The sequence below is a fragment of the Ambystoma mexicanum genome, chromosome 2p (genome assembly GCF_040938575.1).
Source record: "Ambystoma mexicanum isolate Mex_15411 chromosome 2p, UKY_AmexF1_1, whole genome shotgun sequence".
NCBI lineage: Eukaryota > Metazoa > Chordata > Amphibia > Caudata > Ambystomatidae > Ambystoma > Ambystoma mexicanum.
Window position 1 is genome coordinate 992,066,569 of NC_090923.1, and position 72,089 is coordinate 992,138,657.

The window sequence follows — 72,089 nt, forward strand, 5'->3', positions numbered from 1 at the left end:
GTTTTGTAGATGAGGTGCTATGATTGACCTTGGCTCTGAGAGATGTCAGCAGGGCACCAGTAAACCTATTTGCTGCATGCTATACAGACCCAAATTGAATCTCTTTAATATTCTGACTGTCCCGGTTTCTTTGTGGGAACGGTTCCATTGCTAATAGAAACACCAGGGGGCAGAGGTTGCTTTTTGTCTCATGCCCCCTGCCCAAGCTGAACATCAGAGTTATACACTTATATTTTACCTCTAGGGCACACATTGTTCGCAAACCAGAGTCTAATATATTAAAGGTAACATTTAAACTATTAAAAAATTAAAGGTAGCACCAATAGACCCCATCAAGTCTTATAAGCATCCAAAAATGTAAAGCAAGCTTATATAACTTGCTTGACCCTATATCCGGTTCAACTATGGAGGTTAGTGGATTCTCCAACTTTGGCACTTATCATTTTGTAAAGACCACCTCCTTCAAGTTAGTGTGACAGGAAGTGGTTTATTAAGGGCCCTTTCCTAGCCTAGGGATGGCTGAGATGACTGGTTCTATCATCAATTGTGATATCCCTACAGGGATTTTGGAAAGAGTTTACCAAATTATGTAAACGGGCCAAAATGAGACTAATTAACTATTTGTAAAACTGAGCTGTTACCCCATTGGTTGTGGGTCCTTATTTGCTTTAAGGTTGGCGATAACCACCACACACTCCCCCTTGCTTCTGCACTATTTCCTAAAAGTGTTGATTTGTTGTTAATAGAGCAAACTTTGCTGTGTGTAGGAGATTCAGCAGGCATCAAATGCTAGGCGATTTCTTAACTTTTTTCTCGTCCCTGTGTCCTTTGATGTTTTTCAGGAGCCTATTTCTGGGCCTTTAGGGACTATTTGTTCTTCAATATGTATTGCTTTATCCAGAAAGCTAAATGTACTATCTGATGACCTTTTTAATGTTTCCCTACTGAGGCAGAGTTCTACCTAATTCTCTGTGAGCTCACCTTCCGACACAGCTCCTTGGACATTAAAACAGTCCTGACTGGAGCATGATCAGAGGTGATACAATATTGTATCATGGGAGTCCTTTTCTTTGATAATGGGGGGTTTGTGGATGAGGACAGGAACTTGAGGGAACAAACAGATTCCACAGGAAGCTACCCCGCTTTTACACACACTGACCGTGGGCACTCAGTCAGTACAATGTAGGGCAGAATCACAAGGTCAGGAACAGTTTATTAACACATTTTATTCAAATACAAAGTTAAAACACTAAGAAATAAGAAAATACACCGATTCAATATGGTGTCCGCGATGCACATATGCAAACCACTTTCAAAAACAAGTTATGATGTCACCTGTCTTTTACTACAAAACAGTTTTGTTTAATGTGGTGTTAGTAGCACACGTGAGGGGACTATTAGCAATAGTCAATATGAAATAGCTCTATCTGTTGAGTGTCCACACAGTTTTGTGTTTCTGTGATTCGGCTTAGCAATGCCAAGCAGCCCTACATTGTACTGACTTTGAGTGCCCACGGTCAGTGTGTGTAAAAGCGGGTTAGCTTCCTGTGGAATCAGTTTGTTCCCACATGATCAGAGGTGGCAACGTTCATGCTAAAGGATACATTTGAGAGTGGCACTAACCTAATGCTTCTTGAAAAGAAAACAAATGCCAATGTGGAAGTAAGCCCTATGGGAATGAGGAAAAGTGATCTACCCCTTTGGGTTTTACCTTCCTCTAATTGTTTAGAAGCTCTAAATCCTGCAAGGCAAACTTTACGTTCCCCACTTCACCCTTGATTGTCTCTGTTCCATCTTCCATAACCAAATTAAAGTCCCTCTTTCCGTGACCCTTCATTGGGAGATATCTCCCCTTAGAATCTCTTTTGACAGTATATACATGGAACTGAAAGATTTTAGTAGTGCCTATCACAACCCCATTTGTTTTCGTATTTTTTGAGGCCAGGTTCTGGGACATTAAATATCTGCACATCACTTGCTTGTATGCATTTCCATTAAACAGCAAACATCAGGGTCTGCGTTCTTTAAAAATCTTCAGCACTTGCAATCAGTTGTAGGGAGTGTTGAGGCCCCTACATTTGATGTAACAAACTTAATGATTTATAATTAATACACAACTTGTTGATTTTCCTCCTTGTGTTTCCGACCCTTTATTGGAAAGTGGGAAGAGATCTGTAATCCTTTAATTACTGCAAAATGCCATGACTTAAAATGTATGTTGTGATACTTCCCTTTCCTGCCCTGCTCCCTGTATCTTGCTTACCCCACCTGCTAAAGAAACCCAGCGGGGCTCCGAACTTCATCTCCTCAACCCGATGTGAGATTGTGAGATGGAACCTCTCTGCCCCATTTGAACCAACATGATTTGCACCTTTTTGGTATTGTATTTTTGAGTTGTATAATGCGTCATCTGGCATGGATGCTGCTTCAGAGGTCTTGAGGAAAAACAAAGCGTGACAAAGTACAGTTCAAAGGGAGGACACACATGCAAGGTATAGGAAGCATGGGATGAGTTTACATGCCCAAGTCGCCTGCTTAGTGTCTGTGGGATCTGAGTGGACAGCTGTTACATAATTTGCTTGATGCTTATGCTGAGGGACCATTGGTTATAGAAATTCTGGCGCTTATAAGTTATTCATGTTAGAAGAAACATAAAACAAGTGCACATACAAACAAGTCGGATATCCTTTCTCAGGGCCAAGGCAAGCAAATTTCGAGCTCATTAGGTAATGGCCAAATGTGGCAATGGCGCTGAAGTGCAAGTCATAAAGTAGACGTACGGTAGAGTAAATGATAGGCGTGCCAGGGACTATTTGGTTAAAATAGTCTGGCATACTGGAGTTGGTCCTTCTCCACTTGGAGCCAGATATTTATATTCCTTTTGAACCTCTCGAGTATATTTTCTATTTTTTGTGTGTAGGTTGTTTCAGAATTTCTGACCTAATGCAACGCAAGGATGTTCTTCTGTTTGTCTTTTGAGTCCGGGTGTAGTTAATGTGTTTCCTGTGTTGACTGACTTTGTCTTGTAGGTACATATTTATGATTAAGGTCAGGTATTTAAAAGGAGCAATTGTATTGCAGATTTGTAAAGTGATAGTTGATTTTGTGTGTTATTCTCTTTGCAACAGGGAACTAATTGAGGTTTTTCAGGCCCGGTGAGACATGGTGCTACGGTTTTTGAGCCCTGAAATATGTCTAGGTGCTTAATTTGAGTAAAGTCTGTTGTTTTTATTTTGTTGTTTAGCCCTAGATGGAGACTATTTCAACAGCAGGGTTCGAAATTGACAGGAGCCATTTATCTGCTGGTGACAGCCAAGGGGAGCCTGGCTGGCTAGCTTGACACCAAAAGCTACAAGGAGCCACACTTACCTCCTCTGGCAAATAGTGCCAAACACGCATAGCAATGTGATGTTAACTGTAGTTTAGGAATGTGTTTACAGGAGAAAAAGGTACCCGCCTAAGGGACATTTAAAGAATGTTGTATTAAATGCAAATTGACAACAAGTTAAGGTTTGCATCTTGTGCTCACGTTACATGTCCTGCACTGCACGCTATGGGTTTACTCCGGATTCCATAGAGGTAGCTCCTGCCCAACAGGTGATGCCTGATACTGAAGTGAAAGCACACAGGAGCCAGGCGCAGGCAGGATGCTCCAAAACAGGACATCTGAATGTATGCAATAAAACTATACCAATAGGTAGAGATGATTAGAAACGCAATGCAGTGATTTTTGTGCCACCAGACAGTAATCCATTACACAATCACATTTTGAGGCAATTGAGGACTTCAAGAAAAAGACATTGAACACTCCTATGAGGAGGAGTAATGGTGTTTTAGTTATGTTGATGGCTATTGTGCCAAATTGTAGATTGTAGCAAGGACATTTCAGCCAATGGTTTGCCATGACAAAAACCTCACAGGTCGAAACAAATGTTGGCAGAGGCACTCTTTGTATTATTGATTTGCTTTGGAAAATAAATATTGTATTAGTTTTGCGTAATACCTGAATTCTGGAATTGAATATGTGGACTTGATGTCCGAATTCTACAATTAAAGTTGCTGCACACTAACATCAATTTGGATAAGTGCAATTTTTCTGGTTTACAACACTTATAACTTTAATATTAGGCTGGGGCATAGTCTAAACAAGCCAGAATCTGCAGCTATCCTATCTGCAATGTTAATCAAAATAGTGGAATTACAATCTTATTAATAAGGTATTAGCCTATTTGACCTAAAACATTTGACCTAATGACCAAATTGATCTTTTTTCAATGGTCCAAATTGACCTTTCTTTATTATTTGAACATCACTTACCTGGATTTTTTTTTGTACTTACCCAGATTGCATTATTTTCTTTGCTTCTTTTATTCAAAATGAGTGACCTCTGAAACAGTGTTTTTTTTAGTTTCATTTTAATCTGCAATTTGTCCTCTCATAACTGCTTTCACATGTAAATCAACCATCAGTTCTTTCACATTGCAACAAAGTTCACTGAGAAGGACATGCTTGACAGGTCTGAAAGAGTCAATGTTTCATACTTTTCAGCTATTTCAGTCTTTTTATATTTTGTATGCTTTTGGTTTTGTTTTTCTGAACATTTTGACCACTAGATTTTTGAATAATCGAGTTTTCTTGCAACCCTTGTTCTGTTTGCAGTACGGTTAAAAATGTCCACATCATTGGTTTACTTTGATTCATGGCCACATTTAGGCCATGATGCCAACCCTCCAGTTTATTGTTCACTTTTAAGGATCAAGTTAATATTGCGAAAAAAACTATTCCAATATTCAATTTAAATTTGTGGCTATTTTCTGCCAAAACGTGTCTGTCCACCAATCCAAGTTTCCACATAGTAATTCACAATTGGCTAATTTCAGTCTCATTTCCCAGCTAATATGGTTCTTTAACGATGGACATATATGCTTCTACCACATTCTCTGTAGGAATAAAGGATAATGCACATCGATTTTTTATGTGATGCTGAAATTCACTATCCTCACTGTATCTATTTTGCAGCCCATATTTTTGTAGATTTCGCCACAGGGCTTGACTATAGTGAAAGTAGCAACCTTGGATCGTATTCAAAGGAAATATGTTTCATCGCCTTAATTGCGCCAGTTCGTAGTCCATTGAGCATATTTTACTTTCTGTGTTTAGCATACCTTCTCTCATTTTGCTAAATACTACTTTGTAGTTTTTTTCACGCTTTGCACACATTAATATTTACACTTGCGGAAAAAAATCATTATCAATCTCACCATGCACAATGTAAATTTGTATGAAAGGTTTTGGGCAGCATTTGAATGTTCCGTCCAGCATCCAGTTTTTGCTTGGCGTTGAACGAGACAAATTTTGGTTGGTTGCAAAAAATAATGAATCTGTTTTCTAATGTTTTGCTGTCATAGTACAAGAACTTTTCTCCCTGCAGAGCTATTTGGTGGTGTTCTGGTATTTCCACTTCAGCAGCCGTTTTGGGACAATTGGCAACTTACATTCTAAATTTCTATGGTATAGTACTCTTTTAAGCACGTTTTTGCAGGGCATTTCACCAGCCAGATGTGGAGGGATCTCTCCTAAAATACGTCTTACTAATTGTCCACTTGTACATTCCTCAGATTTCGCCTGAAATCTGGGATGGTTGGTAACTGGTATGGTTGGTAGGGACAGAAGAGAGCAGCGGGGTATACCCTGACCCAGCCAAACTGGGGAAGAGAAGAAGCTCAGGGAAGCAAAGTAACCTTCTCGAGCCCCCAAGAAAGAATCCAAGGAAGACGGGTCTGGGACCCGCCCCCAATGAAGATTACCATTGTCATGTCATCTTCATAGTCACAGTACTTGGCAGGCTAGTAAACCAGGTCTAATACACTATCACGAGAGAACCTTACAGGTTTGGGACCCGTACCCCAGAGACTTGAAAGCAAGGTGAAAATAAGGTTTTGTGAAGAGGAGGCCTCGGGAAGGGAAGCATCCTCCCTGATGTTGTGAGAACAGCAGGAGAGAAGTCATGAGAAGGAAGTCTCTCTTGACATTGTAAGAAGCCTAAAGAAAGCCTGGGGAAGGGAGACCTTTCCCCTGGTGTATTTAACGACAGTGAGAAGCCGAGTGAGACCAGGAGAAGGGAGCCAGTCTCTTGGCGTCAACATTTTGAGTTGGAACATTGCTTTCTTTTGAGCCAGAGAACTTTGCTACTGTGCAACTTTGTTTATTTTTGCACCATTTGGAGCTTTGCATTTCGAACTCTGAGAAGAAGAACTTGCTGAGCATACAATCCCTTTGCATTGTGTATTTAGTTATTATTGATAGTTAGGGTTGGAACACAACAGTGGATTTACCTTTATTCTGACATCCTAACAGCCCCTTTAAGATATGGGTTGAGGCAGGGAAACCCCTCTTAGTGTTAGGGCTAGCAAGGACCACCCCATCTGCATTTTTCCTTTAATAAAAGGCTCTATCCAGAAAAATGACACCATTTTATCAGTCTTACTCCTACCCCCTACACCCTCACACGTCTCATGGACTATCTTTCTTTTTCTTACATTTTTCCAGACCCTCTTGTTCTGCCTTTCACATGGGTGCAGGTCCCAGTATCGCAATGTAGGGTTGTACTTGCTTGGTTTACTCCCCTGCCAAGCATACAACTCTTCCTTGTTTACTACTCCTTCTTCAATTAGGCTCCCAAACCCTCTTATTCTTGGTTTCTCATAGGGGTGCAGGTCACAGACTCGCAATTCATTGTCATATATTTAGGGTTCACTCTCCTGCCAAATATATACAATGCCTCACTCTTGGTTATTCTCGGGGTCCCAGTCCCTCTTATTCTTTGACTTTCAAAGACTTTCAATGTCTTTTCAGGGTCCCAGACCCACTTATACTTTCAGTTCCAGACCCTCTTGTTCCAACTTCTCTTATCACCCCCTTGCTTCTCTGGACCTCCAACGCCTTTCGAGTAACACATGTACATGTTATCTTCTTCGATGTAGGTACCAGTGTTTACTGAGCAGCTGCATTGCTTCTCAAGGCTTCGATAGCGTTCAGGTGCGGCGGGGTCTACAGTGGCTCTGTGGACATCACTCTGGTCAGGTCGGCATTACGCCTTGCAGGTGCTTTGCCAGGCCCTGGGGTGCCCAGAGGTTTGTTTTGGAAGCAGCAGAAGCGGGCCTTCCAGCATGGACCCGGTTTGTGGTCTCTTCCTCCGTTCACAGCTTCCTGTTCGGCCATCATTCGCTTGCCCAGTGCCTGGCGTCTGCAGTTCCTCATCGGAGGATCGTTCTCCTTCTGTATCCCAGCTGAGCTCATTTTGAGCTCCTGCGCTGGTTTGTTGCTTTCGTTTGGGCAAATACAATTCTGTGACCAGCTAGATCACTCGCGTTGATCCTTCAAAATGATCCTCGGACTCTCTTCTTCACAGTACTTCTTTTAAAACCAGATGCAAAGTTCTTAGTTGGTATTTCCATCCTGTCAAGTCTATTAGTCTGACTTCTTTGACTATATTTGACTATAGAACATATTGGCTCTGGTTAGAGGGGTGGGTGGTGGGGTTGGGTTGAGGACTTGCTACTGGAGAAGGGTTTGGCGGTACTGAAGCAGGGACATATACCTGCTCTCCTGAGAATAGTCGTCCACAATCCCGTAGTAGGCTCCCTTCCCCATGTGATCCTCCCTCAGTGCACCCACCCACATGGAGATCATTGCACTGTGCATGCACCGTCCTGACCCCATGTGAAAGGTCTCTCATAGGGGAGAAGGACCAACATCCTCAGATTCGTCATACATCCCATAGAAGATTGTTTGAGGTGTTGAGGCAGAGATTATGATCTACTGTCCAATCCTGCCTTTTGTCTCAGTTAGTTCATATGCAGATTATCAGGTTTCAGGTTTATATGCAGATTATCAGGTTCCAGGTTTGAGTGCTTGATAATCATCCGTAATTTGATAGATTTTGAGAAATTCGATAACATCTGCTAGATGTTGCATTTAAACATTAAATAGCCGTTGGGCAAAGATGGAGGACGGGGCAAAACATTACTTTAACTGTTGAGTTGAAGTCTTCCTTTTAAACACTTTATCATCAACAGCAGATACGCTGGTATTAGGGCTGGTGGTGTAATGTTGTCAAGTGCTGTCCGAATTTTCAATTCATGAAAAGGAGACTTGTTTCTTTATTCCTGAATAAGCAAAAATCTGATGAATTCCTCTAAAATAGGATGTTCTCTTCACTATGAGGACCATTTGGAAAGTACTGCTCTTTCGCCAGCATTTTAGCAAACAAATGTTAAATATGGGTATGCAGTTTTCAGGTACCTCTGGGTCTGCACTCAACTTTTTTAGTATGGGTGTTATGAAGACAGCCTATAGTGATGCCGGAATATTGCCAAATGTTAGCGATGCATTACATAATTGTTTCACCAGGTCAACTATGCTTTCCTGATCAGAGGAGGCTAGGCCTGGGCCAGATTGTTCAGCTGAGGCATTAGGTTTCTTGGTGTTATTAATCAGTTCTTCGGTTGTAATGGAGTTGAATTCCATAAACGTAGACTGATGGCCCCGGTTTCTGGTGGGTGCTCCTTCTGTTTTTAGTGATCAATGTTGGCTTTGGTTTGGCAGTTGTATCATTGAAAGTCCTTCGCAAGGTAGGTGTTCAGTTAATCTGATGTTTTTGGCTGATTACTGATTTCTTGTGGCTGGGTTAGTTTCTTGAGCAAACATTGAGGCACTTTGTAAACTATCTTCGATCCCCAAGCCCAACCAGTTGTAATGTCTTGACATCAAACTTTGTTGCAAAGACTTTCAGGACCTTTCTCTAAAAGAGCAGATCCAAAAGGTTTTCTTCAATAGTAATTCCAAAGTGATGCTATATAGCAAAACAAATACAAATGAAATCTCCACAATCACTTCAGGCAAAACAAAAAAGCCAGGCATTTATCTATTGCATATTTAATTAGATACATACCTCCTCTGTTGAGTATAAGAGAGAATGCAGTGGCTGCGGAGGGCCATCTAATCCTGTGGCATTTTGCACCAGTGCCTCCTCTATAGTGAAAAGAGCATGCAGCGGCATGTAGACAAGAGTGTGATCCCTTGATGTATATAGTTTGTGTGGCATATCCTTGAATGTTGTCCCTTCTCCCATGCGGAGAACCCTTCTCCTGTGGCCAGGGCGGTGCACCTCGGGAGAATCACAGGGAGGCAAAACACTCATGGGGATGATGGATGACATCCTAGGAGAGATGCTGTATATTTCCACCACTGTCCCAGCTCCCCCACCCTCTCCAGAATTCTGCAATCCCCTAATACTTCTATGTATGGGAGCAAAGTAGAAGTTTGTCCTCCCTTAAAAAGTACTGAGACAAAAAAGAACAGTCATGACATCTTTAAAAAATGTACTGAGATGAAAAAGATGCACGGAGTGTGGAAGAGCAGCCTGGAAAACCACAGTGTGCAGACCAGCCTATTCAATCTAGTCGAACCCGGCTATAGAATAAAACGGAAAGGACTTCCACCGCACCGAGGACCAGTCCTCCCTGGAGGAGCCACGAGGAAAGGCACTGTGTCTGCCGTACACGAAGAGAAAGCCGGGACGCCCAAGAAGAAGCAGAGCTTCGCCCCTGGTCCTGAGATGCAGGAAGGGATGGCAGGTTGGCGGTCCCGAGGCGTTGGAAGTGCAAAGGCTTCCTGAAGGGCGGTTGGTGTGCTGCAGAGCCTTCCCAAGCACGAAGAGTCCTGAGGAAACTGGGAGAAGGCAGATGCCCGTGCAAACCCAGACAATGGGTGTGTGAAGGGGCAGGGAGATGCTGGGAACCTGAGAAAGTGGCGGCAAGCAGAAAAAGGGGGAGAAACACTCCGAACCTGGGGCCTGGGACCCTGACAAGCAGAGGAGATGGTGGCAAGTAGAAGAGGGGAAGAAAGATCCCGATCCTAGGGCCTGGGACCTTGAAAGTAACATTGAAGAAACTTTTGCATCATATATGGTAGTGCTTGGCAGGAGAGTAAACCAAGCCTAAAAAGAAAGAGAAGTGCTGAAGACAAGCGATTCGGGGACTCGAACCCATAACAAAAATACATCAGTTGCTCATCTTCATAGTCTCAGTACCTGGAGGAAGGTGAAACAGGTTGGCTGTGCAATAGGTAGTACTTGGCAGGAGAGTACACCAGGTTTACCTAGAAAGAGAATCGTTGAAACTGAACGTGTCTGGGACTCACACCCACATAAAAAGGACAGTTGTTGCTCCTCTTCATAGTCATAGTACCGGGGAGAAGAGGAAACCCGGTTGGCTGTGTAAAGGAAGAGAACCTAGGGAAAGAGAGGTAGCCCTCGGGATTGTGAACATTGTGGAAAAGCTAAGGGGAGGGGAGACATTCTCTTAGCTCTTCAAGGAAGTGGAAAAAGAACCAAGGGAAAGAAGTCAATCCCCCTGGGACTTAATAACACTGTGAGAAGTCCAGAAAAGGGAGACGGTCTCTTCACCTCTGTGGAACTTTGTTTTTGCACCATTTGGGACTTTGTGCTTTGAACAAAATCTGGCACTTCCTTGTAGCTCCTCAATAGCACTACACCTGATAGATTGCAAAATGAGTAGCCACTGCACAGCGTTTTCCCTTCACTTTCACTCAATGTATGTTGGAATCCCCCAAAACCTACATGCTGTGCCTCGTGAAACACACAGCCATAACTGCACCCTCTGCATTTCTGTCGACCAATACACAGTCTGTCCCTACACACCACACCCACAAACTTTTTTGCCCAATCCAGTAGCCTATGGCCGTCATTTGCAAAAGGGGCAAAAGGGGCGGATGTAACACGTGCCACCCTGCAACTATTGCGATATTCGCAGACTTTTCTTGCTGGGCGCACGCAGGACTGGGGGAATAACTTTCAACCAGGGGAGCGGACGTTGGTTGTGGTGACTCTTAAAAGAACCTTTTTTTTTTTTTTTTTTTGTAAAGGTGCTTCCATAGCAACACTTTTTTGCAGTCTTCATACGTAAATGTGTGTTTTTAATGTCAGCTCACATTTTTATAATGGGGTCTTCACTGCAGTGTGTAGATTGTGAAACATTTCATTGCCACTGTGCGACAAAGACATGCCATTTGCCTTGAAAAGGTGTATATATCGCGAACCAATGTTCTCATTCTCACATGAGAACATCCCAGCAGCACTCAAGAAGTGTCACATGCTTCTGTTGATGAGACCCCTTCTGACCTCTGGCTGGCGGCAGAAATCATTGGAATAATTCCACACTATTCAAGGGGGTATACATGAGAAAAGCACCATGGCAGTAGGAAAAAATGCACTGCACTGCTTTCATCCTAATATTCAGTTGACTAAACACACGGGAAGAAGGCATGTAACCCAAAATGAAGGATTCAAAGTGCACGATCACAAAATGTACAGTTGCTGAAGATGCCACGTGTCAACATTATAAAAGCAATCTGCCGAAAGTGCACGATTCAACACTGCACCACAAAGCGTTCACTTCCTCCAAACTGAAATTGCCAGACAAGTCTTCTTGGAGGGCATACACGCACAGATCTTCCACAAAGCCATCACCCACAACGTAAAATGTGCATCTTTCCATGTTTGCCAGCCGCAGTACACAAAGTAATGGGGAAACTGAATGCCTCCCTTTCCTGTGACGCACACCCAGAGCACCTGATTGGCCAAAATCCATAGTCCCATTTCCATTGGCCACCATGGTGAAAAGCGCAAAATGTGCCATATGCATTTCCCCAATGAGTGGCAGGGCCGCGCCCCGGTGAGGCAGGACTCCTTGTTAGAGCTCTTTCCTGTGACGTACACCCTGAGCACCTGATTCGCCAAAGGCCATAGTCCCATTTCCATTGGCCAGCATGCTGAGAAGTGCAGATTGTGGCATGTGCCTTTTTCCAAGTACCGCGCGGGCCACGCCCCTGTACAGCAGGAGTCATCATCCTTCCTATTGATTTGCTTTCCTGTGACTCACACCCTGAGAACCACCTGATGGGACAATCCCTGCAGTCCCATTTCCATAGACCAGCATGGGGAGAAGTGCCGAATGTGGCACGTGTGGGTCCCCAAGTACGTCGAGGGCCAAGTACTTCCTACTAGCGCACACCCGTAGCATGTGATTGGACAATCCCCACAGTTCCATTTTTGTGGCCGCCACTCGCAAAATCCCTGGATGTGGTTTTCGTGCTGCGTGCGGGCATGTGGGAATAACTTGCAACCAGGGTAGGGGTAGTTTGTGGTAAGAGGCGAATCTAAAAGAGCCGGTTGTCTTTTTTTTGTTTAGATGCTTGTGAGTTCTTCTGCTCACATTAGTACAGCAAACTCTTCACCGCAGCCTGTAGACGAGCAAACAAAACTGCATTGCCAATGGGTGACAACAAAATGCCATTTTCTTGGAAACACTCCGTATTTCCACAACCAATGAGGTCATTGTTGCAGAAGAACATTCCACAAGCGGCCAAAAAAGTATACATGCTTCTGTTGATGAGACACCTTCCTGCATCTGGCCTGGAGCAACATCCATGAGCAGTAGGCCACACTCTTTGTGAAATTATGGATGAGAAAAGCACCTTGGCGGTGGGAAAAAGCATCCTCACGACATTCAGCAATCTCCTCAGTCTACGGAACAAATCTAAGCAAGGCAGGCAACCCAAATGCATGCCGCTGTAGTGGATGACGATGACATCTACTATTGGAAAAGTGGTGAGGTCTTTGCAAAGTGCATGCATATCGGCGAAATTGCACTCATACACAGCGTTCCACGATATGTCCACTCCTTCCAAACCAAAATTTCCGTCAAAGTGTCTTTGTAGGGCATAGTTGTGCAGATCTAAAACAAAGGGATCACCTACAGTCAACACAATGTGTTTTGCCATGTCAGCCACCCTCAGTGCACAGAATATAATGTACAACAGTTACACCTCCCCTTCCTGTTAACCACACCCACACTACCTGATTGGCTAATCCCCACACTGCCATGGCAATTGAGCAAGGTGGTGTAAAGGGCTGATTTTGGCAGGTGCGCCTCCCACAGTAGTGCGAGGGCCGCACCCCTGTAAAGCTGGCGCAATCCTTCTTCCCTTTGCACTCTTCTCTGCAGCTCTACTTCATTGGGTTATGTGTAAATGGGCACAGGCACATCCACCAGTTGCATCGAAGCCGCCATCATCCAACACTGTCACTCCTGTACAACACTTGAAATGTACCGTTACACATTTACAGTACAAATGTCGTGCCATTCCAAAGTACGTCCACTACAAAGTTGAATGAAAGTATGTATGATTTCTCCATCCGCATACATCCACATAGCCACCATGGATGTGGCACGTGTAACCCTGAAAGTACTGTGTAATGTACTACCTTTTCGTGATAGTGTCGGGGGGCGGTAAACAGTATCAAACTGGGTAGGGGATTCAGTTTTCCATTGTAGATGTATAAAGTTGTGTTTTATTTTTATTTTGTTTGTGACGTGCGTGCCAGCAACTTTTTTTGTATTTTCTCTTTATATGCGTTTCTGTTTGCCTCTCGTCACTCTGGTCAATGCTTCTTGCACAGTGTAAAAGAAAACGGCATTGCCAATGGTGCTCAAATAAATGCCATTTCTATGGAACCACTGCGTATTTTGTGACCTCATGATCTCATAGTGGGTGGAGAACATGCCAGCAGTCTGCATAAACCCACGCACAATTCTGTTTATAGCACACCTTCCGACCTCGGGCTGCGGACAAATTACACCGTCATGAACCCAAACTCCTCTTGGTGTTATGCATGAGAAAACGACCTTCGCAGTAGGAAAAATACGCATCACAGCGGTCAGCAGCCTTTTCGGGTGACGGATTAATCGTCCACGAGACATGTAACCCAAATGTAGACTTCCATAGTGCAGCACGACAAAGTCCATGTTCGTGATAGATGCCACATATCTGCAAAGGCGAATCATCCCGCAGAAACTGCAGTCACCCTGACAGGCCCAGAGAGGGTCCACTCCTTTCAACCCGAAATTACCAGCAACGCCTCTTTGCACATAACACCTGTGTAGATGTCGCACAAAGGTATCACCGACGATAAGCACTGTGCGTCTCTCCATCTTGAGTACCCTCATGACACAGTATTGGGACTAAATGGTACCGCCCCTTCCTGTGAACCATGCCCTAAACTCCTACTTGCCTATTTCCCACAATTCCATTTCCCTTTCCACCCTGCTCATAATGGCAGGATGTGCATGTGCGCTTTCCCATCTACAGTGAGGGCCACGGACCAGTAAAGCTGAGAAAATACTTCTTCCCTTTGCACGGTCACTTTTTGCAACACTCCCCCATTGGGTGCTGTCAAATGTTTAAACACGCATGCAGCAATTACATACAAAACCTCTGCATTGCACACTGTCATTTCTATATACCACTCCATATTCACTGTTAAACACTCTCAGTACACGTAACGTTTCATTGCAAAGCCACTCCACCAGAAACTTCTGCTAAATAATGCACCATTGCAGCATGCACAAATATCCTAAGACACACCCAGCACACCTTTGGCCATGCACACAACATTGCAGCCCTTTCCACACCCACCACAACACTATACATCCAAGCAAGCGACCATGTGGGCACTTAACATTATGCACAAACGTAACATACGTAGCAGCACTTCTACCACACTCCCCCAAACCATAAAACACCCATTCACGAAAACGTGTCACACTTAGCAGAATTCACAAACATACCACAGCCTGCATCACCCCTACGCACTGTCATTTACAAAGTATTGTGCCACTTCCAACCTACCCACAATATGTTTGCAACACTGGCCTATAACGGCTGAAATGTGCTCCACAAACATTCCTTACATGTCACCACCCTCTAATTGATGCACATTAAAAAATGCATTACTGCCATGGGTGCCCTCAAGGCCTAGGCTCTTGAGTGCATGGCCTGCGACCTTCGGCCATGCACCCAATAGTGTAGGCCTTGAACACACCCACAGCTCTGCCATACTGACAGTATGCAAACACTGCACCCAGAGCCCACACTGCGTGACTTTTCACTGCAGTATCTCCAAACACAGCGCACCGCCATGGAGGTATGCAGCAACAAAATCTGTTTGCAAGACTGGCCTGTAACAGCTGAAATGTGCTCCACAACCATTCCTTACATGTCATCACCCTCTAATTGATGCACATTAAAAAATGCATTACTGCCATGGGTGTCCTCAAGGCCTAGGCTCTTGAGTGAATGCACCCAATAGTCTAGGCCTTGAACACACCCACAGCAACGTCATGTCACCATGTGAGCAACTATGACAATCCACATAGACACCACTGCCACCAGCACTCCTACCCAACCTGTACAGCGCCATGGCGCTATGCAACAACACATTGCACCAGTTAACATAACACCCATGTGGGCAGCTAACATTAAGCACAAACAAAACACCCATGCATGAAAACAGGTCACAATTACCAGAATCCATAAACACACTACAGCCTCCACCACCACTACCCACAGCCATTCACAAAGTATTGTGTCACTAACCACAACATTTTCACAACATTGGGCCTACTTGATCAGATCTGCACACAGCATAGGCTGTGAACACACCCACAGCAACGTAATGCCACCATGCATGTCACCATGTCACCCACTTCGACCATCCACATACACACCACTGCCACCAGCACTCCTACCGAACCTGTGCACTGCCATGCAGCTATGCAGCAACAAATTGCAACAGTGAACATAATCTACAAATACTCTCTCCTGCACCCCTTTTCACTTTCATTCACTTACTATGGGCGTACCCACTTCCATTCACAAAGTACTGTGTCACTGCCAACCTACCCACATTCTGGTCGCAACATTGGCCCTACTGCAACCAATCTGCACATACCACACTATACAAGCACCACCCTGTACCGAGTGCAGAGTCAAACATGCGTTCCTGTGGTGGTTATATTGCAGCCCTACGCTCTTGAGTGCATGCCCTACACCCTACTGCCTTCGCCCATGCACCCAATAGTCTAATCCTTGCACAGACCCACCGCACCTTCATTCACCCATGCATGCCACCAAGTGTCCAACTACCACATTCCATCCGCAGCGCACAGCCACCCGTGCTCCCACACGCTCCCACCCACCCTATGTCATGTGCAATTCACTCCCCTTCTGCAGTACACCTAGCACCACTAACCACGAAAAGAGATCGCCGCAAACAGGTTGTGGAAGAAGCTATGCGGCCGTTACGACAGCTGCCTCCAACCACCACACACAGTACTTGCCTACATATGTCACATAAACCTCTTCTCACTCCCCCACCCATTCCCTCCTTATTGCTGCCAACGCATTCCGTATGGTACATTTTCCAGACCTTTCCGCCGCCACACTGTCCCCAGATACACCATGGCAGCTTTCCCAAAAAATGAAGATGCACACCACGCTTCCCTCCAGACAACCACCGGCCGTGTCCAAACATCTCCGACAGCACACCGTACCGTGCGGACCCAGATATCACAATTTATTTGGGACGTACATTTCAGTTCTTTGAAACAAAACTACTGGTCAGATTTCTACCAAACACACAAAAGCACGCTTTCTGAACCAAAAATCCGTCCAGCCGTTCAGCCTGTAGCTGTGTGCAAAGTTCTTCCCCAGTCAGTCTATGGAAAAAAAGAAAATGTGGGACCCTCCCTATAACTTTGCCCCTCCCGCACAAAACATCCCCCAACTTGCCGACAACAATCAGAGCCGACCATATACTTTTTTGCAAAGTTTGGTGAGAATTCCTCCAGGGGGAGCGAAGTTATAAACCACCGAAAAAGGGCTCGTCCTACGAATTTAGCAACTTAACCATAACTATATATATATTTTTAAACTCTGGTAACTTTGAGCATGATTTCCATTATTTAGGTTCCTAAAATGTGTTTTTTTGTTTTCACATTTAGGAAACTGATGAAAAATTACAAGTGCTTTTCCACATGCGATCACCAATAGGGAGTATTCTCTAGAGGAGCTACATGTGTATGTATTCTTCTTTAAATAGATAATATTGCACCAGCACACTTTCTAAAATAATTGTGTATTTGATCGCACAGCAGGTATATGTGACCTTTTTAAACACAAATTGATTGTACAAAACTGTCTCGTCCTGATGACGGTCCCCCATTAGCAATATGACAACAAGCTCAAAGTGGACCGAAACGCAAAGTGTCAATAACAGATTATATATTTGTCACATTCCGTTATTTTGGACAGGGTGATGATGAACTCTATTGAGCCATAGGTTAATATCACCAATTACATTGGCAAGAGGGAGCCCAATGTCCCTTTATTATCAAACCCACCCAGCTCTGTAACAGGAACCCTCTTCTAAAGATGACTTCAGAAAGTTATTTGCTCCTTCTCTGCAGATAGGGTATTTCTATTGGCATTTGCACCAAGGATACTTGTGATTTCAGGACATGACCTTAGTTTCTACTGAACCTTGCTCCTCTGTAATGCATGGTTCTCCATTCCCACGTCTATGCATTGGAAGTTTGTCCCATGTCCACAGGTGAAACACTTATCAATGTTTTGTTATTGGGCTATGTTTTTGGGAAGTGGGATATTTCAGGTCACTGAGAGCCATCACGAAAGGTTCACCTTCAAAGGAAAATGTCTGTCCATATGGAAAAGTCCACCTGTATCTAGTATAGATTCTTAAGCGGTGTGGTGGGTCGGAAGGAGGAATTGGACAAATATTGTATATTTCTTCTGTTTTTTTCAAAATAATAAAGGAAAGGCTTACCTTTCCATATTGATACAAGGATGTTCCCTACCTAACTAAACTAACTAAAGGTGCTGTCTTTGGAAGTTAAAATCCCAAAAATGTCCTCTATCCAAAATCTATTCTACCTGAACCCTACCACTTATGTTAATAACTAAGGTTTGCCAGTTTGCCAAAAGAATGTCTTTCTCCAGGATGCTTTCTTCGGCCGTCTGTCTCGAGGTTTTACTTCAGGGTCCCTTAATTTATATATATATATATATATATATATATATATATATATATACTGTCCCCAGTCACGCATTGCTGTGGCTCAGTCTGGTTAAATGGAAAAGAAAGAATAGAGAAAGCGCACGTTTCTAATATGTTTAATTTGACAATGCTGTGGGTAGTTTTTAATGGTTCTGGCGGTTCTCCAAGTTGAGGCAGATTAATTTTCCCGGTGGCGCACACATTCCTTTAGTTTCTCTATTAAATTTCAGAGCCTTGCAATAAGGACACACTTCAGTCATGGTGCCGATGAGAACATGCCGGCTCAAACTCTAATCATCAGCTGGGTTGTTCCGGAGTGCAAGGCGATTGTAATTGCGTGATTGCTGAGCACGGAGTTGTGCTTGACGGAGATCTGCTGTTTCTCTCTTTTAGCCACTCTCAGCCTGTTGCGTTCATTCTGTTGAGAACAAAGCAGATCTGAAGCTGCAGAACGCGATCGCCGTGCTCGCAACCGTGCATCCTAAAGTCTGGCTTCACGTCGCTCTGCTGCTCCCTCGGCACGTATTTGAGCCGGAATTGTAAAATAGCGTGTGTTGCTATTACATCCAACAGATGGTTCTGTTTTGCAGTACAATGTTCAGTATAGCGTGTGTTGCTTTTACGTCCAACAGATGGCGCTGTTTTTCAGAAATAGCATGTTTTTACTGGTCACAGGTGTGACATCTATGTATAGTAGGTATATAAAAACATGTGCCTATTCGAATGTAACATTGTGTCAGAAATTCAAAGCAATCGGTAAAGAAATCGGAGATTTAAGATTTTTAACAAACAAACATTTACATTTTTATTTATATAGAAGATATTGCATATGAAAATGTCATTCTCTATAAACAAGTTCATTAAGATGGTCTGTTCTTCTGGTCTTATTAATGAGCTCCTGTAGCTCCTGCCAAATGTTCATTGGTCTAGTGTGCCAGACGGTGCAATGCTTATCAGTATTTTCAGTAGTTTTCTCAATAGCTTTCGTAAGATTGTCTTTTACAGACCTTCCTCTTAGTTTGAATAGCTCACTCTCTTTCCACTAGACCCTCTTGGGGTTTGATATATCTTTATCATGGGTGAAGCACCACCACTCCTTGGGTCTCTTTATTAGGCTCTTTCTCTGACCCCTTTGCACAATATGTAATCTTAACTCATAGTACTTTTCAAAGTCCCTCAATAATATATTTTTCCCACACTTCAACAATTTCACTTTCTCTGACCTTGAATATTTCACTTGCTTCCCCTTTGGCCTGTGTGGGGTTTGGTGCACTTTTATCACAGGTGGTATACCACCATTCGGGGGCTTCTCTATTGGACCTTTTCTCTGATCCCTTGTCTCAATACATCATTTTGCCTTATAGTACTTTTCAAAGTGAGTCTCTCATTATGCGATTTCCCCACTATTTAGCAGTTAAGTTTGGGAGCTTCTGCCACCCTGCCAAGCATATTCTCCCAGTTTTCTCAAAGCCTCATGCTTAATATCTCCACTCACCATCCATGGTATCTTGCGATATATGCACTTCTGCTTTTTCAATATGCCCACATCAGTATCGTAGTTTTCACAACTTTCTTCATTTGAGGTATGTTCCCTCGGCACCCCCCCCTTCTTCGTTCCACTGCGGTACCTTAATTCATCGTGGGTGGCATTTCCAGTTTTGGCAGTCGCATGGGTCTGTGTTTTCAGTTCCTTGTCTCCCTGTTCCGGGCTTCACAGTAGCCCCGCTCTTGGGGTCCCCATAGGTTACCACACTCAGCAAATGTCTGCTGATGGGAGGTTTCAGGACTCCTGCTCCCACTGGTGTCTGCGTAGTTAGATGGGCCTAGACCCACCACAGTACTTCCGTGGTCACGCAACATGTCGCGCGATCCTCCAAACTCCGTCCTGACAGCAGCCTTTCCACTGTTTGGGTTGCTGGGTCTCCGGCATCTCGCTTTGACATTCTCTGCTTCTCGGATTGATGTGGGCTCCATGGCTCCTCTCTGCTCCACCCCACCAGGGTATAGCTACATCAGAAAGCTTCCTCGGTGTATGGCTCCCTCTCCTCCTCCTCTCCGATCCACTCGTCCTTCTTACATACAAGTTTGCTCTTAAAAGGATATTCCCTTTTCCTTTAGGCATCATGGTTGACCCAGCATTCCTGGAGCAAAACAAAAGGAGGGCATGTTATTCATTACTGGAGGCAGTACCATATATGTAGATACATTGGAATGCATAGTGAGTTCCTTGTGGGAATGAGTCCTTGTCCCCTAAAGGAATTACTCTCAGTGAGGTCCAACTTGCCCAGACCTCAGGGGAGGGTCTTGCGGATTGGGCTCACCTCCATGGCCTCCAAGGCCCTCCCCAACCCCATGGGAGAAGGGGCAGATACTCCTGATTACTCACACCGGGTAGTGCAATATTTTATAAAAAGGGTATTTGGAGAGATACATTTAAAAGATGTATATGTACGTCCATCAAAGGTAATGTTTCCATAGCTTGTGCTTTAGTCAACACTGCTACTTTCAATGTATAGCCATAGTTTGAAGTCATGTCATGATTTTCATCATATTCTGCTTGCCACAGCCTACCCTGCACCCAAATCCGATCAAAATGCCTACTTGGGGATTTGGCAGGTTTTGCAGCAGGGAGGAGTGCTGTATTCGAGGCAAGGCCCTGGGGGAAGAGTTCAATCTCTGTGCAGGATAAATTGCTTCCCATGCGTACCTGACGGGGTTAACAATGGGTTGTGGGTCTAACTCAGCGTATCTAGGAACCAATTGCTCTTATGTAGAGGTCATAAATAGCTTCCCTACAAAGAATTATCACTACAACAAGCATTTTCACATGCAATATAATGCCTCTGGCAAACTCCTAAATAGAAACACACCAAGGATGCTCTTGCTCTTTTGTTTAGCACTTGTGTATATTCTCTTGTGGAGATATGAGCATTAAAAATAGTATCGTCAAACAATCTAAAGCCATAAGTTTAAAAATAGATTAGACCATTGTATTCACCTGCAGGATTTTTCCTTTCCATCTTGGCTAGAGAGCTGCAAGTAGGAGCAGCGGCTTTTAGATGTGCTTTGTCCAGCCTTTCCATATCCTGGACTATGACTAGACATACCCAAAGTACCGAAATATGCTAAATAATTCAAAATGGCAAAACAATTATTGTCAAAGTGCCAATATTGGCCCGAAAGCAGGTTTACTCTTCTATGGTGAATGCATAAGAATAGCTGATTGCTTCTTACCAAAGTTAGTGAGGACTTGATTAAGCTCTCTGGTTCAGCTCTGAATTTCACCTCAGCTCTACCTGTCAACGCTTTGATTCCACTCAGCCTCCCAGCTTTGTGTTTCAGCTATACCCTGCATGGAAACTGCTACCGCCAAACCCGTAATGAGGCCCCGTGTGTTAGGTCTACAACGTGCTTTATAGTATGTGTTATGAAGCAGCTTCTGTAGACTTCTTAGGTTTATTTAGTAAGTTCTTTATTATAAGTTACATAAGCTGTTAATTAGGAAAGACCACCGGGTCCCATCACCCAAGCTAAACTGAACAGGCTGGAACCCTGGGGCATTATTCATTGCCAAACATTCCGCAGGCTCACTTAGCATTCCAAGATAGGACACATCAGCAATCCTGCAGGCATGCACTGGCAATAAGCACATCATAACACATCTCTCTTTCGAATAACAATCCAAACAAAGGGAAGCCACATAAACACGCATTAAGTTATAATCCCAAACACCTTTTGGAGATATGTTACACAAAAGAACGGGTGTCACTGCATTTACATTAAACTTCAGTTTTCACAACATCAGAAACTTGAGATGCTTCGCTACCATTTGACAGCTTCAGACTTCATGCTCACTAAGGTGGGAAGTAATCCCAATCCCTTCACCTCTACTCAATCTTCAAAATTCACTCTTTATTAATTTGGGACGAAGTCCCTACACATGCTTCAGACTTCAAACTATGCTGCTGGTTACAATGGGACGCTATCCCTTCTCCAACGGGACGCTATCCCTTCAGACAGTGGGACGCTATCCCTACTCATAATGGGACGCTATCCCTATTCACAACGGGACGCTATCCCTATTCACAACGGGACGCTATCCCTACTTACAATGGGACGCTATCCCTACTAACAATGGGACGCTATCCCTATTCACAGTGTACACTATCCCTACATACAACGGGATGCTATCCCTTCTCCAACGGGACGCTATCCCTACACACACTGGGACGCTATCCCTATTGTTAAAGCGGGACGCTATCCCTTCTCCAGCGGGACGTTATCCCTTCTTCAATGGGACGCTATCCCTTCTTCAATGGGACACTATCCCTAATTCAATGGGACGCTATCCCTTCTTCAATGGGACGCTACCCCTAATTAAATGGGACGCTATCCCTTCTTCAATGGGACGCTATCGCTAATTAAATGGGCCACTATCCCTTCTTCAATGGGAGGGTATCCATACCTGTCCGCACCACTCAACAATGGAGATCCACTCCTACTTCATGCCAATTAACTTTTGTTCTTACACATTCTCATAACTGTGCCATCGTAAACACATATAAATACATATACCTTTTAAGACCATATTGCAGAGCAAAGCAATCCTAAATGTCCATGCTGGTTTCCAGCCGCAAACCTAAAATGCCTCAAAAGAGTTAGTGCTAGTTTACATCTTCATACTAACATTCGCATACATTCTCTTCTGCAGCCATTAGCGCATAGGAATTAACTCCTATAAGTCCAAATTGCTGTTAGCAACGTACCCTGAAATGCCTCAAAGGAGTTAGTGCTAGCACACTCGGGATCTCTTTCTTGTTCTTTCTTACAGCACCATGAGAACTTCCATCAACTCTCTACAAAGCCAATGTGATAACGCAGCCGTAACATGAAAGTTAACCATAAGCTCAAGTTTCAAAAACTTCAAAGGATACATGTCAACAGGATGTGTATATGACGGCAAAGCACTTTCGTACAACCCCGAAGATTTCCTCACTGTGCGCTCACCTCTCATGCTCAAAAACACACATTTTTGACACTTCATTGCCATTTTCCCGCATGCAAATGCATAAAACTAATACAGCTTTGAAGCATGTGTGAGACCTGTAAAGGATACATTTCCCGTGTTTCTGGCATTACATTGCACGCTCCGCCGTCGGGCATCTCCAGCTCTAGTTACCGGCATACTGCATTACAGTCATAGCAGCCGGGCCTTTACACTTCTCGCAGCCCCGCCGGGATGACATGTCTTCTTCGCTTTTTCTATCCTTTCACAAAACATGCTTCATTATTTTACGGCGCCTCCTTCATTCACAGACGGCATCTCTTGCTGTTGGTCACCCCTCGCTCTTCCTATTGCTCTATAATCTTCCTGCTTACGTTATGCCACGCTGCAGGGTCCTTGACTTGTGCATTTCCCGACATGCACTCAATACGAAACCTTCCTGCTGATTACTTGAAACAGCAATGCGTAATTTTCACAGTTCCCGAAGAGAACGTTGGCACCCTGCATTCTTTCATGTCGCAAACTCTCCACAATCATAGTATGATGTCATCATTTGTTGTCGGGCTCCGGAGCTGTGCTGAGCTCCTTCTTTATTAAGCCGCCAACGGCCATCCACACCAACATTCCCACTGGCTTTTAGTACGGATGGCGACACTGTTGGCCGAAACAGGCCCATAAATGGCAGGTTTTTTTCTAGGAGTTGATCCTGGGACTTGTTCTCAGCGATCTACTCTCATGATAAAACAACTGTCGCTAACTATGCATAACAACCATCAACATCTTCAATTTACTTCCCCTTTCGTTATGCACCATTTGGTGATGCTGGCACTCTTTCTTCTCCTCTCTAGCGCATCAGCCTGAGACTATAAGGGCCTCAATTCAATGATTTGACCATGTTGCATTTAATCCTTGCATAATGGGGCTTTTCAGTTCACACCCAAATTACACTTCTTATAATTCTGAACCGCAGGGTCTCCTTAACTTCACTTTCTTGACCCTGGGACCCACTGCACACTTCTTCTTATGGCCCTACAAGGTTTATTTACTTCCAAATCCCATGTGCTCTGCTTTACTTCTACTCTGGATACTTCACGCTTTATGCTTCAACTTGTGGGGCCAGTGCATCACTCTCGGGGTTATAATGATCTTTTGGGGCTTCACTGGTTCACGTCTTCCACACCCCCCTTATCTTCTCTTTCTAACCCTCTGCACTCCTGGCCCCTGGGTGATGGGACTTACTTCGGGATGACTGGGGGCAGTGGTCTCTCTGCTTCTTCTGCTGCTCCCCCACCACAGCTCAGCCTTCTTCCTCTCTTGGGTTCTTTAAAATCCTCGTCGCCAATGTTATGAAGCAGCTTCTGTAGACTTCTTAGGTTTATTTAGTAAGTTCTTTATTATAAGTTACATAAGCTGTTAATTAGGAAAGACCACCGGGTCCCATCACCCAGGCTCAACTGACCAGGCTGGAACCCTGGGGCATGATTCATTGCCAAACATTCCGCAGGCTCACTTAGCATTCCAAGATAGGACACATCAGCAATCCTGCAGGCATGCACTGGCAATAAGCACATCATAACAGTATGAAGCCACGTTTATTTAAATACCATCTGTTTCCTTGCCAGCCAATCCTGACATGTTAGGTGTCGGTGCCTTAAACTCCCGTTTTGAGCTTTGAAAGCTTCTGCAAGTTCTGCTTGCCATTGACTGTGCAATGATTTCAAGAATTAACGGCGCAGAAATTATTTTCTGTAATCTGGGTCGCCGCGCAAAAACTGTAATCTTGTGTTCTTCCAAAATTGAGGCATCCCATGGCAATGCTCAGACTGGCCACTATCAAAAACTGAAAACTCCTGGGTTGCCCCTTTCCCATTGGCTTCCATTTAATTTGAAAATCTGAACAATGCAAATGTCAATATAATCTCAGACCTCCAACAATAATCCTCCTTAATTGGCTGCCTTCTTCGTAGGATTAACATTTGTGAATCGGTCTTTTTAATTCTCTACACAGTTGAAATTCCAAAACGGCAGAAATTCAATTGGAGGGTTAACATGCTTACTGTAAACTAAAAAATTCAGCTACGTTTACATCATGTTCGGTTCATTGTTCAGGTAAACTTACTCCAGCAGTTAAAAAGAAGAATTCCACAATGTATAAACCAAAGGACATCAGTATACTTTTGCATTTTTTCTATTCACAAATATATCTGGTTTTAAAAACCATTTGATTTGCTATGATGAGCATGGCAGTGTGTATGGTGATTGCATTTGCTTACATTTAAAATGGATCGCATTTCCAAAGAGAGGACAGTGCATAAATACCTAGTGTCTTCTATGAGAAAATTTGGACCCAGTTTTTACTTCCTGCGAAAAACGTTGTTTAAAAACAAAATGAAAAATGCTGAGCACACTTTTCTGCTGGCACACAGCAATGTGCTTCTCACATTTTATAAACTGCTGTGGCAGGTTATTCTGCAAATAACACTTTCATATCCGTGCCTTTGCTTAGGTGTGTGTAGCAAATAAATGCATTTTGAGCTTAATAGAGCTTTTAAATAGCAATTCACATCGGTGTGTGCGTGTGCTGCAACTCGCATATGCTCAGTCACGGTCAATGCATTTTTGTATTTTTTTTATTGATTATTTTAGTTGAATAATTCAACTTTACAATCATTTACCATACAACTATATAAATTACAAAAGTGCTGCTTTAGACATTGTCTTTACAACATTATGCATTTCATTAAAAAAATAAAAATTCAATCATTTGACTCACAGTTCATGAATTTTACACTTTAATCATTAGTTTTGTTTAAAATAATTTGTTTTGCATTTTGGTATAATTCATTAAATCCCCTAGATTTTTCAGGAAGGTTAAAGCACCTATTCTCAGCGCAGTCAGACGTCCACACATAATCATCAGCCACAGTGTTTCAGGTGTGATTTCTCGGTAGTCTATGACAACTGGCCTTAAATAACGAGATCGAACGTCACATAAGGCTTTACATTCAACTAGTAAGTGACGCAAGGTCTCTGTGTTTCTTCTTTACAATATCTACAGAATTTTTCATGTGGTGCAACGATTTTACGTCTGGCCAATATTTCACCAGTAGGCAACAAATTCAGCCTCAACCTCAGAATGTCTGATCAATGTTGTTTAGATGGACATTTGATCAAGTAGGGTTCAGGCACGCTGTACCTTTTGTGCAAGAAAACCTCCCCATTAAAGTCACAATACGAAAGACAGGTATTTCTGTTACAAGCCCAATCCCATTTGAATAATTTGGTCTTGACGTGAGTTGGATTTTGAACAAGGTTCTCACTAGATACATCAGAATAAGCCAGACCATTAATGACTTCTTGTCGCCACTTACATGCAAATTCATCACCAGAGGTAAAAATGTAACAGGAAAGAGCATTCATAAGCATTTTGGGTGAATCATCTAAAAGGTATTTCCTGCATAAAGCTATCAATTGCCATAAGTAACGAGCATAGAGAGAGGTTAAACCCAATTTGTTACGAATCACGGCAATTGGAGTGCAGTCAGGCAACCCAAGCGTTTTTTTCCAAATTTTGGACTCAAATTTACTCCAGACGTTCTCCGAAAGAATGGGAAATGTTTCGGGGCCATAGGAGTATTGGGGTGACCTTTTGCCGATAGGTTAGGGCTGGCTGGATAGAAACATTTCCAAATGCATTAGAAAACAGATTGGATAGGTTCAGTCTTAGTAGCTTGTCTTGGTTTGTAAAGTGTTCCAAACAGGTATACAATATGCAAAAAGCATGTGCAATCCGAAGAAAGAATGTCTCTATGGCTGAAGGTGAGATGCCTTTTTTTCCCGATTTGGGTGAGATGTGCTTTTTTGTCAGCATGTGGGGAATTAATATTATAGAAACGTGGCTACTGGCCTTTGCGTTGCTGTTGCTTGCTGCAATTTTTGAGTTGTGGCAACCGTAGCCCATTTTTGAATGTACAATACGGTAGGAGTCCAGTACTACACGTTGTGTATGACAAAATGAGTATTTTTGTGTTTAATAATTAGCCCCAGAATACTTCATACTATATGTGACACAGTGCGTGAATTCATTAATGGCAAATGGCAGTTGGAGAGTCATCATGATATGAATGATTTGCTATGCAAATATTGATTTCCTTACACTAGTAATACCTTTTCAGTTGTACATATACAAACTCTTTTTGAAACAAGCCATCTAGTATGCACCCATGCAGCAGAATCAGCCTCCCCAACTTGTTTTTGTATGAACTTTTTTGTTCTGAAATGTAATCAGTCTGTCGATATTAGTCCATAATCCCGTTGACGGTGCAGAATATATTCTTTTATTTTTATTTATTTTATTTATTGCATTTATGTAACACCCAGACTCTGAGGTATCACATCGCTTGTACAGAAGAACATGAGCAGGTGGGAAGGAACAAGGAAACAGTAGCTAGTCACAGATAGTCATATTTGTTGAACAGCCAGGTTTTAGCATGTTTTCTGAAGGTCAGGTTGGCACGTTTGTTTCCGATGCTCGGTGGAAGGGAGCTCCAGAGTGAGGGTGCTGTAACACAGAAGCTTATACCTCATGTTCTTCTGCTGGTAAATCCCGGAGTGGAAAGAGCGAGGCTGGTGGAGGGTGGTAGTCAGCACACATGATGTTTAGGGACGATATTGTTGTTAAGGTAGAGTGGGAGCCTCTTTGTAAATGCATCTGTGTGCAATGGTCAGAGTCTTGATTTCAATGCATGCTTTGATGGGAAGCCAGTGGACATTGCGTCTTGTAGCTGAACACTGTAAGCCCAAAGCAGCACAAATGACTTTGTTTTGAAGGAGTTGGAGTGTGGCAAGGTTTTTTGTGGAGATACCCCTGAGGAGAGCATTGCAGTAATCTAGTTTGCTGTTTATGGTGGCTCAAGCAAGTGTGAGGCAGTTTTCTGGTGAGAGGAATTGTCTGCTCAGAGAAATAAGCTTGGTGGTGTAGGCTGTGGATGAAGCCAGGGCATTGATATATTTGTTCATTGAGAGTTCTGCGTCTATATGGATTCCTAGTGTTTTGATATGTTTCGAGACTGATATGTTGGTGCCATCAATAAGGAAGAAAACAAATAATCTAGACATTTGAGGTAGAGGAGCACACGATTAGCAACTCAGTTCAGATACAGTTTATGGGTGGCCATCCAATGTTGGATGATGTTATAGACTCTATTTATAGTTACCGTATTGTCAGAGTTGTTGCCTGAGATGGTGATGCAGATTTGGGTATCATCCGCAAAGTTGGTATAGCTGATACCAAGGGAGTCAAGCAGGTCTAACAATGGCTTTATGTAAGTGTTGTAGAGGGTTGGAGAGAGACAGGAGCCTTGGGAGACTCCAATGGGAACAGCAATGGGATCGGCTGCAGAGTCCCTAATGGAAACCCTAGAGGTATGTTCACTGAGAAAGGATTTTGACCCAGGTTGGTTGAGAATTGGAAGTTCGCGCCAAGTTGTTGGTGGAGCAGATCATGATCCACTAAGTCAAATGCTGCAGAGAGGTCTAGCAGAAGGAGCATAGGCAAGTTACCGGAATCACGGAAGGTATCTAATTGGATTTTGAGGTCTAGTATGCAGAAGCCTGATTGTCTAGCACCTAGAAGGTGGTGGTGTCTGAGGTAGTGTTGTACTTGGTGGTAGGCCATGTGGTCTAGAATTTTGGGGAGGAAGGGTACAGTGGAGATGGGGTGGTAATTAGTGGGAGGGTCGAGCAGTGGTTTCTTGAGAATAGGGGTAACCTAAGCTTTAAGACTGCAGGAGACTCAGCAAGCAATGACGGGGGTCGGAGTAGTGGCTCAGAGATTAACGATATGAGCAGGACAGGTGTCGCCCTTGCAGTTAGACGGGTTGTGTGCAAGATAGTTTTGAGAACATTTTGCTTGGGAGACTTGCGTGAAGAGGAATGGGGGGGGGGGGGGTAGAGGGCGGTAGTGGACCCGCTGAGGCTGCTGAGTAAGGAGGTTTGGCCACAAGTTGGATTCTTTTTTGCATTAATTTGATCTCTTAAGGTGTCCATTTTGTTGGCCAGAGCAGATTGGATGATGGAGCACCAGTCTTTGAGCGTAACTGTGAGCGGTTTGGGGCTGGGTTTTAAGGATGGGGAAGAGTTCTTTAGTATTAGAGATATGTGAGTTGTAGGAATTGGCTTTGGAAGTGATGAGGGTATGTTTGTACATTTTAGTAGTGTTATAGAGGTTTTCACGGTTGACAGGGGTGGGATGTCAGAGCTCGTCTGTGAACCTGGAATTGGCTGGTTTATGTGGTTTTAGTATTTTGGGTTTGAGGGGGGCATGCAGATCCATGGTAGATTGGAGACTCTGATGGTAGAGATCCACAAGGAGTTGGGGGTCGTTACAAGTGTGGGACCAGAGGAGTGAGTAGCGTCCGTAGAGTAGGCCCAACTATCAATTCAGTCATCTTACGAATGTTATGCCTAGTGTGGGCATGGTAGGAGGGTTCGGCTTGGTCACCTGATGAGGGAGAGAGATACTAAGCTATCAGGTAGTGATCTGACCAAGGTACTGGGTTGATGGCTGATATGTTGATGAATGCATTGGTGGTTAGGATTCAGTCCAGGATGCGCCCTCTTTCGTGTGTGGGGTAGGAGACATGTTGAATGATATTCATTTCAGCCAGTGCATTTGCAAGGGCAGAGGCTTTAGAGCTGAACGGGTCGTTAAAGCCCAGATTGACATCTCCTAGTATGCTAAATTTAGTGATGAGTTTGATGAGGGGGGTAAGTAGCAGACCTATATCAAACTCTGGGCAATTTTGGGAGTTAGGTTGTTGGCACAGGAGCAATAGGTTCTATGTGGTCGGGGGTTGATTGTAGGTTTGGTTAGAATTTTGTAGCCCGTTATGAGGGGGATGTCGATCTGTCTGATGTTAAGGGATGATTTGGCGATAAGGGCAATACCACCTCCTGGTGCATTGGATTGGTCTGCTCTTAGGAAGGTGTAGCTAGGTGGAATGGCAAGAGAGAGTAGGGGACCAGAGGCATTGTGGAGCCATGATTTTGTGGCTGCAGAAATGTTGAGGTGATGATCTAAGATGTTGTCATGGACATCTTTGGTATGGGCTTCGATAGAACAGACATTCAACAAGGCGCAGTTCATGGACCCGTTCTGGTTTAGAGTTGGTAAGGACTGAGCATTGGAGGGGGTGACGGGTTGGAATGGGCATGGGGTTGTACGTATAGCCAGCCTGTTGTGTCTGGTTTCACCGTCAATAGGTTGTCAGTAGCAAATCAGATCTCCAGGTACGTGCACGAAGCTTGAATAGTCATTATATCCCCGAACATGGGTGTGAGCAGCTAGTGTACTGCGGGTTGAAGGGGGAGGGTAGGATGTTCCTGCCTGTGTTGGTGGGTTGGCTGGGATGCATGGCAGCACAGTGCAGCACGGAGTTGGGCAAAGGCAGGCTTCCAAGGGTGAGTTAAAATGTGCAGTGGTGGCAGGAAAGGAGTAGGGGTTGCAGGGAGGAGATGAGAGTGCAAGTGGTCTGGATATATTAACTAGCATGATTGATCTGAAGTGGGCAGTATGATGCGGCATAGGGTTGGTTGACAATGTGATCACTGGGAATAGATCGATGTGCAGAGTCAGCAGAAATAGGGTAGGGTGGTGGGAGAGGGTGGGTTAAATTTGGTGAGCAGGGTGCATCTACCAGTGTAGATTGGCTTGATTGGGCAGCGTGATAAAGTGCAGTGTTGCGCAGCAAAGAGCTCACAGAGGAGGCATAGCGGAGCAGTGGTGGTAGAAATGGTGCAGGGGGTAAGCATTAGACTATGTAGAAAGCACATAAAAAGTTGTGATGCTGGAAGAGGCAGGACTTTCCTTACCTTCATTGATGCTGTGTTTCCCTGAAGGATCGTCCGGTTTGAGGTTGATACCCAGTTAGTTTAAAACAGTCCAATCATGCGAGGGCATACATTTAATCATGCCTGTCTGAAGGATGGGGAAAACTGGACCGGGGGCCGGGCATGCCAGCGCAGGCCAAAACAGGTGTTTAAAGGCCTTGAAAGAGGGCCTTTAAATGAGGCCGGCTTCAGCTACACCTGCAAACACTGCTGTCAGAAGATTCTGAATGAACTCTATTCTTTCTCTCTGTTCCCGCCTTTATTTTTCATCTGGAGGCTGTCCCTGTACAGATAATGTCCCAGATATTCCCCTTTTGTAATCAACATGACCGCCTGACCCCCAGTCAACACGTATTATCGAACATAGTCTGCATATCACTAGTGAGTTGTGAGCCTGTTTCCTTCAGTGGATCTGCCCTACCTCTATTGATTACAGCATCCTTCTTGAATTAGTTTAGGAGGACTCTCATTTCATCTTTGTGATCCTGTATGCTCTTCTTTTGGTTCTTTGCACAGATGCAACATACAAGTCTTCTTTAGTGAGAGCCACGGCAGATGTTGCCTTTTCATACCACGGCGTCCAGTTGGTTACGCAGCACAAGAGTGAGTTTCAGGATGGAGAACCAGCCCATTAAAGGCTTGGCTTGCAAAGTAAAGCCCCAAGTAGGGAGTTATTAAATGCACCTGGAGTCTTACGTGTACAGGGCTCAATACTCTATAAAAGCCTTGGACGAGTTGGAGAGGATGTGGATTTGTAAGAAGTGCAGTGTGGAGAGTTGTCGGTGTATAGAGGTGAAGGTGAAAGGTGAAGAGCAGACACAATCTGGAGGTGCAGGAGTGGGTTGAGGGGCAGAGTTGCAGGAGGAGGTACAGCGAGTTCCTAATGCAGGCACATGGGAGAGTAAAGAAGAAGTTGGAAGAGATGAACAGGCAGGAAGCAGGGAGAGTGAACAGTTCAGAAGAGGTGATGTTAACGGAAAACAAGCAAGATATAGAGGCTGCAGGAACAGAAAGAGGAAAGCAGCATATGGTGAATAGGAGAACTGGCAAGAAGGAAAGATCCTTAGTTGGAGCAGAGATGGAGAAGGTCCTAAAACAGAGTACTGTGGAAAGGTTCCTGGAGGAACAGAAACAGCAACAATAAGACAAACTCTACCCATTGCCCGGAAGAAGTAGGGGGAGGAATGAGCATGTTGTCGAACAGTGAGGAGGACAGTTGACAGCTGGAGTGTGAGAAGAGATACTTAGAGAGAGGTCCCCAGGTACAAGTGTGTGTCAGTTCAGCAAGATGTGGGCATAACAGAATCAGGCTCCTGGTACAGAGAAGCAAAGTAGAACCCATCCAGGCCATAGGAGACCCTCTCAACCTACCTCACCTTTGGAAGAAGCGGTGGACCTTGTTTAGACAACGCCTAGAATGCCAACGCTCCACCAGACTTGTAACTCAATGTGTGGCAGGCAGTGGGAAAACCCACCTTGGAACAAGTGGTCACCCAATGAAGCAGAGGTTGCCTACAGAGTGACGCCTCAGGGAGATCTGGAGAGGAAATAACACCATTTGTATCAGAGTATTTTTTTTTTGCGGAGCCAGGTAATGAACAGACCTATAATCTTACATTTGAACTCGGTCTCTGCCAACCCTAGGGCGGATGAAGAGATCTAAACCCATTGCCAGGAGGGAAGTCCAGAGCTCTCAAGTTTCTGATTTCTATCCATGAGAAAGCCATCCAGTTATGTTTAGTATTGGAATTGTGGGACTTAATTTTCTTTTACATTTCAAATTTAGGACTACAAATCTCAGAATTCCATGGAATGAGACTTTGCAATCTACAAAGGGTGCCTGGGAATCTTGCAAGTCTTTTTTTGTTGAAACTCTATTTACCTTGCACAAGGTTACACCATTGTACATCATAATCAAGCATCAATAGATTACTGACACAGGCATTGGTTTACATTCGATATTCCAATCAATTGTTTTCATCATTCACATTTTGACATTCCAGATATTGCCGGAAATCGCCCCAAATGTCTCGCGGGCGTGTCTTACCTGTGCTTGCAATCCTGCGTACACTTCTTCCTTATCATTTGCCCACACCATGTCATGAAGCCAATTATCAAAATTGGGAGCCTCCTTCCATGTCCAGCGCATTAAAATAGCACTTTTTGCCAACACAAGACCAAGGTTAACCAATTTATGCTTCTTCACATATCCCAGTAGACATGTCCAGGGTTCCCACACCAGAGGCTGCCCCACAATCTCATCTAATGCATGACATATTGCTTCCCAATACACCGACAGTGCCCGGCATGACCACAGCATATGCGCCATATCAGCTTCCAAAGCGTCACATCTGGGGCACTGCCCCCAAAGGAGGGGAACAGTTTCTTGAGGCGGGCTGGAGAAAAGTGCACTCTATTTAGAATCTTGAAGTGAATCAGCCTATACCTAGAATTCAATGATACCTGCTTCGTTAATTTAAATTTTTGCAGCCAATGAGTGTCTGTGAAAGTGACATCGAGATCCCTTTCCCATTTTCTCCTAATGTCCACTATTTGCGCCGCCCCCAGGATATATCCTCTATTTTATACAGTGGCAAGACTGATTTCTTCCTCGTGTCTGACGACAGTACAGGGCTAAAACATGGGTGCGATAAAGGCTCTCATGGAAATTTGGGCCACACTGAGGCTACAGCCGAGTGGATCTGGTAGTACTGAAGTTTGTAGAGCGATGTATCCCTCACGTGCACCTTGACCTGATCCCATGAAACAAATATCCCCTCATGAAATAAATCGCCCAGGCACAATATGCCAGCCTCTCACCAGTGCGCTGCCAGTAGCTTATCCCGTTTTGGGCTCAAAAAGGGTGCACCCCAAAGTGGTATGGTTTGGTGGTATAACCCTGCATTCTTAGGCCGCTTAATCAACCTAGTCCAAGCCTCCTGTTTGGCTTTCACCGGATCTAACTGATGGGTTTGTTGATGTGTCCCCCCCCCATTAATGTGTGTATTAGCAATGTCGGAACAGCCCCCTGCCTCTCTAACCCAATGTGTGATGACTGCAGACCTCTATTCACCCAGTATATCACATAATATGCCTTGGCAGCGAGGTAATACAACTCAAAATCAGGGGCTGTCAGTCCCTGAGTTCATATTTCAGTGCAAGTCGCTGCCAATTGACGCAAATCTGTCCCCTCCGAACAAAAGAAGAGCACATCGGATCCACTTTATCGAACAGAAACCTACCGGCAGTGGTGAATTTGAAAGCCGGTGGGGCGTAAATGTCCCAGGTGTAATTTGGGAGTGAGCGCATGCAGCGCGTGAGCCAGTACCACCCAAGGGTGTCCAGGAGGTTCTCCCCCGTTGAAAATGTTTGAAAAATGCCCTCCAAAATGTGCAATTTACTGTCCAAACCCATCGCAATATGACATAAGTAGCATTAGGTTTTCCAAACTAATGGTGGCACATTATTCTTACGTGTGCAAGTGTGATGGTGTATTTTACAGTAGCCTGTATTGAGAATAGCTGGTACTATGGTGTATGCATAAAGAAATTCATTATATAGATAGCCAGTAATGATGGAAAAATAATCTTTTGTGATGCTGTTACTGGCATTCATATGCATTCATCCTCTTACTAAGGTGGGATTTCAGGCATTTTCTGAAAGGGGAGAAACTAAGCTAAAATATTAGCATGTCATTTATCAGAATCTTCACACCTGATGCAGTTTAAAAAAATTTGTACTTATCAGAACAACCTGATTCTGACTGAGGCTGGTTAAAGAATATAACAGTGCTGTGTGTATGTGCAACGACAGTTTCACTGACACATCTCACTTATTTCTAATCATAAAGATGAATGCCATTGCGTGAACCATGGTCCATGCTTTACAGCTCAGAAGCATGTATAGTTAGAGGAATTAGTTCAGTGAATGTCTGACACTGTCCTCCTCTGATAGCACCTTTTTAGTGTGGGCTATTACACCTATAAGCCGAAAAATGTGCATTACAGTACATATAGGTGGAAATGGCATATGAGGAGGGTCACAAAGCTTGTAGGTGTTGTTTGGTTATTTGCCCACCCATTGCCTGCTAAGCCTTGTGGCCATTCCCACACAGTTCCGAGTCCTGCCCCTCCCTGCCCAAAACACTTTCTCATGGGAACTCTTTGAGCTCGCTTTAATCAAGTCTTACCATCAAACTTTGCGCACAAAAGTGCCTGCCAGCAGTGCTTTTTCAAAGCAGTCTTCTGAGAGTTAATGACTTAAATGGAGTTGGAAACCCACTACTGGTGTAATACACATTTCTTAACTAGACCTGCTTTCAGCCGCTCGATATTTAAGCGCTGTGCGTGTCCTTTATCAAAGTCCTTTTAAAACCAGGCATCGGCAAAGCCAACAGTTCCGGCTGGTGTATAAGTATTAGGCATTTGCCAGGCACTGCTAATAGATACCCAGGTACTCGTACCATTTTGCACCTGCAACTATCACTGGGCAGGTCATTCTACGGCTGTGCCTGGCAAGAGCCTTTCCCATGCCTACACAAAAGCTCAAACTGTTGGTGTTGCCAGTGCTCGTTTTACTAAGCCATTAAACATGTGCAATATGACAGCAGTGGGCAGTTGCAATAAGCATTGTTTGATCCTGTGCCCCCCCCGCCCCGCCCCAATAAAAGTATCCAGTGTTACCATTCATGAACCTTTGGTGTGTGCCTTGTTCGCTGCGCCATGGCCATGCAGGAATACCTCTCCTTACGCCATGGCCGTGCAGGAATACCTCTCCTCACGCCATGGCCGTGCAGGAATACCTCTCTGCATCCCCTCTCCCTTTGCTGAAATGCTGCAGGCACTCACTATTCGGACTGAACAGTATTTTTCCTATGTGTACCAAACTGCCCGATTGATTGTAAAAGAACACGTATGCAATGTCCCTACTCAGTGCAGTCCCTACGTGTACCTCACAATCATTGCGCAACTTCACGTGTGTGCTCAGCCTCCTCTCCTTACTCATTGTGCAGTGATTCTGCTGGTGTACCCAGTCTACTCTTACTATTAAGGACTACTCTGCCACTATGCATACATGGCAAAAGCAAAACAAAATAAAAAATACCAGGGCATTTACTCCGAATCCCAGTGTGGTCGGTCTACCCACTACTTCACCTGTCTACCCTTTCTAGAAAGTAGCAACACTGTGCAGGAATACTTCTGGGTGCATCACCCCCCACGCACCCCCACGCCATATCCCTCACTGTGTAGCGATATGTGAGTGTGTGCGCAACCCACGTTTCACCGTCATTGTACACGAATGAGTACCACCGCAGCCGTCACTATGCAGTATCTGCAGTATCCTCCTCTAACAATCCTCACCAATTAGATTAACCCGCGCAAGCGTATGGCTCCCTTGCCTCCCTATACAGTCATTAAATGGCCGGAGGCTGGTGTTGTACATGAATAAAGGGACACTACCCCTTTAAGAGCGGCAACAGAGAAGGAGCGGGAGAGAAAGGGAAAAGGAGGGGGCCGGGGAAGGAAACGGCAGTTGGTGTCAGGGAGTGAATAAAGATGGTTCACTGCAGCATTGGCTCCGTGTCATTCTTGAGGCTTGGGTATGCATGAATGAACGGAGCACAACACTGGCGACGAAGCCGATGCGAACCCGTGGGTGCCGGCAGCAGTGAGTGGAGGGCCCGTGTGCCCAGCAGCTTGAAGGGCCCGTGAGCCCAGCAGTGATTGGAGGGCCCGTGTGCCCAGCAGCGTCCGGGGAGGGCCCGTGTGCCCAGCAGCTTGAAGGGCCCGTGAGCCCAGCAGTGTGAGGAGGGCCTGTGAGCCCAGCAGTGAGTGGAGGGCCCGTGTGCCCAGCAGCTTGAAGGGCCCGTGAGCCCAGCAGTGATTGGAGGGCCCGTGTGCCCAGCAGCGTCCAGGGAGGGCCCGTGTGCCCAGCAGCTTGAAGGGCCCGTGAGCCCAGCAGTGTGAGGAGGGCCTGCGAGCCCAGCAGCATTCAGGGAGGGCCCGTGTGCCCAGCAGTTAAGGAGGGCTCGTGAGCCCAGCAGACCAGGTAGGCCCGTGTGCCCTACAGCGTATCAGGACCGGAGAGCCCAGCAGAGTGGAGCCCAGCAGCGGTGGCCTGCCAGCAGCAGACCAGCCGACCAGAAGATCGGGGAGGACCGTGCGCCCAAGACTGGAGAGCCCGGTGGCGAGGAACCCGACAGCGGAGGACTGCCAGCTAACCAGCCGACCGGAAGATCGAGAGGCCCGTGCGCCCCAACTGCAGAGCCCAGCAGCGAAGAGCCCAGCAGCGGAGGCCCACCGGCAGCTGGCCCAGCCGACCAGGTGATCGAGGGGCCCGTGCGCCCGAGACCGAAGTGCCCGGCGACGGAAGCCCGCCGACAACAGCCCAGCCGACCAGGACCGCAGCGCCCAGCAGAGGAGGTCCCGCGCACCTCGACAAGAAGAGGACCGCGGACGCCAACAACGAGCGGAGCCCGCGGACCAGAAGAGGCCCACAAGAGGAAGGAGACCACGAGGGAACTCAGCAGGCCCACACGTCACGGAAGAGGAGACCCGCAGGCTCGCGGCATCCACCCTCAAGTAAGGAGTCGGAAAGGGGTAGCGAAAAGGGAACCCCGAGTCTCCCACCCACGTGACACATCAGGGAACCAGTGAAATCACCCGAAGGTGACACCTGCAAAAGGGAACCCCGAGTCTCCCACCCACGTGACACACCAGCAGACACACCCAAAGGTAACATTTGCAAAGGGGAACCCCGAGTCTCCCACCTACGTGACATCGGTGGAAACACCTGGAAAACAAAATTTTGCAAAATCACCCAAAGGTGACACCTGCAAAGGGAACCCCGACTCTCCCACCCACGTGACACATCAGGGAACCAGTGAAATCACCCGAAGGTGACACCTGCAAAAGGGAACCCCGAATCTCCCACCCACGTGACACACCAGCAGACACACCCAAAGGTAACATTTGCAAAGGGGAACCCCGAGTCTCCCACCTACGTGACATCGGTGGAAACACCTGGAAAACAAAATTTTGCAAGAACCCGAAGGTGACATTGTCACACAAAAAGCAGAGGGTGAACAACGTGCCCCAGTGGACGAACATACACCGCAGCAGTTCAAGAGAACCACGGTGCAAAAGCCTACCAGAGCACCCCGAGCATCCGCGACGCAGCACTCCACGCTACACACCAGGATACCGCCATGTCATCTGCAGACGCGGCAGACCCTAATGCACCACCACCACCACCAGGAGCTCCCTCCTCTCACGCAAGCCTAATGAGGAGACCTGCCCCGTTCACGCTAAACCCACACCATGACCAGGGGCAGAGATGGGAAGAATGGATGGAGGAATTTGACGACTTCGTGGGTGCCATCGGCACACAAGAACCTCCCAACATACTGAGCATATTTGCAAATGTCGCAGGGAGAGAAATCAAAAATATTATACGCACGATCCCTCCACAAGATCGCACCACATATGCAAGACTCCTGCAAGCCATTCACGAAAAACTGGTCATCTCACCCAACCGGGACTATGAAAGGTACACTTTCAACCAATGTGGCCAGCTACCTCACGAATCAATAGGGGAGTTCGTAATACGTCTTCAGAGGAAAATATCCAAATGTGACTTTGCTAACTTTAATGACGAAGAAGCCATTAGATTACGCATCATAGAAGGGTGTGCATCCTCGATGTTCCGGAAGCACCTCCTCAAGAAACCCCTATCCCTAAAAGAGGTGCTAGACCTAGCCAGGGTATACGAAAGAGTGGACATTCAAGCAGCAGCCATTGAGAACCCAAAAAAGGGAGAAACCATAGCCGCAATACATCCCTACGCCCGCCAGCCAAACACCCAACCAAGGACCAACCAGAGGTACCCGACACAACGAGCACAGGGTGACCGCCAATGCTATCGCTGCGGATTCGAATATCCACACAGAGGACCGTGCCCCGCCATTGGGCAACGATGCATGAGATGCGGAATGGAGAACCACTTCCAAGTGATGTGCAAAGAACTACTACCGGAAGGAGGATCAGCACGCCCACAATCTGCCCCTCGCACGATGGACGCACATAAAGAACAGCATCACCATGTGGACAGGAATGCACCTCTCGCGCCATCATATCAACGCCCAAACACAGTGAGAGCCTTGGAAGGACTTCAGATCGAACCAGACAGGAAAGACCACGAATTATACGATGCCTATCAGGATGACTTCATGCGGGAACTGGAACGCGAAGACACCCGCAGAGTGGAAGCACCAGACAACCGGGAACGTGACAGGGAGCCATACCCTTACCCCCCACCACACTATCCACCAAGTGGAAACGAACAGCCTCCATACCTACAGGACGGCTACGACCGAGAGTATGTATGCCTTCTCAGCGTAGAGGAGGAGGACACCGCGGCTCCCAGAGTAACAATTCAGATGGGAAGAACCCAAAACAGATTTATTGTTGATACAGGAGCGACGGTCAACGTCATGAATGAAGACATCTATCGTGAAATAGCTTCAACATACCCCATCCAAGAGTCTAGGACACACATCTTCCAATGGGGAGCAACCCAACCCATGACATCAAAAGGGAAATTTCAATGCGACCTACGACACAGAGGCATCACAGTAACCGCCACGATACATGTGATAAGAAGCCCAGCTATTGGCCGCTGCCTTCTCAGTTACAGGACAGCTAACGCACTTGCCCTGATTGACCTACACTATGACCAGTCGGAGGTCATTGAAGGACTACCACTACCATGCGAACCCGTCAGGGCAATCATAGACAGACTACTGGCAAAAAGAGAACTCAAGAACACTTTCCCCAAACTGTTCGAAGGGGTAGGGATGCTAAAAGGGCCATGCATCAATCTACATATAGACAAAAACGTCAGGCCAGTTCCACAACACCCACGGAAAGTGGGTTTCCACCTCCAAGAACAGGTATCAAAAGAAATCCAACTTCTTCTTCTCAACGACATCTCAATACCTGGAAGGGATCAAGAGCAACATGACAAAGCCCTAACACCAACCTGTGGGAACACCAAAATGAAAATGCCACCCCGCATAGAACGAGGGGGAATAAGACTGCAAGAGGACGATTATACTATTGTCCACAAACCAGGAGGAGACGCAGACCCAGCGGACTATCCATCCAGACACCCCCTACTGGACAAAGTTGACACCCGGGCACATGAGGTCACTAAAAAAATCTTGCACCTGTCGTCAAATGACAGGCCACCAGCTGAACTCATGGTGAGAGATCAACCCAGAACACGCATTCCCAGATGGAAGGACCACACACCTGAAGAAGACCTAACCGTCAGAGAACGAGACACCGAGAGGAAGAGGAAGGCCAAGCAATGGGCTGACACAAAAAGGAGAGCGAAAGAACAACGACTAGAGATCGAGCAAACAGTCCTGGTGCGACAAACACAACGCAAGAAAACGGACACTCGATACAGCCCAGAGCCACGAACAATCACAGCCATCAAGAGGCCCATGATCACAGAAACCGGAGAACTAGGAGACATTACCCACAACTCCTCATTCCTCAGGGAGTTATATCTGGAGGAACATGAAACACAAGAAACACCCGACGAGAACACCAGCGAGGAAGAAGAAACAGAACCCCCAGTGGAATTGACCGGCGAAAGCCGAGAATCACCAGGGAGACCCCTAGGACAATAAAGAAGCCAGTGAGGCTCATCGAACAGATGTAACTGGACTCTCATGTTAAGTACGGGGGAGGTGTTGTACATGAATAAAGGGACACTACCCCTTTAAGAGCGGCAACAGAGAAGGAGCGGGAGAGAAAGGGAAAAGGAGGGGGCCGGGGAAGGAAACGGCAGTTGGTGTCAGGGAGTGAATAAAGATGGTTCACTGCAGCATTGGCTCCGTGTCATTCTTGAGGCTTGGGTATGCATGAATGAACGGAGCACAACAGCTGGCATAATATAAACAGATTCTGCATTTCCTGTCACGCTAGCTCCTCCATGTAGCCATCACAGGACATTATCCGAGAACAGGTGTATTATTTGATCACTATGGCTCTTTTGCCCACTAAAATCAATAGCACGGAACCCCTTCCTTCTCCCTTTACCCATCACCTATTTTATTTTTGTATAGTGCCTCCAACCATTTGTAATGGGGTTGTAGCGCTATAGGAAACATGTCAGGATAGTTCCAGGTTTGCATGAATATCTGAGCCCGGGTGTCTTCCTTAGAGCTCCCTTATTTTCCTCGCAGGATTTCGACTACATTTGTGGCATCTGGGGGCTGTATATTTTTAACTTTTGCTATAATAGTGGCTTTCTCTTGCGTGACTTTACCATGTTGGGACTTAAAGCCTGTGCGCCTATTATTCTTTTTAATATTGCATGACTATCATGGGATGGGATTCACCCCCGCCCCCCATATGCGAGGTGCAAGCCTTTATTTAAAGGTCACCCCAAGGTGAGGCAGTCTGTGCATCGGTTTTTAAGCATCACCACCCTCCCCCTGTTTTGAGCATTGATGCCATTAAGGCATCTGAAATGAATAGGGGCAGAGTTTGCAAGGTAGCTTGCGTGTGCATGCTGTGTGCAGTGAGCGCGGCTAACTTAATTCCCTTTTCTGGTGTTAATGCACGCACTCCCGTCTGCTCTGGGCGTACTGCAAAGAACTGAAGGTGCAACAGGGACCAGATCCCCTTGTCCCGGGTGCACCACATGCTTGCATCTGATCTGACACAGCTGGTACAGAATGGGGAAGGCAACCTGATGCAACGCCTGGGCACATGTGATGCATCGAAAATATGGCTTGAGTGCAAGTGGAACTACACACACGCTGTCTGGGATGAGGGGTGTTGGTCACAGTCCTTGTCTATTTGCAAGGAATACTCTGCTAAACGGCATTTTCTGGATTGCGGACAGGTTTGAAAGTGGCTGGAGTGGCTTTACACACCAGAGGACCCGATGGTTAAAATGCAGGTTTGTATTTAGCATCTGGGCCAGCCTAATGTACGAGGGAGGGTGTACATGTGCTGCTCTGCTTCCTATAAAAACCGAAATCTACGTGCATTCCTTCCCGATTGCACAGGGCACGGAGGCGCTTTGCACGGGCATGGGTCACGCTCCCTGTGCCAATCTGTCTGTGCTCTCCCCTGGGCCCTCAGCCAGTCAATGTCAATGGCCTACCTACTACTACTACAGCGTTGATATTGACACTGACGAGGCCCTCCCTGGCCCTGCTGTATTCCCCTGGGTAGTACTCCAGAGGAGAGCCCTGTCCTGCTGATCTGGGGAACGATTGAAGGTTCTGACATCCTTTTACTTACCGATGTACTGCAAGTGAAGTGGGCCCTCTCTCTCTACTGTCCTGTTCTGTGGCATGGCTGGGCAGCTGCCTGAAACCCTTCTCAAGTAGACTGACTGAGAAGTTTGAGGGGATTGGGTCCTCTGACGTATTCCATATCTATGACAGGTAATGTCCACAGCTGTGCTGCTTCGTTAAATCTTCGGCGTCTGCGTCCTGCGTCGATGACGTTGATGCGCCGCCCCCGAGGACCTCCTCCGACGGCTGACGTCACCCGATGTGATAAGTAGGACGCACGACGCCCATAGCCTCAGTTCCGGTTTTTCCACGAACGTGTTCGCTTCGTGAATCTCGGTACGCCTCGACTCTTTGGAGTTTGCTGTTTTCTTCTCAGTTCGTTGAACCTGTTCGGTTTTTTGTGAAGACCTGTTCGTGGCAATGTCTACTTTGTCTTCAACCCCGCATCCGGACTTCAAGAAATGCGGGGACTGTGGGTCCAAGATGTCGGTCACGGACTCGCACGACACCTGCCTCTGGTGCCTCGGGGAGGCCCACGATACGGACGACTGTGTTGACTGCCAGTCGCTCACGGCAAAGGCCTTGCGGGAACGCAAGAAGAAGCTGTCGGTAGGTCGGGTGTCTAAGCCCCGGAAGTCGAGGTCTGCGGGGCTTTCGACGGATGACTCGAGAGGCGACTCTCCGCCTCATCGTCGGAAGTCCAGTGGGTCTCCTTTCAGGAGTCGGTCTCGCCACTCCTCCGCCTCTTCGAGGCATTCCCGGAAGCGCCGGCATCGGTCGCCTTCCCTGTCCTCTTCCGAGGACTCTGCCCGTCGGTGGGTCGCTTATCCCTCCATGCAAGCGACACCGGAGGAATGGGCTTCCTTCGGGAAGCAGATGCTAGCGATTCTTGAATCGCAGGACACCGATCCGTCCGTGCCTCTGAGTGGGGTCGGTCAGCACCGGTCGTGAGACACCGCTCATACGCCTTCGGGCTCGGGTGGTCGGCATGGCTCGCGGGAGAGGTCCCGCTCGGACAAGGGTAGCCGTTCTCGCCATGCCCGTTCCAGGTCCCGGTCCTCGGCGCGCTTGAGACCGCGTGATCCTGTGCCGTCTTTGAAGAAGACGCTGACGCCTGTGGCACCGAGGTCGACGATTTCTCTCGAGGCTCCGCCTCCGAGGGGGTCGTCGATGCTGTCGGCGCCTAGGTCGTCGAGAGACACGCTCGGAGCTCCGACTCGTTCGGCGCCCTCGACGCCTTTCGAGGCGGTGGTGTCGGAGGGGCCCTGTGGCACGGGGTTAGCCCCTAGAAAGGCTCTTGTTAAGGACAGGCACAGCTTTGGTCCCCAGGTGTCTTCCTCTCACCACCTGGAGTATATTTCAGAGGGTGATGAAGGCTCTGATGACGGCTTGGTTCCGGTTACGGTACCAGATGAGCTTATCTCGGGCCATAGCCAGTTTGATTACCTGAGGCAGTCACTGCATGATGCCAGTGGACTGGACACCTCTCCGGAGGTGGAGTTTTGTAGGCTGGAGCCTGGCACTCATGCCGATTCTTCATATCGGCGCCTTATGTCTCAGGTCACCGAGTACTTGGGTTGGTCGGCTCCCCCAGGGGAGTTCGTTCGGGATGATCTCACGGACATCCTCGATCTTGGTCCCCCCACTGACCCGGTATTGCCGTTTCATATGGCTCTGCAGAGAAGGGTGGCAGCAGTTTGGACTGCTCCGGAGAGTCTCCCGGCAGTGGGCAAGTCTTTGTCGTGAAAATACCGTCCAGCCAGTAGCGACCCCTGCTACTTGTCCAGGCACCCCACTCCGGAGAGTTTGGTGGTGCAGGCGGCTATGGCCCCGGCAAAGCAGGCGTCGTATCCTACCATCCCTCCAGATAGGGACTACAAACATTTTTACGGCTGGGCGAAGAAAGTGTTTTCTTCAGGGGGTATGGCGCTTCAGGTAGCCAACTCCATATGTGCCTTGTCTCGTTTCACACACACTCTGTGGAACTGTGTTGTATTAGCGGCTGAACGTATTCCCGAAGGGGACGAACGGGATGGTTTCCTTGCTATGGTTCAGGATGGCAAGGATGCCATGTGTGAGGACGTTCAGTCGGGTTTGGACATGGCAGATTGTGTCAGCCGGTCCATGGCGGCGAGCACCGTAATACGCAGGTTTGCGTGGCTGCGGAAGTCTGGGTTCGCAGTCCCGGCTCCTCAACATGCCCTTTGACGGTGAACATCTTTTTGGCAGCAAGGCTGACGAGAGCCTTGATAGGTTGCAGACCTCCAAAGCTGCAGCGAAGTCGTTGGGCGCTGCAGTTCGACAACCTCCGCCTTTTCGTCCTAGGGGACAGCAATGGAGGGGAGGTTCCTTTCGCTATTACTCGTCCTTCAGTAAAGCGAGAGGAGCTAGCAGTCAAAGAGGCCACCGTAAGAGTGCCAGAGGTGGAAACAAGGGTACTCGAGGTGCCAAGGCCGCTCGGGCAGTTGCCTCTTTGCCCTCAGGCAACGCCGCAGCCGCTACCACTCAGTCATGAGGCCAGGTCCCATGGTTCGCCGGTTGGGGGAAGGCTGGCGCAGCATCTTGTAGAGTGGCGAGCCATTACTTCAGATGTGTGGGTTCTGGAGATCATAACCCACGGCTACTGTCTTCCTTTTCGGCAGAGGCCTCACGACAATCCACCTGGGAACCTCTCTTTGAAGAGTCCGGATCCGCTCCTTGCGCAGGAAATTCAAGCCCTGCTGGAGAAAGGTGCCATAGAACTGGTGCTTGTAGCGGAGAGGAACAAGGGATGGTATTCCCCTTATTTTTTGATTTCGAAGAAAGACGGGGGATTGAGACCCATCATGGACTTGCGCGGTTTGAACAAACTCCTCAGGAAGGACAAGTTCAAGATGGTTACTCTCTCTCAAGTCCTCCAGGCACTTCAACTTCAGGACTGGTTGGTGTCTCTCGACCTCAAGGACGCTTACTTCCATGTGCCGATCCATCCCAAGCACAAGAAGTAACTGAGGTTCGCGGTTGGCGACTCGCACTTTCAGTTTCGGGGTCCTGCCGTTCGGATTGACCTCTGCCCCAAGGGTTTTCACCAAGCTCATGGTGGTGGTGGCAGCGCATCTCAGGAAAGGGGGGATTCACGTCTACCCCTACCTGGACGTTTGGTTGATCAGGGGGAGCTCTCCCGAGCAAGTCCTGGATCATCTGTCCGTCACCTGCCACTCCCTTCACAAGCTTGGCTTCTCCCTCAATTTAAAGAAGTCCCATTTGACACCAACGCAGCGGCTCCAGTACATCGGAGCAGTGCTCGACACATCCCTGGGGCAGTGTTTTCCTCCCCAGGTGAGGACTCTTCACATTCAGCAGATGGTGCACAAGTTTCAACTTGCCCAGAATCTCCCAGCGTCCGAGTTCTTGAGACTGCTCGGCCTCATGGCATCCTGCATTCTTCTGGTGCCAGAGGCTTGTCTGCGGATGAGATCTTTGCAGTGGGCACTCAAGCTCCAGTGGTCTCAGTCCTACGGCAGGCTGTCGGACCCTGTTCAGGTGCCGCCCTCGGTCGCCCAGGACCTTCTGTGGTGGGCCGTCGAAGGCAATCTGATGAAGGGGGCCCCATTTTGTCTGCCCTGGCCGGAGGTGACGATTGTGACGGACGCATCCCTCACGAGATGGGGAGCTCATGCCAACGAGTTGACAGTCAGCGGTCGTTGGTCTCCGTCAGAGTCCAGACTCCATATCAATCTGTTGGAGCTGAGGGCCGTCAGGCTTGCCCAGAAGGCTTTTCTGCCGACTGTGCGAGGTGATTCTAACGGACAACACGGTGGCCATGCACTACCTCAACAAAAGGGGGGGCAGGGTCACTTCCTCTGTGCAGGGAGGCGATGCAGCTCGAGTTCTGGGCCGTCCAGCAGGAAGTTTCGATCTCGGCTGTTCATCTGGCCGGAGAGGACAACGAGACGGCGGACGCTCTGAGCAGGCAGAGCACGATCTCTCACGAGTGGGAGCTGGCTCAGGAGATTCTCCTGGAGATCTTTGCCCTTTGGGGGAACCCTCAAGTAGATCTCTTCGCCTCCAGTGTAAACCGGAAGTGCGAAAGGTTCTGCTCGTGGGAATTTCCTCCAAAAGGAGCCTTAGGAGACGCGTTCGTGGTGGAGTGGTCGTTCCCACTGCTGTACGCGTGTCCTCCAGTCCCCGTCATCCCGCAAGTACTGCAGAGGTTACGGAGGTTCGGTTCCTGGATTATCCTCATTGCTCCGGCGTGGGCCCGGAAGACGTGGTACCCAGACCTTCTCGACTTGTCCATCTGCCCTCCACGTCGTCTTCCCTACCGAGACAATCTGCTCTCACAGGAGGGGGGTCAGGTTCTCCATCCAGAAGTCAGATCCCTCAACCTTCACGCTTGCTTCTGAAAGGTTGAGGTATAAGGATTGGGACCTCCCTGAAGACGTGATGGAGGTGTTGCTCTCAGCCAGGCGGTCGGCAACAAAGTCTCTGTACCGTTGGCATTGGAGAAAGTTCTGCAACTGGTGCAGAGTTAAGAATGTGGATCCTTTTGAATGTGACATTCCCATGGTTCTGTCTTTTTTGCTTTCCTTGGCCCACAGGGGCTTGCAAGTGGGGACCATTAAAGGTTACCTGGCGGCGTTGTCCATATTTAAGCGCTCGTCTGAAGAATGTTCTTATTTTAAGATTCCTTTAATTTCTCAGTTTTTGAAAGGGCTCACTAATGTGTTCCCTCCGTCACCTTTTCTGGTGCCCGGTTGGGATTTGAACCTTGTTCTTAAGTTTCTTATGGGTGCTTCGTTTGAGCCTTTACATTCTTGCCCTTTGAGACTGTTAACTCTGAAAACTGTGTTTTTGGTTGCGGTTACTTCCGCTCGCACAGTGAGTGAGTTACAGGCACTTTCAGTTAAGCCACCCTTCACTGTGTCTCATAAGGACAGGGTTGTCCTTAGAGTTCATCCTTTTCTTCTGAAGGTGGTTTCGGAATTTCATTTGAGCCAGAAGGTTGTTCTTCCGGCGTTCTATCCTCCTCCACATCCTGGTAAGGAAGAGGAGAGGCTCCATAGGCTTGATCCTAGGAGAGCGTTGAGCTTTTATATTTCGCGCATGTCCCGGGTCAGAGTGGACAATCAACTTTTCATTGGTTACGCTGGAAAGCATTTGGGACAAGCTGTGACGAAACAGACTTTGTCTCAGATTATTTTAGCTATCTCCGAGTGTTACCGCTGGGCGGGTAAGGACCCTCCGGCTGGCTTGCGGGCCCATTCGCCCAGGGGAGTGGCTGTGTCTACTGCCCTGCAGAGGGGTGTTCCTATTCGTCACATCTGTGATGCAGCCACCTGGGCTTCAGTGCATACTTTTGTACGGCACTACTCCCTCGATTCCATCCGAGGGCAGGATCTGGCCTTTGGCAAGGCAGTCCTTTATTCCGCAATTTGATTGGGCATGCTAAATTTGTGTTCTAAATTCTTTTCCCACCTCCTTGCTTGGTACTGCTTTGGGAGTCTGTCATAGATATGGAATACGTCAGAGGACCCAATCCCCTCGAAAAACAAGTTGCTTTCTTACCTGGTAACGTTCTTTCGATGGGATGGACCGACGACGTATTCCATATCGCTCCCTCCCTACCTTCCCCGCTGCAGAATTTCTTTTGCGATTGCAGCTTGCGTTCCGCAAGGCCTCGTGTGTCTGGCTGGCAGAAAACTGGTGGCACACGTTCTGGGGGAAAAAACTACAACTGAGGTCATGGGCGTTGTGCGTCCTACTTATCACATCGGGTGACGTCGGCCGTCGGAGGAGGTCCTCGGGGACGGCGCATCGACGTCATCGACGCAGGACGCAGACGCCGAAGATTTTCCGAGGCAGCACAGCTGTGGACATTACCTGTCATAGATATGGAATACGTCGTCGGACCATCCCATCGAAAGAACGCTACCAGGTAAGAAAGTAACTTGTTCTTCTAGAAGGTGGCAACACTTACGCACACCGGCGCCCATCACCCAACCCCACCCACACTCATGAATGTCATTGGCTGGCAAAAAGCCAATGACATTCACTAAATACCTATTGCTAGCCTATGGCCCAATCTAAAATAAGAGGCTGTCTGGTGTTGCGTTGTTCGCGCACAGAATATTTACTGGTGGGGCCACCCCTCTAGTGCCCCGCCAGTCTCCTACATTGTGTGCTGCAACGTAGAGTGCGTGGAGCTACGAGCTCCATGCATCTAAACAATACAAAAGATGCCAGTGGATACGCCCCTGTGTTGTACCTAGTAGCCAGGCCCAGCCAGCAGTCAACACTGCAGAGCGGTCTGAGTCAGTATAATGTTGCTAATTGGGCCTCTCAGACGGCATTTATTAATTATTTATATTTCTGGTTTTTGCAGCAAAAAAGAAATAAAATTACTTTTCAGTGTCTGCACTCTGCAGCACACTGTGGGGGACCTCGAGGGGGATGCCCCCCCGCCCTATGTAAGCGGCCGCCACTGGGCTGCAGTGAAAAGGGGGTCATATTTTGTTTAAAAGTCGACATTTTTGACTGGTGTAGTAAAATTGGCGCAGTAATCACAAAGATTCATTATCGCGTACATGTTCACCCCCAGAGGGGCATCTTGTCGCTGTTGACAGATAACCGATGTTTATTGTTACCCAACTTAATGGTACTCATTTTATCGACCTCGGAAGGATGAGGGAGTTGTGCTGATTAGCAGACCTCCAGAAACAGAATTACCCACATCATTCTGACGATTTTTTTAATGAAGTTTTTTATTCGAAATGGGGGGGTTCCCCCCCAACCCCCATTTTTTTATTTTTGTTTTACCATTTTTTTTATCCCGGACCCCAAAATAAATATATAATTAAAAAAAGAGAAATTCGACTTTTTTTTTTTTGAGATTTTTTTTTCGACCTTTTTGTCATTCGAGATTATTTTTTCGATATTTTGACCGACCACCCATTCTGACATTAAAAATCAAAAAAGCTTGGGCTATTCTGCTCTCATCTGATGGCATTCTGCGACAGAGATCTTTTCCCAAGGACATTTCCCACAGAAACATAACTGTAATAATTGTGGTGCGGCCTTGTACTGCTGTGGGAATCATTCTCGTGGATACGTAACATTTTCTGATTATGATTGGTTATTTATAACGCGCTTAATTAGCAGAGGTTTCTAAGCGCAGACCGGGGAATCGAACTTGTGGTGGGCGATCCGTGTCGTTTTGTTTCCAAGGGGAGCACGCTGCCCCTGAGCTATCCTGCCGAGATTACTAGTGTAAAGTGCCAATGCTCGAAAATGTAAAAGTCTTCTCAATCCCCTCTGCCACTCTACATGTGTTCCCCTCCTGCTTTGCATGTTTACCCCCTCTCCTCACTTTGTAGATCCTCCAACCTTCTCCAATTTTCCACTTTCCACTGCTTGTTCCTGTGATGCATCTTTTATCTGAGCGTGCCTTCTGATGGCAAATCGATGCAGGAAGATAATCTTGGACTTCTTCCATTTCAAAAGCCTGGGGGTTGTGGGGGGGGGGTGACTGCAGGAACACTCTTAAAGATGGCACAATCTTAACTGAGGAATTATGCAAAAACGAGGAGATGTAGGGTCCCAAGGAAGGGTTGGGAACCTTAATTGAGTCAATTGAGGCAAATGAACTGAACAAACTTGTTTAGGGTGTTCCCCCCGGGTTTGGCCTCATCTAATTTTTCCATTTCAAATACCCCAGCAGCCCTCGGAGAAAATATGGGAGACGCATTATTGGATGCATATTCTATACCATAACCACAGGAACCAGTATTGGCCATGACTCATACAGGGGCGTTAGAGGAGGTGACTTCTTTGGGACCAGCTTCTATAATCAACTCACCATATGGTTCTAATGTCCATAGTGAACGTCTACGATAATATCAGGGCAGAACAACCTGTTTTAACAATTTACAACAGAGTATAGAATATATACTGGACAAAGGAGAACAGGCTATGGTGATGATGGATAATAATCAACAAATAGGAAAAAGTCATATAAGGGAACTCGAGCAGTGATGCCATTTATACCCCTAGTTTGGAATTGAACAAAGGGGCAAAAGTCAGCAAGAATTGATTGAAAGTGACATGATAGAGGCATTGTGTGAATTGATTCCGGAACATCCCCAGAAATTCAAAACGGCATTGAGCATAAAAATTCAACCAAAAAAGAGAAGGAAAACATGCATAAAGAAAAATCTAAATAGGGGTATTGTATCTGAGGATCCGTGTGTTATCATTCTGAACCCTGTATATACGGAAAGGGCACCCAAGGCTCCAAATGATCAACAAAAGAAGACGAAAAATCCAAAAATGTAAACCCCAGCAGGAAATCGTACAGAACGTACTTGAGAGCTTTAACATTGCAGGACGCCTGGGTAAGGTCGGTTTTGACCAAGTCAACTGTGCTGGTAAAATCACCTAGCAGAAAGTGCAAGACCAAGTCCAGTGGCCAACAACTGTCAGACGCAAGCAATGTGGTAGAATGTGAAGAGACTGACTCAACTATAATGGAAGAATTACTGCCTGAGAATGTCGGATCTATAACAGGAGTGTAGTGAAGTGAAGGAGGTTGCCACGCAAATATGGTCGCCATGCATAATTCTAAAAGACTGCCAAGGGGGGGGGGGGGCTAGAGAAGAGCGAAACTCAACCAGTATTACATTAACAGGTGGGGAAGGAAGATTCGTCACACACATTTTTAAAATTAATCTAAAGGATTCCAATAATAGTCAAACAGAATTAACAGTGGTTTTCCCCAGCAAGCAATATATATGTAACTGCTCTAACACCCTCATTGAGAGGGTGTCTATGAAGGGGGCTCTCCAGGAAAATGTATTTTGTGGATATGGCATTAATGTTCTATTACCAGGAAATAGGAGACCTTTGCTTAATAGAACAAATATTCTAACTTTTGTGACGAATCCCTAGATGTCGTCACTTCTCCACGAGGGGGAGCCCCTACCCATGAGGCCATGAAGGTCAGGTCACTACCCTCTTGGGACAGGGACTAACATCTAGGGAGAACACAGTATGACCCCCTCCCATTCACCCCTCCTAACCCTACACATGTTGTACACCCTGATACCATACCCAGTCACCCCATGTACATGTGCAGAGCCAGTAACATAACAAGTACTGGTGACGAAGAAGAGTACAGCCTACCTACTGGAGGCTGATAGTACCAGTACTAAGATGGTAGTACTAGTACTGAGCCGAGGAAGAGGTCCAGTGCCATGAAGAATACAGTAAGAATTAAGGGTGAGCATTCTAGTGGCATGAAGGCATCACGAAGTAAGACATAGACGACAAATTCAAAATTGGGTCTCAAAACTTTATTTAACATTAAAGTCAGGATGGAGTAAGGCCTAACTTGCCCTAAGCTAAGGAGGGATTTCCCTACCTAAATAAAACTAAGGATAGTCTGTGGCCCTCATTACGATACCGACGCTAAACCATGGCGCTATTAGCATCATGGTTGGTGCCGGTATCGTAACGTGTCCGCCATGGTGAAATGGGGAAATACCGCCCCATTCCAAGGTTGGCAGGGCGGTATTTCCCCATTTCCCCATGGCCCTTCCCCATTCCCATTTTTGCCCCATAGGGCATAATGGGAATGGCGAAGGCGCTAAGTACGGTACCGCAAATTGCGGTACCATACTTACCGCGAAGGTATCTTTGCGGGTCCCTACTTTAACGGCTGGTCTAAACCAGCCGTTAAGGTCGGGTCCCGCAAAGGGACCTCGTAGTTAGGTGCTAATGGGTTAACAGCGCCGCAGCCTTTTACGGCGCCGTTAACCCATTAGCGCCATGGTCATAATGAGGCCCTGTGTCAGGAAGTCCATCTCAAACGTCTGTCTGTGTCCAAAGCCTATACTTGCTCTCATAGCTAACTGAATACAATGTGTAGGGATGTCAGCATCAAAATGAATAGTGTTCAAAACAATGTTCTGAGCTTCTTCCAGCTCCTGGCCTGTAATTAGCTTACCCTTTCCCAAGTTCAAAATAGGTCACACATTATCGGGGTTCCCTTTCCCAAGAATGTAACCCTTCCAGCTTTTCAAAACAACACAAGTTGAAATCTTCCAGCTTTTCAAAACACCATTTCAAATCTTCCACCTTTTTCAAAACAACACATTTCCTTGGGACACTACCCTGTTCCTTTTATCATCAGCACTTTTCACTGGTTCACCTAAATAGTTTTGTTTCTTGACTTCAAAATCACATAAAACACTGTTACAAAACACAAGCGTCTTTATGGATATTTTCACTGGTTTTTCCAATAAAGGGGGGCACTCGGTCTAGGCGCAGTTGTCAGACTACATGCTGCACCCATTAAAGGTCACGCAACCAATACCACTATGCACTTTGTTACATCCTTGTATTCTTATGGCTCTTGCCAATGTAGGTTTCCTGCAGTTCCTTGAACCCTTTTGGCTTTGTTCATTACATGGTTTCTCATCTCATACCTTTCTTGGCTTTGCTAACACTAGTGTCTCCGTGGTATCTGCTTGCACCACCATGCTTTCATTCCATTCCCAAGTTCTCATATATTGCATTTGCTCTGTGCAGCATTCAAAAAGTGTTCATAATGTCTTCCAATATGTTCGGTATTCGAAAGCGCTTGCTTTGGCATTTTAAAAGTGCTCATTAATGAATTCACTCTGCATTCGAAAGCACCTGATTTAGCATTCAAAAGTGCTTGTATGGAGACCGCCAGGGGGCGCAGAGCATGCAAGTCGTGTGAGGCTCGCGCTCCTCCTGCCTCGCGGGGCCTAGTGGGTCTTTTCAATCCCCGGCCGGGATTTTCACATTGAAACCAGGGAAGACCAGCACTCGGGGCGATCTCCCCCACTGAAGCCCCCGATCAAGGGCCCGGATTCAGCACCGCCCAAGGCCACTGGGCCAGCCCCCCTGAAGACCGCCAAAGGCGACGGGCTGCCAGCGGACTGGCAACGAGCGGGGCCCCATGCGCACACCATCTGGCCGCACTGCCGCCTCCCCCTCCTGAGACTGGGGCGCGACCCGGAAAATGGGTGGCCCCCCCTACACTCACGGTACAAGCCAGGAGACCCGGAGCGGGTGGCGAGGCTCCGGTGCCCGCGGCCCGTGGCGAGTGCCGTAGTAAGACAAGCGCCGCCCGTCGAAGGCCCGCGGGGGTCCAGCGACAGAGGGAGCTATCCCCCATGTACGAGGGTGCTCAGAAGAAGCCGAGCGGAGCGGGAGCCCCCGCCATCCCACGCACAGACCTGTGAGCCCCCTGCAGAGGACTCGCGGGGACGTCGGCATTTTGATTCGCAGATAGCGGGGAAGCCCCGCACTCCGGAGCAGAGCCCCCACCCACGATACAGCCTGGGCCCCATGCCCACGCTCCAAGGACTTGAGTCCACGACACGAGGCGGACACCCGACCCCTCAAGTCCAACCCGGGTTGAGGGGGCCCAACGAGACATATCTTCGTGGCTACCCCAGCGGTAGGAGGAATACGGGCCCTGAACACCAGCTTCCCTAAGTACACGGAAAAGAGGTGAGGAGACAGAGGGGTGAAGGGGTCATTTTAGGAAACTGTGCTGTCCCCCCCCCCCTCCCGCAGCCTCCCATGGCCCCTTCCTGGGACACAACCCCCCTCCCAAAAAACAAGCGGAAAAGAAAAGGAACGGAGCAGGGCGGCTCACGCAGCGGCGCCGCCTCCCGTGCCGCCTTCCTCCCTGCCATCACAGCAGAGGCCCTCAAAACAAAGTGGGCTGCAGCCCTAATACCTGAAGGCCCCATAGGCCTTCCTCAGCACCACGCCAAGGCCTACATACTCGACGCCCCGACCCCATAGAACTTGACCACTACATGCTGAGAGCACCACGGGCTGGCCTCGTAGAGGCATCGCACCAAAGGTCACCAACGAAGAGCGACACCCTGGAGAGGCCCTCGGCCACTCGGGCAATCCTTTCCCTCCAACGCTTTCGCCGTGCACAAACAGCTCCAGCCCCGAGAGAGGCTCGCAGTGCCACCATGCCTTCAGGCAGCGACCCTCCCCCCACACCACTAACGAAGGAGGACCTCAAGGACATCCTTCAGGAAATTAAGGCCATTTGCACCGACATACAGGCTTCTATAGTGGACCTCAGGGGAAGAGTGGAAACCTTGGAAGAAAAAATGGAGGGAATGGAAAATAACCACCTCCAAACAGACCTGTTGGACATGAAATATGAGGCGAGACTAACGGACCTTGAAATGAGAGGTGAGGACATAACCTTGAAGATGGATGATTTGGAAAATAGGGAACGCCGAAATAACCTGCGCATAATGGGCGTCACCCAGCAAAGAGGGGAGACGGCGGCCGATGTGGGAAGGAAGATTCAAGGACTGATCAACCAACTCTGTACCTTGGAGAGGGGGAAGGAGGTCCAGCTGGAGAGGGCACATCGAGGTGGAGGAGGGGCCCCGAGGTCTATAGTGGTGCGTTTCTTTCGGTACAGAGAAAACATGGAGGTCCTGGAGAAGGCAAAAAGGCTCGAGAGCTTCATCTTTGAAGGGGACACAATTAGGATCTACCAAGATCTCTCGACCCTCACGCTCACCCGCAGGAGGGATTGCCACCCGCTCACTCAGTGGCTCACCAGCCAGGACATAAGATATAGATGGTCGTTCCCGTTCGCCCTCTCCTTTGAGCGAGCGGGTGTAGACTACAGGGCGACCGGCGGCAAAGAAGCCACACCAAGTGCTCAAGAGCGACTCCCCGGAGGGAGGGAACGAAGGAGGTACACAAATGGAGCCTGATCCCCGGAGACAACCTGAGGGCCCTTGGTCCACGAAGAAGAAGACAAAGGGCAGGAGAAAATTCAGAAAACCAAACACCCCCACGTCAGAAGCTGGGGAAGACCAGGTGAACAATGACTTTTGATTGGAAAACACAGGGACACCCGTTTTGCAATCCCGGCCGGGGACACAGAGTTCATCGAGAGTCCTGCGAGATACGGACACTCTCTCACTCTAGTGGCTTGCTCTTTGGCAGGCGTCATGAACTGGGAAGGGAGGGGGGTGGGGGGAAGGGAGGATGAGGTAGTTAGAGGCCCGCGGGCCCAGACCGAACCAAGCTAAACAAGGGAACGGGACAATCTCCACATGACCGGGGAAAAGATGAATGCAAGGCATAGAACTAATGACGCAGAATGAGAGGAAGGGCCGGGCCGAGTCCCTCAGAATAGGCTCCCTCAACGTTAAGGGGCTCAACTCCCTGACAAAGCGCTCACTTCTGGGGAGGGAAATGAAAAATGTCCAGGAAACTAGAACGGTGAAGGGGGAAGAGAGGGCGATCCCGGGATCCCACGTGGGGCCAGACCTTCTGGGCATCCGGCCACGTTAAGAAGGGGGGTGTCAGAATTGTTCTGCACAGGAATCTTAAACTGACAGAGGTATCCCGATGGGAGAGGGAAGACGGGAGAGCCATGGTAGTGTCAGGCAACTTGCACAACTCAAAAATCACCCTAGCAGCTATATATTGCCCCAACGTAGGGCAGCTGGGATTTATCCAAGAAGCCCTTGCGGAGGTGTTGACCAGAGCGGAAGGGCTCCTCCTCTTGGGGGGGGTGGGGTTTCAACATGCGGCCTGACAGGGAGTTGGACCATAGTGGTGAGGCCATCCCACCGGGTGGCGGGGGGGCACGACCTTATGGAGGGCTGCAGGACATAATGTGGGAGAAGGGTCTGGTGGATATATGGAGAGAGCTCCACCTAACGGAGAGGGGATACACCTTCTACTCAGCCGCCCACGGTACGAGAACCAGAATAGACTACCTCTTTGCGAGACACCAGCACATGAGCAGAATAGAGTCCTCAGAGATCCGCCCAGTCAGCTGGTCAGACCACAACCTTGTCTGGACTGACATTAGCATCTCAGGCCTAAAACCTATGAACTCTCTGTGGAGATGTAATGACTTCCTCCTAAGGGATGCGGTCTTTAAAGAGGAAATGATAGAGGCGATTAGAGAATACTTCGAACTAAATGATACTGGAGAAGTTGACCAAGGGTTAGTATGGGAGGCGGCGAAGGCAACCTGGAGGGGTAGGCTGATTAGCAAGGGGGCCTCCAAAAAAAGGGAGAGGACGCTCGTTGCTCACAGACTTAGGTCAGAGATCCTTATACTGGAAAGGTCCGAAGGGAAGGGGGAAGAGGAGAGGGCGAGAGACTTGGGCATAGCAAGAGGGGAAAAGGCAGGACCTGAGGGATTTAGAGATGGGCAGAATTGTGGCAGGACTCCAACACTTAGGCCAAAGATATTACGAAAAAGGAGATAAGGCAGATGCTATGTTAGCAGCTAAACTCTGTGGCCAAGGGGCAGAGAGGTGGGTGTCCAGAGTTGTGTGTGGGGAAGAGGAGGAAACTTCAGATCCCGAAGGCATAGCTGAGAGCTTTGCCGGCTTCTATGAAATCCTGTATGGGAGCGATGGGGGGCAGAGAAGGAAATGCTTGACGCATACCTCGGTGGGGTCGCCCTCCCCACCCTGTGAGCCCCGGAGGCGGAGGCCCTGGACGCCCCAATAACAGAGGAGGAGGTACTCAAGGTAATATCAGGCCTCAAGCTTGGAAGGGCCCCGGGAGAAGATGGGTACACGGCGGGCTTCTACAAGGCATTCTCGGGCCACCTAGCGGGATTCCTGGCAAGATTATTCTCCAACATCATGGCCACAGGGAGGGCACCCCCATCATTTGGTAAAGCATTGATCACCGTGATTCCAAAGGAGGGAAAGGACCCAGCAGACTGTCGGTCCTACAGACCAATCTCTCTCCTAAATGTAGATGCAAAGCTATTTACCAGGATCATTGCCACGAGGATAGATGGCTACATGCCGGAGCTGATCCACTCGGACCTGGTGGGCTTCATACAGGGAACGCAGAGGGGGGAATCCCCCCCGCAAGACCCTCCACGCCATGAGGGAGGCGGCACGGAAGGGGGACAACCCGGTCCTGGTGTCCATCGACGCCGAAAAGGCTTTTGACCGGGTGGACTGGGGATTCCTGCACGGGGTCTTGGAGAAACTAGGCTTCGGGGTGGGGATTAGACCGGCCATTAAAGCCATATACATGGCCCCCTCTGCCAGAGTCACGGTCAATGGCCACCTGTCACGTACTTTCGCCCTACAGAAAGGGACAAGACAGGGCTGTCCCATCTCCCCACTCCTGTTCGCAATGACCATGGAGATTTTGGCAGAAAGAATCAGAGGATCCCAGATGGTGAGAGGTATAGATATCGGAGGCCGCACGTTTAAACTGGGCCTTTACGCAGATGACATTCTGCTACACTTGAGGGAACCCACAATATCGGTCCCGGCCGCCCTGCAGGTCATAGAACAATTTGGCCGCTTCTCGGGCTTCAGGGTAAACATAAACAAGTCCATGGTCTTCCCTTTTGCTCCTGATGCAGAGAGAAACCTAGCCGAATTGATCCCACTGGGCCTCCAAGTCTGCCCCGAGGGTATAAAATATTTGGGGATCAATATAGTAAGACCTAACGAAGACCTGAGCCAGGCAAACTACCCCCCTCTGTTCGACAAACTCTTCAGGGACATGGAGGGCTGGGCGAAGGGACAGATCTCATGGATGGGAAGAATAAATGCTATAAAAATGAACCTTCTACCTAGGGTGTTATACGTTTTCCAGATGCTTCCCTTGGAGGCCCCAGAATCCTACCTTAGCGAAGCCAAAAGACGAATAACTAAATTTATATGGCAGGGCCGGAGACCCAGAATAGGATATGAGACCCTCACCCTCCCCAAGGACAGAGGGGGTTTAGCCCTCCCAGACCTGCGAACATATCATAGAGCAGCTCAGCTTAGGGCCCTGGCCCCACACTTTAGGGAGGACCCCAATAAACAATGGGTTTACCTTGAAAATTTCTACCTACACCCAGTCACTGTGGGGGAATGGTTATGGGTCACCCTGAAAAAACTACCCAAAAGAATCAGGGACCACCCCATCCTTGGAACTATGTGGAAAGCACTTGCAGGAAAGGGAATTGGAGAAAAGGTGACCACCTGGCCCCCGCCCCTGAGCCACATCTGGTCCACGCCAGTTCTAGAGGAAATCCCAGGCCACGAACACTACCAGTCCTGGTTCGAGGCAGGTCTGGTCAGAGTCGGTCAGCTGGTGCGGAAGGACTCCTTCATTCCCATTCAGGAACTTGAGGAGGCCTTGGGAATTGGTACCCTCTCCCCACTCTTATATCTACGTCTCAAGGGTGTCCTAATGAAACCTAAACTAAAGCCCTGCATACAATGAAAGCTCACCCCGGTCGAAAAAATTCTATACTCTCACGTAGAAATGAAAGGACTCATCTCCCTCTACGGAACCCTCATGATCCCCCGGGAGGGAACGACCAAAAGCCTTAGAAGGAAATGGGAGAGGGACCTTGGTTGTGGAGTGGGGGACGGGCTATGGGGACGTATTTGCAGCAGGGCGTTTAAGACATCCATCTCCTGCCAATATAAAACACATGCTGTCAAACTCCTTCATAGATGGCAGTATGACCCGATCACCCTCTCAAGGATGTTCCCGGACATTGACTCAGAGTGCTGGCACGGATGTGGGGAAAAAGCCGATTACTGGCATATGTGGTGGTCGTGCACGAAGTTTCAAGCCTTCTGGTCTGAGGTCCTGAGCTGGTTAAGGGAGGCGGGAGAGGGGGTTTACCCACAAGATCCTATCCTGATAATGTTTGGCCTTCAGCTAAGGGATGAACGTTGGGAGAAACTTCCCAACCTGACACACTCGTTACTCCTGACAGCTCGAGCAGCTCGGGCTAGAACATGGAAAAGGGCCGGCCTTCCCACGAAAAGTGAGTGGGTAGCCGTGGCTAAGGATATCTACTTCATGGAAAGACTCACAGCGGCTACGCAGGGCTCGAGCGCCCAGATAGAGATGGACTGGCTACAATTTATGGAGGCTTTCGGCCACACAGAGGAAACGCCCTGAGAATCATGGGGTCTCATGACCCGGCCCGAAACCATACATAGCATGTAACACTTTGCCTTAGTTTTGGGGGAGTCGGTTTAACCACGGACGGCCATTAGCCCGGTCGGAGTTGTTCTAGAAGTGTTATGGACAATGGCCCTCATTACAACTCAGGCGTTAAGGGTTAACGCCACCGTTAACCCTTAACGCCTGATTCCCACCTTAACGCCTGCTTTTTGACGGTGATGGTGAAACCAGAATTTATCAGGACAGACTCCTGCAGAAATAGGCTTGAGTGGGGTGAGGGGGGAGCAGGGTAGAAGAATCAAGCAAAACAGGCAACACCTGTGTGCGAGAATGGGGGACACAAGGGAACATCACGGGGGGACCAGAGGGAGTAACACATGGTGGTGCATGCCTACCTGCTGTCTGAGCAGGGGGTCGGGCCCTGGGTCCTCCTGGTCCGAACAGGTCCAAACATGAATTCCCCTTTTCTTCATCTGCCCTTCACTTAGGATGCCTGGGCGAGACACGCCCTTGATCTAATAGTTAGGAGCGGGAAGGAAGAGGCAGGGATAAGAAGGTGGGTGGTGCTTGCTAAGTGGTGAAAAAGAGCGGCAAACAGGAAGGCACCAGGTGGGCGTGGCTTGCTAAGTGGTGAAAAAGAGCAGCAAACGGGAAGGCACCAGGTGGGCGGGTCTTAGGCCAGGTGTCCTAGATCCAATTGCACCTGCTGCCCATCTGCAAAGGAAAAGTGGCTGGAGGGCTCCTTAAGTAAGGAGAAAGAGCGGCAAACAGGAAGGCACCAGGTGGGTGGGGCTTGCTAAGTGGTGAAAAAGAGCAGCAGGCAGGAAAGAACCAGGTGGGCGGGGCTTAGGCCAGGTGACCTAGATCCACTTGCACCTGCTCCCCATCTGCAAGGGAAAAGAGGCTGGAAGGAGCAGCAAACAGGAAGGCACCAGGTGGGCGGGGCTTGCTAAGTGGTAAAAAAGAGCGGCAGGCAGGAAAGCACCAGGTGGGTGGGGCTTAGGCCAGGTGACCTAGATCCACTTGCACCTGCTCCCCATCTGCAAAGGAAGGAAAAGAGGCTGGAGGGCTACTTAAGTAGGGAAAAGGAGTGGCAAACAGGAAGGCACCAGGTGGGCGGGGCTTGCTAAGTGGTGATAAAGAGCGGCAAACAGGAAGGCACCACGTGGGCGGGGCTTGCTAAGTGGTGAAAAAGAGCAGCAAACAGGAAGGCACCAGGTGGGCGGGGTTTGCTAAGTGGTGAAAAAGAGCAGCAAACTGGAAGGCACCAGGTGGGCGGGACTTAGGCCAGGTGACCTAGATCCACTTGCACCTGCTCCCCACCTGCCTAGGAAACTATTCAACATAAAATGGTAGCCAGAAAAAAATGTCAACAAAGGTAGAAACACTGGCTTAAGCAGCATAAATATGATTCGGAAGCAATGATGGCGGCTGTGGGACCCAATAGAGATTATATCTTTAGGACTTTCATTAGTAAAATGGAACATAATCCAATGGAAAGCCAAATTAATCCTATTATACAATCTGTGTGGGTTGATTATTTTGCCATGGTGAATGCAGTCGAGAGTACTAGGGCCTGTGAAGAAGTTGAAAAGGGCATTAAAGTTCGAATATGAATATGAAGATATTCTTATGGCTATTAAAAGAGCAAAGAACACTAGAGCCAAAGGCCCTAATGGCTATTCAACTCAATTGTTCAAAGCAGCATCTGAACTATGGGCACGTATTTTATTTATATTGTATACTACAATGATCTCGAATAGAAGAGAACCTGATACGTGGAAGCTATTGTATGTAGCGCCCATTTATAGAAAGGGGAATCGCTTAAGCCCATCAAACTATAGACCCATCACTCTGCTGGACGTGGAGATTAAAGTCTTCTCTGTCCGGATACTCAAGGAGCTTGAATCCTGGGCCCTACAAACCGGTAATTTATGCAAACAACAAATAACGTTTTGTAGAGGCGTGGGGCCTACACTCAATACGACGATTGTAAATATCTTACAACTTATAGCATCACATACTACTAAGCCTCAAATCTGTCTAGGATTCATTGATTTTTCCTGTGCGTTCGATTCAGAGAGTTGGGAGAGATTGTGGGCAGAGCTTGTTAAATGGGGGCTGCCAATAGGTCTTGTAAGTACTCTTGAGCACTTGCAATAAGACACAAGCATCCAGGTTTGTTTGGATTTGGGGGGCACCATGTCAAGGAGGATTGCAACAGGTTGAGGGTTACGGCAGGGATGTGTGTTGGCTCTCTGCCTTTTAATATCGGATCTATGTGATTACAGCGCCCCGTTTACTGCGACCCCCGAAAATAATAATTTGTTTTATTTCAACGCCCTTTTCACCCCATGTATATGCAGGGGGAAACCCCCACAGTCCTGTCTTCATCCATTATATACTGTACCCATCCCCCCACATACATATGGGATGAAAAGGGGTGGAAATGAAAAAAATAAGTCAGCATTTTCAGGGGTTGCAGTAAACAGGGCGCCGTGATTGTATAATGCCTTAATATCTACAACTTGCACCTGGGGGAGTGCCTAGAACCATCAGCCTTGGTTTTGCCGAAGTTGGGGGACTTTAAACTCCATTGGTTGGCATATGCCGATGCTATTCTACTCATGGACCACACGCAAATAGGTCATAACAACAACAAAGGGGCTCTCGCAGATGCACTTCACCCTAAAGGGGACAGTGTAATACCAAAAATGAGGACAATCAGTACTAAATACAGTAGATACACATTACTCCCCATGCGAAGACTACTTGGATTACAAATATGTGGCAAATGTGGCCAGGAATAATATAATCAGATTCAATGTAACGCAAAGTCCTGTGAGTGATCATTGCTACCTGGGCCTTTCTTTGTGTTGTGAATGTGGTAGTAATGGGATACATGCATCGGCCTGTAGGAATTTGGTGGGCAATTCTCCTGGAATAGAATCACCCCATTCTGTTCTAACCCTGGTATTATGAATACGGGGATTGCTTATGTTACAGGGAGAAGCTCAAATTGGTTTCACCACCATAATATTCAGATACCCTATATTAGGGTGCAAAGCGACTTGTGTCGTGCAAGTAAAATGGTGGAAGCAAGGTGGGGAAAACTGCCAACGTATTTTGAAACATTTCCTAGTTGTGAGTCGAGGGAGGGTGGGAGCTTATAGAGAAGGTAGGACCCCTGCGCTGATTCACTTGATGAATCAATGTGTGTGTTGTTCTTCCTGCAGCCGTTTCTAGGGGTCCTGCTGGACAGAGCTCCTGAAGTCCCGATGTTCGTGAGAATTGTGAAGCTGGGGTTGGAACCCTGGCTTTAGTGGCGCTGGATTAGACTGTTGTCATGTATTAAGGTAATGCCTGGGTGTAGGCTCACGCACACACTGCTGGACCCAGTTTGGCTTTCATGTTGCTTGTTTTTATTGGTTGTTCAGTGGGCAATGAGTTTCTTTCAAGGAATTGTTGGTACATTTGCATAACGAGAAAAGCCACACGTGTTTCAACCAGGGGTCTTTATCAAGGCGTGGTAGTGCAGGACAAGGCAGTCCTGGATACAATAGCTGAATAGCTGCTGAAAAGCCCAGTGGGGCTGCGGCGGAGTTGTGGGTTCACAGTGATCGTATGATGTGCGCACAAGACAAGCAACATGAACACTGTGTCCAGCATTAATTCTTAGAGAGGCGCAGCTTCACCTCACTGATGATGCCCAACAAGGCTGAAACACGTGTCTGGGGTTGCTGTTGGTACTCTTGTTCAGAGGAGAATTGCCTAGTATTTCGGTGCTGGACTGTCCTTGCGCAGGAAAAAGACTGATATGCAGGGAAATGTCTTCTCTATGAAAGGGACAGTGAGCTAAAGACTTGGTAGAGTCTCTCCCAGGGGTTACGCATCGAAGAAGAGGTCATTGGGCTGTGTTCGTGCTGGTAGAGAGATTCCCAGACACCCCCTTGTTCAGCATTAATACATGACAACTTTTCCTAGTCATGAACTTAGCAACCAATTCATGGGGATACGGTTTAATCTAATATACACGACACGAGAGAAATGTTATATGCTGGGGAAATGGCTGAAGTCTGTGATTCCGCCTGTGGCTTTTGCAGAAATGAAGCAACAAACGAAACTTTAAAACATCTTGCGTATCCCGCTCTTAGGGTGAGCTGTACTAAACTTCTGGGTACATTTTCTTATGAAAACCTATGCAATGACACTCAAATATTTTGGAGACTGGCTACACTGTGTCACCTACAATTAATATGTTGAGATATTTTAAATGTATAGGAATGGTTGATTGTTTGCTTGGAATGCATGGTGAAATGTTAACAGTCGATTGATGTAAAATATATAACTAATTAGAGGGTTTTATCCCTCGGTAAATGTTGTATATGTTAATGCGGGAATGGCAATTGTGGTAATATGAAAGATGTATGGTATTTATAATCAATGTGATTTTATTGTATTGTGAGTAACGTGTTTTAATGAATGCATTGTAACTGTGAAATAATGTGAAAGGCTTACATAGTTAAACCAAGGCACAATATAATACAAAACACCTTTGTGTGAGCAAGCGCTCTTTGTGCGAAAACGCGTCACTTGAACCCTGCATTGCTTGCTGTTTTAAATAACACAATATTACCGTGTTACTAGACCTCGTTTTCTTGTCATTTTTGGTCTCTCCTGTCCTTGGAATGCGGTCCGGCCGCATTGTCGTGGCATAAGCTATGGTGACCAGATTTTCAAAACAAAAAACCGGGACAGCCAACAGCATAAAAGAGGGACTACCCCATCGCAGCCCACCAATTACCGCCCCTCCCTCAACACGCCCCCACAACCACCACCCAACCATATTTCCAGCACTTCTCCTTTCTATAAACTGTATATAATCTCATTTGTGCAGTTTTGTCTGTGAATCGTGGCATGTTAATTCAAAACGAGCGTTAGCTCTAATTGATATTACATGGCTTGCTGTACAATAACTTCCAAGCCAGTCTCTGTGGCACAGTCAGTAATTGTTCTGACTTGTACCTGATAGGTTGGGGGTTCAAGCCAAACCTCCAACTTCAAAATTCTGAAAGTGTTGTGAAAAATAATTACGGATTTAAGTAGCACCCCAAACACGCAAACCCCGGACGGGTTTCAAAAATGAAAAAGACTCCTGGGACCCCGGGACGGAGGGTGATTTCCCAGGACTGTCCCGGGAAAACCGGACGTCTGGTTACCCCAGGCATAACCGGCTGCTGACCCAATAAAGAACTCACTGGTTATGTCACACGGTTGAAACACTGCTGAAGACACTAGAAAGAATTAAGGTACGGTAGGACTACGTTAAGAAACTCAGGGCCCCTAGCATGGTGGGGTGGGGTGGGGTGGGGTGGGGCATTTTATTAACTTACATTGCCCGGCAACATTTCATTCCTGAAAACAACGTCTATCTAAACATCTATCATGCCACTAGAGGGCAGCATACTACAACGGAAGCGTACCACAGACGTTTCAACACAGCAGTCTACCAGAAAATCACGGGCAAGACATGGACTGAGGGGTGAAGCAGCTAGAGGTGGGGAGCCAGTGTATGCATCATTGCAACACTGTGTCGAGTGGATTAGCGAGCCACGAAAGAAGTCGTGCTACTTTCCCCCCAAATTCAGTGCGTGCGATTCCATATGGTCTCATTTACGCATTCAGTCCCTATCCCCCAATCAACTTTTTTTGGTAATATTAGTGGTATTTGAACACATATATATAAGAAAAAAACTGCAAGACCATTATAGATGCAGGACACTCATTTATTAGAGATCTGTCCAGGCTCAGTGGGGAAAAGTACATGCATACCTTCAAATTTGCATATGGATTGCACCAACAGAAGTGACTTCACAGAAAAGCACACAGCCAGGAGCAGCCATGGAAGTGACTTTAGAATAAGTTCCCATAAGGAAGCCAAGTGGCAAATAACTGTGTGGTGTGGAGCGACTCTATAGTTATTAGGCTTTTTTTGAATTATAACGGCATGGCAAACATGAACTATGAAGTCAATCACATAAAGAGGTGCAGATAAGACACAGTGGGGCTGATTCATGGAATTTGTGTGCCGAAAAACGGGGATTTGTGCGCCATCCTGCCCGCAAATCAACATTTGTTAAACAGGGATTTGCGGGCAGAATGGTGCACAAAACCCTGTTTTTCGGCGCACAAATTCCATGAATCAGCCCCAGTGTCATTAAGGGGGTAATTCATGGAATTAAGTGCAGAAATGGCGCACGCGGCTGGCGTACAGTGTGCATGTGCGGCAGCTTGCGCCAGCCGCCTGCACCAACACCCATTTTGGCGCACAGCGTATTCATGGATTTATACATCCATAACCAGCCGTGGCAGTTACGCCCCCATCCCCGCCCCGTGGGCCAAAAACATCGCACAAATCCCCTACATGGCGCAAAGGCCAGGGGACCAGTATACAGCCCTTCAACCACTAAAATGCGCAAAAAATGCCACACAGCCCTCACGTGCCAGCGTAATCATGTGTAAAAGTCCCTGCGCACCCCTCGGAGTATGCGTATCCTGCTTGCGCCAGCGAAATCGCGTGTAAAAGTCCCAGCGCACCCCTCAGAATACACGTACCCCGCTTGCGCCAGCAAAATCACGTGTAATAGTCCCTGTGCACCCCTCAGAATATGCGTACACCGCTCGCGCCAGCGAAATCGCGTGTAAAAGTCCCTGCGCATCCCTCCGAATACGTGTACCCTGCTCGCACCAGGTAAATTGTGTGGAAAAAGTCCCCCCTGTGGTGTGGGCTGCCTGCGGGGCATGGGGAGGGTGGATGGGCTGCCTGCGGGGCATGGCCAGGTGTGATGGGCTGCCTGCGGGTCATGGTCTGGGGTCATGGGCTGCCTGTGGGGCATGCCCAGGGGTTATGGGCTGCCTGCGGGACATGGACTGGGGTAATGGGCTGCGTGCAGGGCATGCGCTGGGGTGATGGGCTGCCTGCGGGTCATGGTCTGGGGTGATGGGCTGCCTGTGATGCATGCCCAGGTGTGTAGGGTGGTTCATTGTGGTGTGGGCTGCCTGCGGGGCATGGGGAGGGGGGGAAAGGCAAACCCAGGAAGGCTCACACTGCCAAATCGCGTGTGAAACTCCCCGCGCACCCACCGAATACACGTTCCGTGCTCGCACAAGGCCAATTGTGTGTGAAAATCCCTGCGCACCCCCGGAACATGCGTTCCCCGGCCCCACAGGCAGCCCATCACCCCTGGGCATGCCCCGCAGGCAGCCTATCACCCCAGTCCATGTCCCACAGGCAGCCCATCAGCCCTGGGCATGCCCCACAGGCAGCCCATCACCCCTAGGCATGCCCCGCAGGCAGGCCAAATGGCACCATGCTCTTGGGAGTCCCGACTCATGTCCCTCACCCCACCCCACCCCCAGTGACGGGCACCTGCCAGCAGGCCTCGACTCATGTCCCTCACTCCACCCCCAGAGTCGGGCACCTGTGAGCAGGCCCCGACTCATGTCCCTCACCCCACCCCCAGTGACAGGCACCTGCCAGCAGGCCCCGACTCATGTCCCCCACCCCACCCCCAGTGATGGGCACCTGCCAGCAGGCCCCGACTCATGTCCCACACCCCACCCCCAGTGATGGGCACCTGTCAGCAGGCCCCGACTCATGTCCCTCACCCCACCCCCAGTGACGGGCACCTGCCAGCAGGCCCCGACTCATGTCCCCCACCCCACCCCCAGTGACGGGCACCTGCCAGCAGGCCCCGACTCATGTCCCCCACCCCACCCCCAGTGACGGGCACCTGCCAGCAGGCCCCGACTCAAAGTCTGGATGTAATAAATGAAAAAAAATGAATGCAGAAATCAATAAAATCCGACGGCTCATTCATTGATGTACCGAGCCAGGGCATCATCGAACTCCACTTCAACGTCCCGGAGGTGGGCCTGTTTCCTGGCCTCGAGGTCTCGCAGGGATGCAGCCATGCCCTCCTCCAACTCATAGGGGGATCCTGAAGCCAGGTAGACTAGAAGGAAGAAGCCAACGGACCCCAGCCACAGTTCTTCTGAAGGTCATGGTGATGAGTAAATGAGGGAGGGCCTTTTGTTGTCGGATAATACGCTTGGGCTGCAGTGTTTGGGCACGCTCTGACATTGTCATTGTGGGGTACTATGTACATGATGTGTTCTGCTGGTCAATGGCTGTTCCTGTGTTGGGTTTACTTCTCAGGTGTCGGGGGATTGTTGTGGTTTGACATACTGGAGTGTACACATGGCCAATGTTCACATGTGATGTGTACAGGGCACTGAGGGTCACTTGATTTCACCTGCATGTATTGAGTGCATGTCCCTACTGACACACACACTTACACAATGCTCCACCACACATACAACCACCCTTCCATGCCCACACGTACACACAGATTGCCTTCTCTGGCATGCTGTGTCCCTGCAGCGCATGATCACTTACCATCTGGGGATCGTGTACATGCATCAGTAGGTTATTTTTGTTGCTTGTGCTTTTTATATGATGCTCAAGGTGTATCCCCAACACAATGGCTGCTCACTGTGCTGTGTCTGAGCGGTGTGTTGCAGGAGACACACACAACACACGGGTTAGGGATTTGCGGATTTGGATTGGCTAATGTGCATGCTAACAGGCATTCTGTCTTTTGTTGATGGTACCGCTGGTGACATGCATTTGTGTGTGACTTTGTATGTGCGGGAGGTTGTTGGTCAGTCATTTCACCTGGTTCCATGTCAGGTGTTATTATCTCAGGCCTATTTGCATTTATCACGTGTCACTTTGTATGTAATTGGTCGTGTGTTGTGCTTTTGGTTTCCTCTTTTGCTGTTGCATGCCATGTCATGGTGTGGCCAACAAGGGTGATGTGGGTTGGGAGGGTTTGGGTGACATACCACTGATTGTCATGGCCTGTTTTTCAGGTTGCTTGTGCGATTTACACCTTGCATATGTTCCTTTTGGTCACACAGGATTAGTTATGTTTAAGTAGCTAGGGATGAACACAGTGTGGCACTTCCGTGCCAACATTCTCAGGGTGGTAAGGTTGTGACAGATGACTGTCTCTTTGTCATCATCGATTGTCACCTGGTATGTGCCAGGCCTGTGTGCACTATGCAGGGATGGGAGTTTAGGTGAAAAATGTGGCCACAAGCTGGGTCCGGGCTGCCTCGCAACGTACCCTTCCTGAGCAGCGCATGTGCCTGTGGTTGGGGATGTGGGGGCACCACCATGTCCACCAGTACGTCACGCTGTGTTGCAACATTGTGCAGGGCACATGCTGGCACAATGATACTGCACACTACTGGGGGTGCATAGAGCAGCTGCCCGCCAGAGTAGTCAAGGGAGCGGAAGTGTGACTTGAGCACTCTGAATGTGCGCTCCACTATGCCCTTGATTGCAATATGGGCAGCATTGTGTCTTACCTGGGGTGGTGAGGTGGGGTTCCGTATTGGGGTCATCATGTGGTTGCTCAGAGGGTAGGCACTGTCCCCTGGGGAGGTCATAATGGTTGTGATTAGTTTGGTTTGGGTATTTGTCTGTGTGTGACATGCATGCATGTCCACAGACATTTGTACTCACCAATGAGCCATGTGTCGCCATGCGGACATTCGTATATGAAACTGTAATGGGTAGACCCAGGATAGTTTGTATAGACAGAGGTGATGATTCCATTGGCATCACATACAATCTGTACATTGATGGAATGCCAGTGCTTGCGCTTTCGATAGATGTGCTCAGTGGCCCTAAGTGGACGTAGGGCCACATGGGTGCAATCTATGGCACCGAGCACTTTGGGGAAGTGTGCCACCCTGTAAAAGTCCTGGACCACAGCCTGCCTTTCTGCGGGTGTTCTGGGCATGTATATGTGCCTGCGTACTGAGGGGTGCGCAGTCATGATTGCCAGCACCTGGTGTAGGCAGCATGACTGCGTGGCCTGTGAGACACCCCCAACTATGGCAGCTGTCCGCTGAAATGACCCAGTGGCCAAAAAAATGCAGGACATTGACATTTTCCAAGGGGCTCAGTGCTTGGGAGCACAAGCCTCCCACTCCCTGATATGGGGTGGAAAACTGTACCTGCCATACACCTGGTCATCAGGCATCCCAAAAAGGCTGGTCCTGGGCAATAAAATGCAGGCCCCGGCTATTCTCCTCCTCCTGCGGTGTCCCACGATCAGTGATGCGAGAAATGGGACATTCATCGTAGCTGTATATACGTGTTTGTTGTTTGCGTGCCTGCCTTCGTGTGGCGGACGTGTTTCCTCCTGTGCGTGTCTTTTGGTGTGCGCAGGTTTCCCGTATTCGATTCCATGAATACGTGTTGTTCGGGTGCGTGTGGGCGTTCCATGTATTTCCCTGCAGTACTTCCCCAGTTACGCCTTCTTTTTCACGCATTGTTCCCCATACCGCCTGTTCCGCCCACTTTTTGGTGTGTGCGCGCTACACATTGTGTGCTTTCGCTGTGCGCGTCGCGCACGGCGTTCGGGATGTTGCAGTGACGTGTGCGCCCATGTGCACCACACGCGGATTTGGCGCACATCCCAGGGAACAAGCTTGCGCTTGCTTTTTCACGCTTGCTCACGAATCTCGGCGCAGATTTGTTCCATGATTCGGGGCCTAAATGATTTGCGCAGGATCACACACTTTGGTTAAATGGTGAAAACGGGATGTGGACAATTTAAGCAACTGAACACATCTTGTTCATATAGATATTTATTAAGATTTCATTTTGCATTTCATGTGCTTAAATAATACTTTATATGCAACTCCTCGGTAAAAGGTCACCTCTGCAAGGTACTCATGTGCGGGTGAACCTCTTCCGCTCTCTAATGGGCAGTTAATCATTTTTCATATGTCGTGCGGTGGAGATGAACAGGTCATGCCTTTGGCAGTCTTGCCGTTATTGATAGTTCTGGAAATTCCGGACACGGATGAGAGAACTAAAGAATGCCAAGTGGAGAAGGCTGCAGGGCTTGTTGGCTGGGTTAATGCACCATTCCTTAACCTTATACACAGCCTCAAGGACAGCAAGCTCGCCTGGGAAAGAACACTCCTGTAGCAGCGGTGCAGCCAGGATTTCTTGACAGGGGGTGCCTGCACCATATACATGAGGGTCTTATGCAAAGTCCCAGCGATCTATAGGAGACAAGTCATTTAATCAGGGCGTTTTCTTTAGAAGCTCCTGTAGGCGAGGTTGAAGTTTGACGCTTCATAGTCTATTGTATATTTTCAATTAAAAAGGGAAAAGACACAATTCACTTTGGTGATTTGTGTTTTATAAGCCATGTGGTGAATGTGCTCCGGATAACCTCCTTTGCATGATTTATGTTTTATTTAAACACTTTTATTTATTTTAAGAGACAGACATAGAGCAGAGCAACATCGGTAAGCGAAGAATTAGAGTCTGATTACAGGTCAAGCATGACAACACAGCAGTGACCACTCTCGACCCTCGTCCCAACCGAACTACCTAAGCTTTACAGCAGCACCAGATATCAGTATAGTTGTGGCTTATGTGCCCCAAAGTAGGAGTGCTGTACGTAATTTATGAAGGGTCGCCATGTTGCTACGTAGGCTGTGTAGTTGCCCCTGGCTAGCGCAGTCAGTTCTTTCGCTGCAAGGGTCCCACTGTTCTTCCCCACCACATTGGAATAAGTGGGCCCTCTGGGTGCTTCCAGTTACGAGCGAGGGAGATCTTGCCAGCAGGAAGGAGATGAGTGAGTAGTTCCCTGTAAGTGGGAATATCCTGTCTCCCCGATCACCCAGAACGGCCACCAAGGGATCCAGAGGCAGCAAGATCTTGAGCATGGCTTCAATATGGAGAATACCTCCTTTCAAACAGTTTGGGCCTTGTGGGCACAGACGCCACATGAAAAAGTAGGTATCCTGACCCCTGCATCTGTCAGGATATTCCTGGATCATGTGGTGGAGTTTGTGTGGGTCTAGATAACGCCTGTAACAGAGCTTCAATAGGCACTCCTTATCTGTACTCTGTGGTTGCGCTGCCAAATGCAGCGCCAGGAGTCCTTATCAATGTGGGTCCCCAAGTCACGCTCCCCGCTGCACATATAAGGCAGACGTTCTTGCGGGTCAGAACTGTCAAGCAAGTTGTAAAGCACTGAGATTCTCCCTTTGCTACGCCCAGAAAGGTATGTCGATTCAAAGGCATTGAGGTCTCTGGTACCTTTCTGCTTTACCATAGGATGACTAGCCCAGTGGCGCAATTGAGAAACAGAATATTTCCGTTTCCTGTAGGGAGAAGCTCTGTTTGCAGTCTTTGAATGTGAGTGGGCACCCACCTCTGTATAGTTGTCTTAATTCCTTAAATCCTCCCCCAGTCCAGTGCAAAAAAGCTGTCTTCTGCCGACATAGGGTGAGGTCTGGGTTGCTGACAATGGGTGACAGTGGGCCAAGGCCAGGTGCAGTACCCCACCTCTTGGTTGCTATGTTCCAACATGCAGGGGTATCGTTAGTAGAGGACAAGAGAGTAAATCTATGGGAGTCCGGAGCAGGTGTCATGAAAGGGAGCTGCTGCAATGGGACCTGAGTCAGTGATTGCTGCATTTGGGGGGTATACCTCAACTGGGCCCAGAAGAATACATGTGAAAGTTGGGCAGCCAAGTAGTATCTATATACATCTGTGACTCCCAAACCCTGTAGGTGACCCCTTCGCGATAGGCCCTTCCTCGCTATTCTCAGCTTGCGCTGGTGCCAGATGAAGCAAAGAATCTTCCCTTGCAGCGTGTGACGCTTCTGTATGGGGATGGTGGTTGGGAGGACCGCAAAGTGGTAAAGGAGTTTAGGGATCGGTGTGCAGTCAAAATGTCGAAAAAAAAGGTTGAAAGACAAAAATGTCGGAAAAAAAAGGTCAAAAAAAAAGTCGAATTCCCTTTTTTAAA